General features: G+C 42.0%; 1 protein-coding gene across 1 annotated transcript; it reads left to right on the plus strand.

The window, feature by feature from the left end:
- The first annotated feature begins 17,201 nt into the window (after nt 1-17,201).
- On the plus strand, nt 17,202-59,996 carry a1cf (apobec1 complementation factor). The gene is made up of 14 exons (XM_041209878.1): nt 17,202-17,237; nt 17,361-17,561; nt 21,413-21,638; nt 25,882-26,027; nt 29,600-29,734; nt 34,013-34,143; nt 36,097-36,335; nt 40,257-40,421; nt 42,058-42,155; nt 42,244-42,514; nt 44,882-45,099; nt 45,206-45,342; nt 56,695-56,825; nt 59,718-59,996. The coding sequence occupies exons 4-14, from the start codon at nt 25,929-25,931 to the stop codon at nt 59,876-59,878; spliced, it is 1,785 nt and encodes a 594-aa protein (XP_041065812.1). The 5' UTR covers nt 17,202-17,237; nt 17,361-17,561; nt 21,413-21,638; nt 25,882-25,928; the 3' UTR covers nt 59,879-59,996.
- Nucleotides 59,997-62,890: the final 2,894 nt, after the last annotated feature.

Genomic DNA, 62,890 nt, shown 5'->3' on the forward strand with positions numbered 1-62,890 from the left:
GTAGAACCCTTCTTAAATAGCAGAACCACATTAGATGTTCTCCAGTCCTCTGGCACCTCCGCCGTGGCCAGAGAGGAATTAAAAATTTGGGTCAGAGCCCCTACAATCTCCTCCTTTGCCTCCCTCAGCAGTCTGGGACACAAATCATCCGGACCTGGAAATTTGTCCACTTTTAAGCCTGCCAACACCTCCAATACCTTGTCACTCTCTATATCAATTTAGTCAAGAACTCACAGTCTCTCTCCCTGAGTTCGATACCTTCATCCTCATTCTCTTGGGTGAAGACGGATGTGAAGTGTTCTTTCAACACTCTAGCGATATCCTCTGGCTCCACCCATAGATTGCCCCCCGGTCCCTAATGGGCCCTACTCTTCTCATTGATATACTTATAGAATACTTTGGGATTTTCCCTACTTTTACCAGCCAGAACTTTCTCATATCCCCTCTTTGCTCTTATAATTGTTTTCTTAAGCTCCACACTGCACTGTCTGTACCCCACTAATGCCTCTGCTGATTTGCTTCCCTTGAACGTGCTAAAAGCCTCTCTTTTCCTTCTCATCGTAACCTGAATATCTCTGGTCTCTGGGTTAGTTACTCCTTCCTGTCACCCTAGAGGGAACGTGTTGAGCCTGTACCCTGCCCATTTTCTTTTTGAGCACCCCTCACTGTTCCTGTGTAGATTTCCCCACAAGTAGCTGTTCCCAATCTACCTTGGCCAGATCCTGCCTTATTTTACTAAAATCCACTCTCCCCTAGTCCAAAACATTTTTTTGCAACTTGTCGATTTCTTTGTCCATAACAAACTAAAAGTGTACCATGTTGTGTTTGCTATCGCTAAAATGCTCGCCCACCACCACCTCAGCTACCTGTCCGGCTTCATTCCTCAGAATTAGGTCCAGCAATGCACCGTTCCTTGTTGGACCCTCTACATATTGTCCGAAAAAGTTCTTCTGTACACATTTCAAGCCTTTCCATCCAAGCCTTAACACTATGTCTATCCCAATTAATGTTAGGAAAGTTGAAATCACCTAATATAATTACCCTATTGTTATTGTTTTTACACATCTCCACAAATTGTGCACATATTTGCTCCTCAATTTCCCACTGACTATCTGGGGGCCTATAATAAACACCTAATAATGTGGTTGCCCCTTTTTTATTCCTAAGCTCTACCCACAAAGCTTCATTCGATGTCCCCTCCAAGATAGCATCTCTCCTTACTGCAGTAACTGACTCCTTAACTAATAATGCAAAGCCTCCTCCTCTTTTACCCTCTCCCCTGTCTCACCTGAAGATTCTATATCCCGGAATGTTGAGCTGCCAATCCTGCCCTTCCCTCAACCATGTTTCAGTGATGGTTGCTATATCGCAATTCCACGTGTCAATCCTCACTTTAACTCATCCGTTTTACCTATAATACTACTGGCATTAAAGTAGAGGGCACCCAGCCTTGCCTTACTCCCTTGAAGCTTATTGCAGCTGTACTCCCTCTGACTTGATTGTTTTACTGTATTATGATGTGTCCCTATTCTGCTAACATTCTGTGTCCCCTCCCCCTGCCGAATTAGTTTAAACTCCTCCCAACAGCACTAGCAAATCCACCTGCAAAGACGTTAGTCCTGCTCTGATTCAGATGTAGACCGTCCCTCTTGTACAGGTCCCACCTTCCCCAGAAATGGTCCCAGTGATCCAGGAATCTAAAATCCTCCCTCCTGCACCAACTCTTAAGCCATGTATTCATCTGCGCTATTCTCCTATTTCTGTGCTCGCTAGCACATGGCACTGGGAGCAATCCAGAGATTACAACCTGAGAGGTCTCGCTTTTTAGTCTACTGCCTAACTCCCTGAATCCTTTTTGCAAGACCTCATCCCTCTTTCTACCCATGTCATTGGTACCAACATGCACCATGACATCTGCCTTATTACCCTCCCCCTTCAGGATGCTCTGCAGCCATTCAGTGACATCCCGGACCCTGGCACCAGGGAGGCAACATACCATCCTGGAGTCACGTTGATGGCCACAGTAGCACCTATCTGTTCCCCTGACTATAGAATCTCCTATTACTATTGCTATTCCTCCCTTCCTCCCCTCCTGTATAGACAGGCTGCTTGTGGTGCCAGAAACTTGGCTCTGTCCGCACTCCTTGGAGGAACCAGCGCTCTCATCAGCCTCCAAAGAATACCGATTTGCGAGGGGAACCCCAGGGGACACCTGAACTACCTGCCTGTTTCTCTTGGACAGCCTGGTGGTCACCAATTCCCTTCCTTCCTCAAATCCCTTCATCTGTGGTGTGACCACCTCTCCAAATGTGCTATCTATGATGCTCTCAGACTCACGGATACTTCACAGTGTCCCCAGCTGCCATTCCAGCTCTGAAAACCGAGCTTCCAGGAGCTGCAGCTGGACACACTTCCTGCACACAAGCCGGTCCCGGGCATTGGAAACGTCCCCAGCCTCCCACTTGGAGCACGAGGAGCACACCATGGCTTTGAGCGCTCCTGCCAAGACTTATCCCTTTAAATTAAACCTTTTAAGTCAATTACTTTAGGGCCCTTCTTTCCTGATCCTCGTTACTGTAGAATATACAAACTGTAAACCACAAAAATTCCTTAACCTATAAGTGCTTAAAGTAATAAATAGCTTATCACTACTTACCAGTGATTCCTTTCCCTTGTAGCCTCTACAGCTGCAGCACGCTCTGAAGATTTAAGAAGTTGGAAAGCAAGGAAAAAATGCCAAGAGCACCTCATCCCCTCTGCACCAAATTCCCGCTTTGCAGCAAATTCCGAATACCCACTCTGGCTGTGCCCCACTCAGGTTGTTCTCTCTCTCCTGTTCATGTGCAAGCACACTGTCAGGAGTGCATTTCTTTCAAAGTTTTGAACTTAAATTGGAAAATGCATAGTAACATTATTTTAATGTGCCATTTCCTGTTCAGGCTTAATTTTGAACAGCATTTTCCTTTATCACAATTTTGGGATTTTGCACTGGAAAGTTCCTTGGGTTCATGGACACAAGTCACTCCCATAAAGTGGACTTCGCACTCCTGATAACCTAGAGGACATTTTTTCCTGTCCTTATCTAGTTAACTTAGAGCATCACCCAGCTCATAACCGCGAACCTTTGCTCCGTGACTTGTGTTCGCAGTTGCCATGTGAATTCTGCTCTTTGTGGAAAGTGGACGGCATATACACAAAAAAAAGGCTCAGGCTGCAAATCGGTAAGTGGTTAATCTACACAAGATACAAGATTATATTATACAATATGATAATATATATTTTCATAGCCTCATTAGCACATAAAATGTTGAAGTCATGGCTTGCTTTCCCTCTAAACTTGGGTTCTTAAGATCACTTGCAGAAGCCTCATCCCTCACAGTTAAGCTGGTTTAGGCTTTAAGGTACAGACAGTCCCTTGGCTGTTGGCTAAGAAATCTACACACAATTTGACTGACAATGTTTCTTTGCGAACATCCCTGGTAGATCTGCGAGATAATGTTTCTGCCCACCAGCCTGTCAATGATGGAGGCATACAGCCAATCAAGGACTTTCCCTATTCTTTACAATATCAGGAAGGGTTTGCAATTGTAAATAATTTTTCCACTTCAGAAAGCAAACTAATTAGCACTTCAAATCAATGTCAAACGAGCTAAAAGAAACATGCACTTTAAAAGAAAATATTATGGGCAAACAGACTGGCTTCAGGCTGATAGTCAAGCATTAAAAAAAGCATTGGGAGCTGACCCTTACATACTGAATCTAGCATTTAAAAAATAATGTTAGAATATGCAAAGCAGGAAAATATCTATTTTTTCACTTGTAGTTTAGAATAGAAAGGGGTTACAAATAGCACGATAAAACCAGGACAAAGTATGTTAAACCAGGACAAAGTATGTTAAACCAGGACAAAGCGTGATTAAACTGGCGAACTGCAATCAATACACACACTCAAAGACACATGATAATCATATTTTCAAATGACATTATACCCCATGTATAATGAAATCTATCATAAGTCATCATTGAGGTGAGTCAGAAGAACTCCAGCCCTTTAAGTCCTTAAAATGGCTGCGCTTCCCAAAAAGCAACTTCATTAAAAAAGACATGTTCTACACCAATAGATGCTATGGAAGTAGGCAATGGAATTATATTGAGCTAACATCACTCTACAAATTATGGCTATGTGATATGCAAACTATGTACCATTTTCAGTTATAATTGGAATCTAACCGTAGTTTATTATTTATTAAGGAAATTATTGAAGACCAAGTTATAGAACTAAAGGATAAAGTTATGCATTTTTATGGATATTAACCAGTTAGAAATTCTTAGTTAAAGTCCACGCCATATGAAATCAATCCCAACATAATGGCACACTGTCTTTCTGAAATTCTCCATTTATTTTTTTTTAACCAAATCAAAACCCAAGCCAAATCTAACACATTGACCTATTAAAATCTTCTGCAAAAGAAGTAATTTTGGTATAACCACCAAGAAAGGAGTTTGAGCTGTAGTGATCTCATGAAGAAATGGAGAACTGAAATCCTGAAAATGGCAGCCATTGTTATAGCAAAGATCTAATTGTGTTGGAATGTAGCTGTCCCAATAAATGGGCAAGATCCCTTCATAAAGTTTTTGGTCTTTTCAAAAAGAGGAGATCACTTTGAGTAGCTTTGGCAGGCAGGCACTTTTCTCCAGCAGCTTAATTAGATCAGCCCTGCTCACATGGTCGAATGTTTTGGGAGATCGATGAAGGCAATTTTTAGTGGTCTCCTTTGTTCACAGAATTTCTCTTGCAGCTGAGAAGATCATGTCAATTGTAGATCTTCCATTTCTGAAACTACACTGGAATTTGAGATAACTGTGTTCAACCAGGATTAAAATGTCAGCTACTTGGCTGCCATTGTGATCTATTCAAAATGATTAAAGAAAGATGACAACAAAAAAAATGAAACTCCATTCAAAAGGAAACCACCTGGGCCACAGATTAAACTAGCCATGCATCTAGATAGGGTGAAGATAAGATATGGTGATTTTGGAGTAGAAAAATTGTTGCCATTAGTTTAAAGTGTTTTGTGAAAATACTTGAGAGTTGAACTATGTATTGTAACTTTAGTTTTCCCATTGAATATTGATTTAATGGTTATGATTTAATTAATATAACTGTTGAGGCATCGCCTTGCTGGGCATTATGGGAGAAGTATTTGCCCATGTTGCTTTTGTCAGACTGCAGATCCTGGATGAACACATCTCTCCCGAATTCCATTGTGGTTTCAGAACTGGAAGATCTACAATTGACATGATCTTCCCAGTCTGGCAGCTGCAAGAGAAATGTGGTGAACAAAGGAAACCGCTATATATTCTTTTCACCGATTTCATCAAGGCATTCGGCCATGTGAGCAGAGGCAGTCAATTTAAGCTGTTGGAGAAAATTAGCTACCTGCCAAAGCTGCTCAGCATCATCTCCTCTTTCCATGACAACATGATGGGTAAGGTCAGCTATGAGGCGGCAACATCGTAACCTTTGAGATCTGCAGTGGGGAAACAGGGTTGTGTTCTGACACTCTTTTTCATATTCTTCTTTTTGCTGCTGTAAAGGCCTTCAGTTCATCTACAGAGGGTGACACACCAGAAGTGATGGAAAGCTGTTCAGCCTTGCCTGCCTGAGATCCAAGATAAGAATGCGCCAAGTCTTGATCAGAGAGTTGCTCTATGCTGACAATGTCGTACTAGCATTCCTTACTGAGGAACACCTTCAGCAGCAAATAGACAGACTCTCTCACACCTGTAAAGAGTTTGGTTTAACCATCAGCATCAGGGAGACAAATGTCATGGTCCAGGATGTTGCCATACCACCATCTATCAGCATTGACAATGTGATGCTGGAGGTTGTTGATAGCTTCACATATCCTGACTCCGTAATCACCAGCAATCTATCATTTGATGTGAAATCAATTCATGCATTACAAATACTGCAGTTGTTATGTCCAAGCTGAGTAAGAGAGTGTGGAACAACAGCAACCTGACTGAGAATACCAAACTGCGAATTTACCAAGCCTGCATCCTCAGCACACTCCTCTACAGTGGTGAGACCTGGATAACATATGAGAAAAGGCTGAATAGTTTCCATCTTCGCTGTCTCAGGTGTATTGGCAGCTCTCGGCAGGACAAAGTCACCAACTCAGAGGTCCTGGAACATACTAATCCCATCAGCACACATCCACTGCTAAGGCAATAATGACTGTGCTGGCTCAGTCGCATTGGGTGATTAGTTCTGGACAGTGAACTGGCTACTTTATCACGATCTCTTGGCTGTCTATACCTCCACTACAACGACACCTGTATGTGAGATATGAAGATGGCAGACATTAAAATTGACACCTGGGAGATAGTGACTGATGGCTGTGACCTCTGGAGGTTGACTGTTTGGAAGAACATTGAAAGAGGCAAGCAAGAATGGAAAGCTCAACAAGTTGACAAGGGGGCCCGGAGAAAACAGGCCTTCCCAGCCCACTGTCTTCCTCCACAGCAAATGGGGCAGAGACTGCAATGCTACAGTGGGGCTTCTGTGCCACACCAGGTGATGTTTAACACAAAGTTGACCATGACAAACCATCATCTCTTGAGATGGAACGTTGCCAAGCACCATTTTGCTACATATAAAACATTTCCAATAATAAACATAGTTCTTAGAATCTGGGAAAATCCTACTTGTAACTGTCGAATCCTTTCTTTCAAACTTTTGCAAATGCCTGCATATATATTTACTTTCCTTACCAAACGTTCTATCTAGTTTGGGGAGACAAAGCGAGATGGGACACAGGATCCTGGTCCTTTACCACGTGAAGTTATTTTGAATAAAAAATACTTGATGTTCCTGCCATCTATCACAGGGCTACTGGAGTTCTATTCAAGGTTATTGTACATTTTTAAAGTACCTGTCGTTGGAATATTCAAAACAATGAGACATGGAACAATCGAAGTCATTCAGTTTGAACTCAGAGGTAATATGACAATGTCTTAGGACATTGCTATAACCAATGATTGACATTCATAAAACATGTTGCTCTGCAAATAATTGATTGAAATCTGCCATGCAAAGCTAGCATTTACCTTCACTTTTCCAAATGAGTGATCTGATCCTACAAAAATTGGAACCTGTACCTGATTTTTTGAGAGAGAGTCAGGGTGTACTTGAGTAAGAGGAGACTGATGGTCAAAGGCTGGCATTGGAAGGCTCATATTATTCAGAGCAAAGTCTAATCAAATATAAATGAAAGCAAAATCTAATAAAAGAAATGCTGCTGTACTTCTAGCATTAAAGCAGTAAACGCTTTGAAAAACTGGAATCAATAGTGTCTTCCGAAGAAGAACATCTACAGAGTTAGTTTCTCTTCAATAGGAGAAGTTGTATAACAGTTAATGAAGATAATCAAACAGCCAATACTCTCTTTGGCATCTTAATTTATGGCAGAGCCTTATATCAGTCTGGGCACAGCATCATAAGTCAGCAAACAACTTCAGTGAATGCACATGGGTCCCTGATTCCTGAAGCTGTTTCTAAGAACCATGTTAACTCTTGAAAACCTTTTAGACATTGCAGAATTGCATAGGTAGTAAGCAAACAGAAGCACTGTGCCACATAAATTAAAAATATCTACATTTTCAATATTTAATGTAGGAACCTGGCCTGAAGAACCCTGAACGGTGTTGGATATACACACTTAATTTAAAACTGGTGCTACCACTGCCACTGAAGCTGGTGTCTGGATTAAGATCAATCTTTTCATACGGAATTCTGATTTGGGAGTGATGTCTTCCTCTCAGTTTATGGTCTGATTTATATTACTAATGTTGCATTAATGGAAATACTGATCATCAACGCCTATGGCACTGCATTTGAGAATTGCTCTCTGTCCTTTTTTGAACATACCAAAGAAATACCTCTAACATGCAGATGCATAGGGGTTGACAGCACAAGGAGGCCAGCAGGTGCCACACAAAATTGAAAAGTGGGGAAGTTATGCTAAACCTGTATTGAAACTTGGTTAACCCACACTTAGTGTACTGTGTTCAGTTCTGGTTGCCATAGTATAAAAATAATATAGGGGCAACAGAGACGGTGCAGGGAAGATTTACAAGAATGTTACCAGAAGTGAATGGGTATACATATCTGGAAAGGATTGATGGGATGGGTCACTTTTCTCTTGAGAGAAGGCTGAGGAGTGACCTAATAGATGTCTTTAAATTTTTGAAAGGTTTTGATGAAGTAAATACAGAGAGAATGTTTCCTCTTGTGCAGAGGAGCATAATAGAGGCTTTCAATACATGATAGTCAGCAAGGAATCCAATGGCAAATTCAGGAGAAATTTCTTTGCCCAAAAGGTGGTGAGAATTTGGAACTCGCTACCACAAGGAACGGTTGAAGTGAATACAGAGGCATTTAAGGGGATGCAAGCCAAGCATAAGAAGGAGAAGGGAGAGAGGGTTATGCTGATAGATATAAATGAGGAAAGATGGGAAGAGTCTCAAGTGGAGAATGAACTGACATGGACTGGTTGGGCCGAATGGTTGTTTCTGTGCTGTATATCATATGTAATTGTATGTAATCAGGTCTGTCTCAGCTCTTTGTTAGAGTAAAGAGAAACTAATCACCACTATCCCGTGACCTCATCAAAAGCTCTACACGTGCATCTGGTTCAAATACTTAGTCACATTTCCCTTAAAACATGCAGTGGTCTCTGATTAAACTTCTTCCTGTGGTAAATTATTCTATACTCCAACAACTCTCTACAGAAAGACATTTCTCCTAATATCGCCCCTCACTCAGAAATGTAAATTAATGACCCCTAGATTCCAGACCCAGTCTCTCGTGGGTCAATGGATTCCAGTCAGAATATAGCTTGGGTGCTACCATTTGTCCTCAATGCTTCTGGATTGAGGATGATGCTGGAGGAGATGGGAAGAGAAGATATTTAGAGAGAGAAAGAATAATTTCTGCTCTCTAAATGATCTCTGTCAAAACAGGCCCATGAGTATAAGGTTAAGCTCAGGTGCAATGCATCATATAGTTACTTACTGATGCTCAAATTTTAGAGTTACATAAAGACTGGCATGTTAGGCAAGGTCCCAGTGTGTGGAAGTCACTCATGGAACAATCATATAGCAGAGGTCAGCGTTTTTAAAGAATTTTTAAGATAATATTGAATGATAGGTGGATTTTACCTTACACGGAAAAATTAAGTTCAGTAAACAGAAGTTTGAACCTTCAAATACCCTTCTGCAAAAGTAAATAATTTTGAACTTCAGATTTTTGACAAGACGGCCAAACAGTAACATTTTAAAAAAACACACATATCAATTTATAGAGAGACTGATAATTTATATAGTACCTTATCTCATTCTTCAAACAACTGCAACTTTCAGAAACAATAAATTACTTCAAAGAGTACTTCAAACAATCGGTAAGTATCCAGTCCAATAGTGTTATGTGACCAGACAGATAGGATCTCAGGAATAACATTTCATCCAAAGGGCACCATTTGCCAAATGTGTAGCACCTCATTAGTCCATAGTACTGTGCTGCAGTTTAGATTAGGGACCTTGAACTCACAATCTTTGACTCAGGAGTGCGAATAGTATCAATGGAGCCAAGTTTTACAATGTTACAATTTATCATCAATAGGCAATCAAAAGAAAGTGTCAATAAGCAGATGTGCATATGGTAGGAACTGAAACTGCCCCCTTTGCATGATGTGAATGAGATACCATACTCCAGGACTAACCATTATTTTCTTTGCAACAGAAATTGCATGGTGGGGGTGGTGGTGGTGGTGGTGGGGAGGTGTGGGGGCGGGGGTGGGGGGGTGCTGCGGTGGTGGGCACAATCACATGCTTCTGTCCAGTTTTTAAGGCAGTAAATGTCACATTGCCAAAACATGTAAAGCAATTTAAAACTAATAATCAAATTTATTCACAAGTAGGATAGTTATATAGAAGCAGGAGATATACAGAAGGTGACTAGTAGCATAGCATAAGGCTTACACAACACAAATTATTTCAATAAAAACAAAAGATCCTAAATCTTGTAGTTTTTATTCTATAAACAGAATCTGATGAAATGCAATAAATTCTACATGTGATAGACAGTGCAAAATAGGCAATCAAAATCCTCAGTGAAAACCCATATTTTAAAAATCTTCCCAGGATTTCAAAGACAGGCTTTAGATCAAATTAGTTATATAGAAGTATCGACAAGAAATGAGGGAGAGAGAAAACAGGGTACTGCAGACATCAGACATCAGGAAAATTCTGGAATCTATTATTAAGGAAGCCCCATGCACTTAGAAAATCATTGTATGATCAAATATAGTCAACATGATTTTACAAAAGGGAAACATGTTTGCCAAGAGAGTTTTTCTGAGGATGTAACCAGTAAGGTAGATAAGGGGAGATAGTAGTATACTTGAATTGTCAAAAGACATTCAATAAGGTGCGATATAAAAGATTAAATGGCAAAATAAAGGCTCAAGGAATTGGCAGTAAGATATTAGCATGGAAAGAGGATTGGTTACAGACAGAAAGTGGACAATAGGAGTAAATGCAGCATTTTCAAGTTGGCAGGCTAGTGAATGCCGCAAGGAACAGTGCTGGGCTCCAGCTATCTACAAGCTATATTAATGCCTTAGTTACAAAGGGACTGAGAGTAATGTATCCAAGTTTGCTGATGATACAAAGCTAAGTGGGAGTGCAAGCTGTGAGGAAGACATGAAGAGGCTGGAAAAAGAAATAGGGAGTTTAGTGATTGGACAACAGGTGATGGATGGAATATAATGTGGGGAAGTGTGAGGTTATTCCCTTTGGTGGTAAGAATAGAAAACGAGAATGTTTTTTCATAAGGTATGAATCTTTTAAATGTTGATGTTTAGAAAGACTTGGATGTAGTCATTCAAGGAACACAAAAAATTAGCATTCAGGTACAGCAAGAAATTATGAAGGCAAAAGGCATGTTGTGTTTATTGTGAGGGGACTTGAACACAAGAACAAGGAAGTCTTGTTGCAAACGTATAGGGTTTTGGTGGGACCGCACCTGAAGTACTGTGCAGTTTTGGTCCCCATTTCTTTGGAAAGATATACATGCATTGGAGGTGGTACAGCAAAGGTTCACTAGATTTGTTCCTGGGATGAGACGGCTGTCTATATTGAGAGGTGAATTAAATTGGGCTGATACTCTCCTGAATTTATAAGAGCAAGAGGTTATCCCATTGAAACATAGAAGGGGTTTCACATGGTAGGCACTGAGAGGGTGTTTCTTCTGGCTGTGGAATCTAGAACATCAAGGAATTAAATCAGGTTAAAGGGTTGATCATTTAGGACTGAGATGAGGAGAAATTTGAACATTCAGAGGATATGTGAATCTTTGGAATTCTCTACCCCAAAGATTTGTGAGTGATCCATTGGGGGTATTCAAGGCTGAGATAGACAGACTTTAATCTCCCAGGGAATCAAGCAATGTGGGGAGCAAGTGGGAAAGTGGAGTTGAGGCTGAAGATGATGTTATTGAACCAAGGAGCAAGCTGAAGGGACTGAGTTGTCTACTCCTGCTTCTCTCTCTTATGTTCTTGTGTTAAAGCATATTAGTAAGTAATCCAACACTGATCATTCATATATCTGCCAAGGTTCTAAACAGTCCATATTGAAATTTTAGTAAGAAGGAAACCTCCTTCGCGCCTTAGCCATTAGAAATAATGTGATTGGTTTTGTATTTGGGTGTAAAACCACTGGTGGAACAGGATTAGTGGCCAACTACCTGAGCTGGTCAGAAATCCAGCTTAGTTTCTGGTTTCATCATAATTTGCACTTTTGGGACAAACTACAAACAGAATTGTTTTCGATGGCAACTTTCCCATTTGGGAGGTTGGATATCAAATGCCACTATGCCTCGAAGGCCTACAACAGCTTCAAGAAACAGGGCGCTTCTCTTGGTGAAACAGGGAGAAGAATCTCCAGGCGTTTCACTGACACGTTTTTTATAGTCAAGGATGGTGGGTTTCTGAGTTTTTAAATAGAGCCAATGATATCCTCATGAATACAGCAGTGGCCAGGAGGGACATCCTGTTTCTGATGATATGTCTCACTAAGAGTTGGAGTGCAGAGAGTTGACAGGAGGTCTCTAGACATGTGATCCTAATACCCAGTCTAAGTCAGGTTCTCCTTCCTGGATACTAGAACAATGCCAAGCTCCAGCAGCAACCTCACAGTTTTATTTCCAAAGCTCCTAGTGTTACCAAAATCCAGAATCCACCCTCCATCTCCCCCATACCCCACCACAGCCCCCATCTCCCCCCAACAAATATAACTCAAGTTCATTTCCCTTTCCTATGTATATCCTTTCAAGGAAATGGGGACCAAAACGGCACAGTACTCCAGCTGTGATCCCACCAAAGCACTATGCAGCAAGACTTCCTTGTTCTTGTGTTCAAGTCCCCTCGCAATGAACACATGCCATTTGCCTTCATAATTTCTTGCTGTACATGCATTCTAACCTTCTGTTAAAAGCAAAAAGCTGCAGATGCTGGAAATCCAAAACAAAAACAAAAATACCTGGAAAAACTCAGCAGGTCTGACAGCATCTGCGAGAGGAACATTTCAGGTCCATATGACTCTTCAACAGAACTAAGGAAAAATAGAAAAGAGGTGAAATATAAACTGGTTTAAGTGGGGGGTGGGGGTTGGACAGGTGGAACTGGATAGAGGAGATAACGAAAAGATGTCATTGACAAAAGGACAAAGAAGTGTTGAAGGTGTGATATTATCTAAGGAATGTGATAATAGGTGACATTAAGGGTAGAAAGCAGGACGAGCAAGGTACAGATAGCCCTAGTGGGGTTGGGGTGGGGGGAAGGAATCGAAATAGGCTGAAAGGTAGAGATAAAACAATGGATGGAAATACATTTAAAAATAATAGAAATAGGTGGGAAAAGAAAAATCTATATAAATTATTGGAAAAAAGGGGAATCGGAAAGGGGATGATGATGGAGGAGAGAGTTCATAATCTAAAATTGTTGAACTCAATATTCAGTCCGGAAGGCTGTAAAGTGCCTAGACGGAAGATGAGGTGCTGTTCCTCCAGTTTGCGTTGAGCTTCACTGGAACATTGCTGCAGGCCAAGGACGGACATGTGGGCATGAGAGCAGGGTGGAGTGTTGAAATGGCAAGTGACAGGGAGATCTGGGTCATGCTTGCGGACAGACCGAAGGTGTTCTGCAAAGTGGTCACCCGGTCTGCGTTTGGTCTCTCCAATGTCGAGGAAACCACATTGGGAGCAGCAAGTGCAATAGATTAAATTGAGGGAAGTGCAAGTGAAATGCTGCTTCACTTGAAAGGAGTGTTTGGGCCCTTGGACGGTGAGGAGAGGGGAAGTGAAGGGGCAGGTGTTGCACCTTCTGCGGTTGCATGGGAAGGTGCCATGGGAGAGGGTTGAGGTGTAGAGGGGGATGGAGGGAACGATCCCTGTGGAATGCCACCAGGTGGGGTGAAGGGAAGATGTGTTTGGTGGTGGCATCATGCTGGAGTTGGCGGAAATGGCAGAGGATAATCCTTTGAATGTGGAGGCTAGTGGGGTGATAAGTGAGGACAAGGGGGACCCTATCATGGTTCTGGGAGGGAGAGGAAGGTGTGAGGATGGATGCGCTGGAGATGGGCTGGACATGGTTGAGGGCCCTGTCAACCACCGTGGGTGGAAAACCTTGCTTAAGGAAGAAGGAAGACATGTCAGAGGAGCTGTTTTTGAAAGTGGCATCATCAGAACAGATGCGACAGAGGTGAAGGAATGAGAGAATGGGATGGAGTCCTTACAGGAAGTGGGGTGTGAGGAGCTGTAGTCGAGGTAGCTGTGGGAGTGTAGGCTTGTAATGAATATTGGTGGTCAGTCTATCACCAGAAATAGAGACAGAGAGGTCAAGGAAGAGAAGGGAAGTGTCAGAGATGGACCATGTGAAAATGATGGAGGGATGGAAATTGGAAGCAAAATTAATAAATTTTTCCAGGTCCAGATGAGAGCATGAAGCAGCATCGAAGCAATCATCGATGTACCGGAGAAAGAGTTGTGGGAGGGGGCCAGAGTAGGACTGGAACAAGGAATGTTCCACATACCCCATAAAGAGACAGGCATAACTGGGGCCCAAGCGAGACCTTTTATTTGAAGGAAGTGAGAGGAGTTTAAGGAGAAATTGTTCAGTGAGCGAACAAGTTCAGCCAGACGGAGGAGAGTAGTGGTGAATGGGGATTGTTCAGGCCTCTGTTCCAACATTTTCACATGGTCCATCTCTGACACTTCCCTTCCCTTCCTTGACCTCTCTGTCTCTATTTCTGGTGATAGACTGTCCACCAATATTCATTACAAGCCTACCGACTCCCACAGTTACCTCGACTACAGCTCCTCACACCCCGCTTCCTGTAAGGACTCCATCCCATTCTCTCAGTTTCTTCGCCTCCGGCGCATCTGTTCTGATGATGCCACTTTCAAAAATAGTTTCTCTGACACGCCTTCCTTCTTCCTTAACCGAGGTTTTCCACACACGATGGTTGACAGGGCCCTCAACCGTGCCCAGCCCATCTCCCGCGCATTTGCCCTCACACCTTCCTCTCCCTCCCAGAACCATGATAGGGTCCCCCTTGTCCTTACTTATCAACCCACTAGCTCAGCAGTCAAAGGATCATCCTCCGCCATTTCCGCCAACTCCAGCATGATGCCACCACCGAACACATCTTCCCTTCACCCCTCCTCGGTGACATTCTGCAGGGATCATTCCCTCCGGGATGCCCTGGTCCACTCTTCCATCACCCCTTACATCTCAGCCCCCTCCCATGGCACCTTCCCATGCAACCACAGAAGGTGCAACACCTGCCCCTTTACTTCCTCTCTCCTCACCGTCCAAGGGCCCAAACACTCCTTTCAAGTGAAGCAGCATTTCACTTGCACTTCCCTCAATTTAGTCTACTGCATTTGCTGTTCCTAATGCAGTTTCCTCTACATTGGAGAGACCAAACGCAGACCGGGTGACCCCTTTGCAGAACACCTTCAGTCTGCCGCAAGCCTGACCCAGACCTCCCTGTCACTTGCCATTTCAACACTCCACCCTGCTCTCATGCCCACATGTCTGTCCTTGGCCTGCAGCAATGCTCCAGTGAAGCTCAACGCAAACTGGAGGAAGAGCACCTCATCTTCCGTCTAGGCACTTTACAGCCTTCCGGACTGAATATTGAGTTCAACAATTTTAGATCATGAACTCTCTCCTCCATCACCACCCCCTTTCCGATCCCCCTTTTTTCCAATAATTTATATAGATTTTTCTTTTCCCACCTATTTCCATTATTTTTAAGTGTATTTCCATCCATTGTTTTAAATCTACCTTTTAACCTATTTTGATCCCTTCCTCCCACCCACCCCCACTAGGGCTATCTGTACCTTGCTCGTCCTGCTTTCTACCCTTAATATCACCTATTAGCACATTCCTTAGATAATATCACCACCTTCAGCACCTCTTTGTCCTTTTGTCTATGACATCTTTTGGCTATCTCCACCTATTACTGGCCCTCTATCCAGCTCTACCTGTTCCACCCCACCTTAAACCAGCTTATATTTCATCTGTTTTCTATTTTTCCTTAGTTCTGTTGAAGAGTCATACGGACTCGAAATGTTAAATGTGTTCCTCTCTGCAGATGCTGTCAGGCCTGCTGAGTTTTTCCAGGTATTTTTGTTTTTGCTAACCTTTTGTGTTCCTTGAATGACTACACCAAAGTCTCTATAAACATCGACATTTAAAAGATTCATGCCCTTTTTAAAAATTCCAATTTTCTATTCTGACTACCAAACTGAGCTTGCTGGATATCACATCTTGTGATGTATTCTCAGCTTTAACATGTTAAGGAATAAAGAAGAAATACATAGGTTACATATGATAATAGCCATTTATTTACAATTGATGCAGAATAATTAGCAATGCCATACAAAACTCTCAGAAATCACAGATTATTACATGACTATGGAATTTGACCTATTCAGTCACTGTGAACCAGTGACCCAGATGCATAACCTCTTGTACCCTCCCCATTCCTGTCCACAAGCATGACCCAGACCTCCCTGTCACTTGCCATTTCAACACTCCACCCTGCTCTCATGCCCACATGTCCATCCTTGGCCTGCTGCAATGTTCCAGTGAAGCTGGAAGGAACAGCACCTCATCTTCCGACTAGGCATTTTACAGCCTTCCGGACTGAATATTGAGTTCAACAATTTTAGATCATGAACTCTCTCCTCCATCCTCACCCACTTTCCGATCCCCCTTTTTTCAAATAATTTATATAGATTTTTCTTTTCCCACCTATTTCCATTATTTTTAAATGTATTTCCATCCATTGTTTAAGCTCTATCTTTTAGCCTATTTCGATCCCTTTCCCCCACCCCACCCCCACTAGGGCTATCTGTACCTTGCTCGTCCTGCTTTCTACCCTTAATGCCACCTATTAACATATTTCTTAGATAATATCACCACCGTCAACACCTCTTTGTCCTTTTGTCTATGACATCTTTTGGCAATTTCCCCTATCACTGGCCCTCTATCCAGCTCTACCTGTTCCACCACCCCCCGCCCCCTTAAACCAGCTTATATTTCACCTCTCTTCTATTTTTCCTTAGTTCTGTTGAAGAGTCATACGGACTCAAAACGTTAACTGTATTCTGCTCTGCAGATGCTGCCAGACCTGCTCAGTTTTTCCAGGTATTTTTATTTTTGTTTTTGTTTTGGATTTCCAGCATCTGCAGTTTTTTGCTTTTACCCCATTCCATCATCCTGACTGGGCAGTGTATCTGATGCCTCACCATGTGTAATTCTATGGAAGATCCAATAATAATGCTGCAAAAAATTTGCATCTAGCACCCCCTTGCTGTATGAAACGAAAGGAAGAAAGAATTGCATTTATATAGCGCCTTTCATGACCTCAGGCTGTCCCAAAGTGCCTTGCAACCGATGAAGTAATTATAAAAGTGGTAGTCACCGTTGTAATGTAGGAAATAAATATAAGCATTACCCTTCAAGCGTCACTTGATCCTGTATACATCACCAACAACAGCCAATGGGAAACATGCCAAAAGACAGGGGGAGGAAATTTAAAAATGTGACCAACAGGCAAAACACTAAAAAGATGCTAACAGGTCACGGGAGGTCCGACACTTGGTAGGTGCCATGCTAACTAATGTTAAAATGATTTTTAAAAAGGGTTTGAAAGAGAACACCCCCTGTATAACCTCGTTCCCTCACAGCATGACTCTCACTCGGCCTCTGTACAATACCTTCCAGTTGCCAATCAAGCTGAGCAAAGGCTGCAGTGTGGGGAGATAGAGCGAGTTAAAGTTTAACCTGAGCCGATTGTTAAACAGTCGCCCGGCTGAACCTTTGGATTTTTGATATGATGATTACAGAATAACATTGGTGACACGTCGCAAACCTCATCATAATCAAGGAGGATTTTTCCGGGCGCTGATCTCTGAAATTGCTCAGGTAGTACATTTTTGCTTGGCATTAATTTACAAGTTCCTTGTTGCCCGCGGGCGGAATGTATCTGGCGGGGAGGGCGCAGGTAGCCCAGGGCTGTGAGGGGGCAGGAGCTGCTTTGATTCCTATTTTTAATCTGCCCCGTGTTGACGGAGCCGGGTTTAGATTTTACAAAGGGGGGGGGGGGGGGGCCCCGCCAGTTTAGTTGAGCATTTGCCTGAAGTTTGAGGAGAAGGCGAGTGAGCAGGAAAAGCGGTCATTGATTCGTTTAAACAAAACATCCCGAACAGAATTTCTTGCAGCTCGACATCTAGAGTGATTGTAGCACCCACCCACACAGTTTCAGGTAAAGCATTTTTAAAAATAATGTCAGCCTTAAAGTCCCATTCTGATGTGTTGGCGTTCAAATCTACATTCAAATGTATGGGGCGGTTGCAAACTTCTCTGACAAGGCTATGGTGCCCTTTTAACTGCGCTGTACAATGGCCTCCGTCACCATATGGGGTTTTTAACTAAAGTCAACATGTCTAAAACAAGCCAGATCGATCTGCACAAAACAAACAGCCAAATCTTGTTATCTTGTGTGTGCAAACAGTAACCAGGCTTCTCCGGAGAGCTCTTTTCACTCTGGAGGTAAACGAGCACCAGGGAACAGACCAAGTCAGCAGGAGTTTACCCAGTCAGTATAATCCAACCTCCGCCAGTATTGCACTGAAAGTAGGGGGACAGCGAATGTCCAGCCCTGGTTAGCAGGGCTGTCCATCATCACGTGGCTGGTGTGTGTGTTTTGGTGAGGGTAGATAAATGTAGTTACCACTTTGTGTCCCTTTTGCTAAAATACAGGAGAGGAACAGCTTTAAAACTATACACCAAGGGTCCAAAGAGTATGGTCAGTAGTCAGTAATCCCCGTCAATTGATAAGACAAAGGGAAATGTGTTCATGGCAGTGATATGATCTGTCATACTCTATCCTCTAACACATGGAATATTTTGCTGAACAACTCCTGCTGTAATAAAAGAAAAGCTGGTAATGACTTGTCCATATTAAGTACAGAGACACAGAACATGTTTGCATGTCTTACTCCTCAACCTCTAGACTGAACTTAGGTGTTAACCCATTTCTGATTTAAAGTAATGGACAGAGACACATCATAAACCTAGCATTGATCACTTAATATAGCAAAGAGTAATTTCTAGGTTTCGAATGTTTTATATGAGTTTTACTATCTTTAAAACAATGTAAATATCTGATAAATATGAATAAGCATGGAACTTTACAGAATAGAGAGCTCATTTGTGCCATTATGGCTGAACTAGTTATCACTTAGCCACATTTTAAATGTTTTTTTTCCCAGATATTTAACAGTTCCTATTCAAGTTATGATGAAGGATTGTGGCAGGCATTCTGTTCCCTGAATACAGTCTTTGTAAAAAAAACTTCTCTCTTTGTCCTTTTGATGATCATTTTAAATGGATCCTCTCCAGTTACATAACTTACTGACCACCGGAAACAATTTTCCAGATTTACTTTATCAAAAGTCATCATTTTAACACCTTTGTCTTCTTAACCTTCCTTGTCGAATGAGAACAACCACAGTTTCTCTGGCCTCTCCTCATAACTAAAGCTACTCATTCCTCATGTCACCTTTGTGAATCTCTTCCATGCTATCCCCATGGCTTTGAAATTATCCCAAAATAAGGCACAATATTCTAACTGTGGCCTCATCTGATTAGAGGTTTCCGCAATAACTACATGTAGTCACATGGGAGTACAGAATTTGAGAATTGCTGAAAAAGAGACATAATGTCAAAGCTTTTCATCTTGCACTCATCAGGAGAGACACAAGAATGCCAAATTTCAATGGGAGCAACAATTTATACTGAAATGAGAAAAGGGTCTTGATTGCTTGATTGATTGGGCTCACAATGTGGCTCACTTACACTTGCTAGAAGCTACATATATTAATATGCAGGGATTTGTCCTCTGCAGGAAAAAAGAACATGAAACAAAAGCATAGGGAACAATAGTTCCTAGGTACATCCTCCACGCAATGCCTCAATCAAACTGAGTCAACTTGTCAACCAATCAGCACCCTTTTCTCATGCAGTATAAGTTGTTGCTCCCTTTGAAATTTGGCATTCTTGCATCTGTCCTGATGAGTGCAAGATGAAAAGCTTTGACAGCATGTGTTTTTTTTTCAGCAATACTCAAGAACTACATGGGTAACTGAAATGTCACAAGCGTGCCCAGTTGTTGTTTTGGTCTGCAATGTGGCAATCAACCTTAACTAATCACAAATCAGCACAAATTATAGGCCTCTAGCATGATCTTGCAATGTCAGCCATTGCTCCTTTGGTCATGCCTTTGAATCAGGTGGTTGTGAGCTCAAGTCCCACTCAAGGACTTGAAAACAAAAAGCTATGCTGCCACTCCAATGCAGTACTGTATTGATGGAGTGCTGTACTGTCAGAGGTGCTGTCTTTCGGATGAGACAATAAACTGTGGCCCCCATCTGCCCTCTCAGGTGGAGGTAAAACATCCCATGGCATTATTTTGAATAAGAGCGGGGAAGTTCTCCCCATTGTCTTGGCCAACATTTATCCCTCAATCAACATCACAAAAAACAAACTATTTGGTCATTATCACATTACTGTTTAGGGGAGCTTGCTGTGTGCAAGTTGGCTGCTGCAATTCCTTCATTATAATGATGACTTCACTTCAAAAAGCACTTCTTTGGCTGTAAAGTGCTTTGAGATGTCCAGTGATTGTGAAAAGTGCTATATAAATGCAAGTCTTTCTTTGCTTTTTATATGTTGTTAGCACATCCGTACTACAGTGGGCTAAATTCGATAGTCCCCAAAAATGGACAGAGGGAATGTGATGAGTAATTAACCCGGACCCATTGACTGTGATGCAGGCAGTGCATCAACTTCATGCTACTTACACTTTTTGATGATTTCAACTTCTAGCCAGTGCTAACTGTGCTGTTGATTGGCTGTATGTATCATCAGGAGGGCCAATATTATGAGCAGCTAGCACATCTTAAAGCCAGTCTGCGCTGTTTAAAGCTGGCCTGTGCTTTTGAAAGAGGCGGTGTATTGTGGCTGCTGTCAGTTGTGCAGGAGGAGAATCTTGCCTGGGAAACATTGAATAATGGTACAATGTGGGAGACAGCAGGCTCCAAGATTTCGCATGCTGCACTGGAGGCCTTGCTGGATGATGTGGAAAGGTGGAGAGCTGACCTGTATCTGCAGAGGGCCAGGATGCACCCCCCCGCCACTCCCATCCCCAGACACACAGTCAGAACGCAGTGGATACAGCTAACCATTGGAGTTCAGTGCCGGGATTCAAGCAAGGATCTGGATGCAGTGCCGCAAGAAGTTTAATGAGCTCACACAAGTGGTCAAGGTCAGAGAATGTTTCTTCAAATGCCATATCCCGCCAACTGCACCACTAGCCTCAGGCACTGCTCTACTCCCCATATTCCCATTACTCACCTAACAATCAGGACTCGTATCTGACACTGATATACTCCCCCTCGCCCTCACACACTTAGCACTGCTGCAAGAAATATTCCACTCAAAGTTTAGTTGCTGTGTACGACCTGCTTTTTTCCAGTGCATGACCCCTTTAAATTCTATCATGCGGCTACGCACATATTATCTATTACAGAACAAGACCTGTATGGTACTTGTTAGGCTGCTGAGTGGCTGCACATCCATGCAGCTTAGTTGGAATATTGGCTGTAAATGTCACGTTCACATCTCACAGCTTACACACACTGCCAGCTATTCAACCATGACAGCCACATCACCCAAAGAAATTGCCCTACACTCAACTTCCCTCTCTCTTACAGGACAAGATGGTGCACAGCCACACGAAGTTAACTCAGGGAGATAGAGGCAGCTGCATGTTCTGATTGCCATGGAGATGATGATGACGGTGATGGCTACTTCTGAGGCCTGGCCAGCAGCTGGGCTGAAGTCACTGAGGATGGCAGTATCCTTATACCTAATCCTTCTTCTCATATCCCACTTCTCCCTCAGCCCACACTCTCTTCTGATTTACAAGCCATAGATGATGTAAGCATCCAAGTCTTTCCCCCATGCACCAAAATGCTGGCCTTATGTCTTTCTTTTTTCATATACTGAAGAATTGCAACCTGGCCAAGCAGTAGAGGGACAACAAGAAACAGTTGTGATAAGGATGCAATGTCATTGAATTTCATACTCACAGCCACATGTTTAGATACTGACACTGCACATAATTTAGAGAATAGAATAGAGGTGGGATATGCACATAGTGAGACACTGGGTACAAGTGGCCTGCAGCCAGGGCATAACACAAGGGCAGCACAGATGCCAATTCGCTGGAGAGTGAGACTGCACACGAGCTCTGCTGCATAAGCCTCAGGTGAGAACTTTGGTGGGACAGCCTACAAAAGAATGCTAATGGGTACACACAACACAATGCTGAGTGCATTGGGAAGCCTACCAGAAAGTCTGTGGTCAATGTCAAGGAGCATTTACATCAGCTTGACACAGGTCATTGTGCAGAGCCTAAAGCCCATCCCTTTGAGCATAGAAATGGTGGCCAACCCCATTCACACATTTGTAGACACAACCATGCAGCGTTTGATGGCTAACTTCACAGCTTCCATTGCAGCAATCACTCAATATCTGATTGCCGTGGTGCCTCCCTAAGGGAATGACGGTGACTACATGGAGCATGAACCTGCTCTCCTCTCTCAAGGAAACATCCTTTGCTTTCCCACCCCCAGTAACTTGGTGTTGCCTGTCAACCCATTCTGCCACTGCACATACCAAAATGTTGCAGTCTCCTGCCAAGCCTTCTAGCCCCAGATATGCTTGAAGCTGTCCAGCAAGACCGTCTGCAGTTGTCCCCACTTGAAAGTCAGTAGCTTTCCACTTTTTCTTGACAAGATCTGCCATTGCGTTGAGAGCCTCAGTGACCTCCGTGATACATCAGTGACAATGAATTCCTTGCAATGCTCTGAAGTTGCAGATGTGGCTGCAGCGGGTGATAGATTTCAGTGACAACATCCTTAAAGAAGCATAAACACATCACACATTGTTCCTCACTGATGTTAAGGCAGGAGAATTCCTCCGGGAAATCCTGAAAAAAATATGACCCTCCACAAGAGAGCCCTTCTCCCTCTTCCAGCAACTTGACCTTCTCCGTGTGGCCTCTGTTCATTCTCCAAGTCATGCTTGTATTCCAAGGAGAACACATCAATTGGTCATTCACTGCACACACATTCATGCCTCACCCATATGATGTCTGGCATGATTTGCCCCAAAGGTGTGTGGCATGTTGCAGACACCATTTGGAACTCTAAGGATGCTCATAGCATCCACAAAAGGGGCACACGTGATCCCAATTTCTCATCCACAGTGCCCCAAACCTGGTGGTGGATAAGGCTACATATTCAAATGTCATTCGTAGCTTAGGCTGTACATTATACCATGCATGCCAACCTAAGATTAGTACGTAATGTGATGGACACTAGTCATCAAGATTAAGCTTCTGGGCACAATACACAATCCATTTTGTTCTAGTTGGTAGGCTGATTGAGACTTCCCACAAATAATGGAAGTAGATAAATTGGTACAGGAACAGCCATGTGTGCACTCACACTGATTAATTCCTGTAGGTGCATAGTAAGTGTTAGGGATATGTTCCTGAGCAGCTCAATAGTATTTTTAAAGAATATAAGGACAGTATGGTACAGACAGAAAGTATGATTGCCTTTGTCTTTGTTCAGGGAATTGCTTACTCAATGCAACTATGTAGCCAGGTCTCAGGTCAGCAACTGACAGCTGAGACATTGATATGGCTTTGTCTTGTTGCAAAGTGCAATGCTTGTCTAAAGCCATAAGTTATGGAACAACAGCATTTTGAAATAAAAGCAATCTCTTCCACAAATGGTTTATGTCATGATGTCAAGTAAAAGTGTCTCCTGTAGGGGGCAAAAATTTCCTGCTGTCCAATATCAACTTGGTCCCTCAGAATTGAGGATGAGGTCCATCAGGCTTGGTGAGACTTCAGATGACTGAGGAGCCCAATTCTGGATCCACATGTTCTTCCACAGTGGGGGCACCTTATTGTGCAGGGGAATGGAAATTGCAGCCCTGGGTTAGCTTCCTTCCCTTTCTTCTGCTGCTGCCGTCCTGCCTCGCTGTCGAGTCGCTGAGCCTCGAAGTGGCATGGGTCTTGATGGACCAGGTGGTGCCATGCCGAGTGATTGACAGCATTCTCCTCCCAGTCAGTGGTGTTAATCCGTGCTTTAGAGCGACCTTGACTGTATCCTTAGATCTTTTCCTTTGGCAGTTGAGGCCAACGGAGAACTGTTGAGAAGAGAACCTGCTGAGAGAGGTGATTATAGGACTGCTCAGTTGCAGATGCATCTGCGGAAAGGCACCCCTATCCCGACACAGGTGCCCAATGACTGCCACACATCTGCCCACCTGTGTGTGGAATTTTGGCTGGGGGCTTCCAGGGATCACAGTTGCTAATCCTCCATCGCTACAGGGCTTTTCACCTGACGGAGGCCTGCTCGCTGTATAGTTTAGCATGGGCACTCTGGTGCACAGCCGGGCTCCACATGGTCTTGGCGGTTGGTGGCTTGGTTCAGTGTCATGGTAGATCATGACGACTGGGGCCACTTCCCTGTTGCAACCTTCTTCTGCCTTCGCAGCTGTTGGGGCCGCAGCCCTCCTTCGCCTCCTCTGCCATTGAGGATTTCTTGGATCGTTCTTTGTCTGGAACCTCCCCCTCGATCTTACCATTATGGGAGACCATACAAGGAGTGTAAGCTCTGGATGGCATTGCTCTTGGGTTCATTGGGACACGCAAGCCACTCCACCACAGTAAGGTGACGATCCTTGGAAAGGAATATCAACTACATCTTGTTTAAAGCACACATCACCCCCTTGCAACAGTGACTGTGAAAGGCAGAGGAATAAAATGGGAGGCAATACAAGGAAAACTGGCCTCTAATGGGAGCGCTTAATAAACTAAACTCATAGACCAGCAAGCTGGCTTGAGATCTCTCCACAATGTTACGCTGCTGAGATTCAAAGTGTGTTGTGCTTCTGAAGTTGCCAACATCTGCTCCCTCTATTTTATGTCCAATTGTATTATAACTACCCTGTTAAAACTGAAAGTCAGTGACCTTATTTTTAACTGTTACCATCATCAAAATGTTTGAAATTTAAACTTCCTTTTATTGGTTTGTCAATCTGAAATGTTATCCCATTTCATTCATGTTGGCCCCTCCAAAACAGCGGCATGTTTGCAGGCATGGGGGTGGTGGGGTGTTGCATAAAATTCCCGGGGTGGCCTTCCCGCCAACCTACTGCCCACCCTGACCTGGCTGCAACTTTCCAGGGAACGGGTATTGCCTAGGGTGGCCCATCCACCCTCGCCCCAAGTGAGGTCCTTAAGTGGCTAATTAATGTAGCTTAAGGGCTGCTTCCTACCTGGCCACAATTTTGAGGTCAGCAGGAGGGGTTCGTGGATGAGGGGGTGATGCCCAGCAAGTTATTGTGCTCGGACCTCGGGCGGGAGAGGGATGGGCCTCCATTACTGCCCGCCTTTCGGGATTGGGCGCAGCCCCTCTCTCCCCACCTGTCCTTTAAACCACCCCCTCAATTTCGCAAACCGTCCCCCAGGTCTCCCCCTGTGAGACCTCAGGCTTCCTGTAGGCTCCGACACTTTGATCTGGGGAGACTGCTTGTAGTCCCAGCAGTGACCACCGCTCGTGGGGGCGCTGTGGAGATTGCAGAACTGCTGGATATTCAGATTTGCCGGTAGTGCTCTGAGGTAGGACTTCTGCCTACATGAGGGGTGGCAGCGTCATCTCCAGCCCATAACACGTCTCGGATCATTAACCGGCTGTGGGGCAGCCAGCATCCCTGCTGACTTCTCCGGTGTCATGGCGGAAAACACCACAATAGGAAAAATTCTGCCTAGGTACCATAAGTACGAGGCAATTACTGATAAATCTAACAAAGAATTCAGGAGGAACTCCTTTACCCGGAGAGCAATTAGAATGTGGAACTTGCTGCCACACAGGAGGTTTGAATGGAGCATGAACCCTTGCCTAGATCAATTGGGCTGAATGGCTCTTTCTGTGCATTAATTCTATGTAATTTAATGTAATTCTATGATGTAGGTGTTGTCTTATCACTTACAAATACAATTGAGGATGATGGCAATTTTTTAGACAGCTTTTAAAAAAAACGCACCAAACTTCTTATGTAATTTAACTTAAATACGTGTTGAATTTGGATTTGATTTCAGTGAGCACCTCTAATTATCCTGATTTATTTTGCTGATAATCACACACAATGGAATCAAATCAAAAAAACGGGGATGGATTGACCGGAACTCAAAAAGAAGCAACTTTACGTGCATTGATTCAGCGCACAGGATATAGCTTGGTACAGGTAGGAGTTCAAAAACACCAGGTCAAAAGAATTACATTGATTTTTTTTTAACCAGACCATTTCTCATTGGTGCATAAGAACTCAGGAGCAAAAATAGGCTATTCAGCCCCTTGAGCATAGTTTGCCAATCATTTAGATCATGGCTGTCAGGACCTTAACTGCATTTACCTGCCATACTTTCATATCCATTGATGCCCTTAGCTAACAAAAATCTATCTACATCAGAACTGAAAGCTCCAGTTGTCCTGGAGGAAGATAGTTCCAGATTTCTACAGATACATTGTCTCAAATCCAGCAACCTGAAAACTGGACATATTTTTTAAGCTGCTATATGAGAAGTTTTATTATTATTAGATGAGTAAAATAACGTAATGGCTTGTTGGCTGGTTGCTGCATTGGTGCAGTGGCAAGCAGACTTGTTATTGGCTTCACTCGTCTGTGTTCTGAGTAACCCTTGACCTGACCCACTTCGAACCGTCCGATGCAAAATCCGATATCCGACAGGGACTTGGTCCCAGGGTTGCTGGTTTTGAGACATGATACCCATATTGCCCTGCGTGTGAAAAAGCACTTCTCATTTTCACTCTGAATGGTCTAGCTCAAATGTAAAGGTTATGTCCAAAATTAAAGGAATAACCTACACCAGTAATTATGAATATCCTATCATTTGTAAATGTTGTTGATCGAAGAATTGTGCCCAAAAAGAGAGAAATGTGACTAAATGATTCTATAAAAAGCAGCTCTTTATTTGTTACTTTTGATTCCAAGGCCAGTTATCTCCCTTAGAAACATAGAAAATTTACAGCACAGAAGGAGGCCATTCAGCTCATCATGTCTGTGCTGACCAAAAGACAGCTATCCAACCTGATCACACTTTCCAGTTCTTGGTCCATAACCCTGTAGGTTACAGGACACATCCAAGTATATTTTAAATGCGTTGAGGGTAGCTACCTCTACCACCCTTTCATCCAGTGAGTTACAGATGCCCACCACCCGCTGGGTGAAAAAGATTCACCTCAACCCCCTTCGACTCCTTTTACCAACTACTTTAAATCTATGCCCCCGGTTATACACCTCTGTGCTAAGGGAAATAGGTCCTTTCTTTCCACCCTATCTAGGCAATTCATAATTTTATACACCTCAATTAAAACTGTCCTAAATCTCCTCTGTTCCAAAGAAAACAGTCTATTCAATCTTTCCTCATAGCTGAAATTCTCCATTCCTGGCAACATACTCAGAAATCTCCTCTGTACCCTCTCAAGTGCAATCACACCCTTCCTGCAATGCAGTGACCAGAACTGTATACAGTACTCTAGCTGCAGTCTAACTAGCATTATACACAGATCCAGCATGACGTCCCTGCTCTTATACTTTATGACTCAGCCCATAAAGTATTCCATATGGCTTCTTAACAACCTTATCTACTTGCTGCCTTCAAGGATCTCTGGATACGCACTCCTGAGTCACTCTGAACCTCTACACCTCTCAGTATCCCATAATTTATTGTGTATTCCCTTGTCTTCGTCTGTCCACTTTGTTTTATACTTCTGCAGCTAAGCAGACCTATTCCTAGGCCCTTGTAAATGCTCCTCTCACAGCCACAAGGAGGTTTGATTTGCACCTAACTGGACTAATCTTTCTCTAATCATCATATCTAATATAATCTTAATATTAAAGCAAATGCGATGAAATTTTCACTTAGCCTAGAAAAATACTGCAGAAGCTGGAAATCTGAAATAGAAACGAAAAGTGCTGGAAATACTCAGAGAGAGAGAGACTGAGTTAACATTTTGACGCCAGTAGGTTTTGAAGAAGAGTCAGATTGGACTCAACATTAACTTTGTTTCTCTCTCTACAGATGCTGCCAAACCTGCTGAGTTTTTTCACACTTTCTGTTTTCACTTCAATACAGTAACTTCCACTTCTAAACCCTGAAGATTATCTTGATAACTTAATATATCAACAAATCTGTGACCATCTAATTCATAGCTTTGACGTGTATGTATATTTAATCGATGATATTTTTTTGAGCAAAAAAAAAATTACACCTGAAACTGCAATTTCAAAGTGGAAATTTTGCATTGAAAAGAAGTGGTTTGTAACTATGCAAAGCCCAAGAGTTATGCTTCTCATAAAATGCAGTAAGTAAGTAACACCAAGGATAATGTTCACAGTGGTTTTGCTCACTATTTTTACGAGCATACGAATTAGAAGCAGGAGTAGGCCACTTGACCTCTTGAGCCTGCTCCGTCATTCAATTAGATCATGGCTGATCTGCTCCACTTTCCCGCCTACCCCCAATAGTCTTTCAACCCCTTGCTTATCAAGAATCTATCTACCTCTGCTTAGACCTATTCAAAGACTGCTTCCATCTCAACGAGCAGGAATGAACCCAGGCCCTCTCACATACTAATTCAATGAAAATCTCTAACCAAGAATCATACCACTAGACCAATAAGCCAGCGGCCACTAAGTTTTAATCACAGGCCCCAGTGAGGATCAAACTCACAACCAGGTTTACAAGACCAGTGCTCTAACCACTGAGTTGTTTAGCAATTTGTTATCTGCTATTTGCCCTCCAGCCATCTGTTTTACATAATCTGTAAAAGTTCAATACTTTACACAAAATTATGTATAAAATGAGAACACAGACAAGTTTGATTCACCCTCAGTTTGGACAATAATCATAGTCTGAAACTAATTTATCCATGTTGTCCCATTTATTTTGCTTAAAAAAATTTCTCGATTCAACCCTACAATAATTGACACTGATGTGCTGAGGAGAGCATATTGGGAGAAGCAGAATTTATATTATATCAACCCAGAATAAAGAATACAACAGGGATCTGTTATGATTTACGCTGATATTTTTCATTATTAACTTATCATTCAATCTGTTAAAGCAAAACAAGTTTGTGAGGAATTGATGTTGCAAACAGAAAGCATGGAACTTAAAGGACGAATGTTAGAGTGAAAATTTCCTTCTAGTCTTCAAGTCATGATTGCTAGAATGAAACAGCAACAAATGTAAAATCATGAATAATTGGCGTTTATTCAGGTATATTAAAGATAGTTCTGTTTTTGTTGCTGGTTTTAAATGCCAGATTTTTTTTTAGTGTTTTCAATGCCAAAAAGCAGGAGAAAATCTAAGGGGAAATTTGGAATCTCAAATAACATATTGCTTACTCAGTAATAGATCAAGTCAGAATGGAAGCAGATTTGATTTTATTGGTAACAAGTACAAACAACTGCATAAATATGCTTTTTTGTACCAACGCTGATATTATGACATAACTCGATAGACAGGACACTGAGCTGAGTCACGCAGAAGGGCAGAATTGACACTTGGAATTAAGAAATAAAAGCTTGCTACCAATGAAACTTCCTTTCACCCTATTATTTCTTTTCTAGCCTGTGGCTTCATTACATGTTAGTGAATGAAGTGCTTTAGTCTTCTGGCTGTAAATATCCATCAGTTCACCATATTGAATTCATATCCAGCTTAATGTTTATAGAAAGCTTTTTAACGCAAAAATATGAACAGTGACTATCTGATCTCTCTCTCATTGCAGGAAAATGGGCAAAGAAAATATGGGGGTCCCCCTCCAGGATGGGAAGGCCCACCTCCTGAGAGGGGCTGCGAGATTTTTATTGGCAAATTACCACGGGATCTTTACGAAGATGAACTTGTACCAGTTTTGGAAAAAGTAATGCTTTATATCTGATTTTTAACCTACTCTTTGTATATTTCATTTGAAACAAGAAGGATTTGCTTACAAATAACCAAACAAAGCCTGACGAAGATGGAGATCTCGGGTGAGATTTTGACTCGCTCGAAATCCATTTGCTTGAACGGAATTAAAATTGGACCCCACTATGTGTTACAGGCAGATGGACATCGAGACTTCAAATATTTTCCATCAATGTATAGTTTTTTTTAAGATTGAACTGTAAAATAAAATTAGGTCAGGCGTTATTTTCTTTCAAATTACTGTTTAATTGTTGATACATAGAGACCTTTTCGTACCTTTTCCATTGTCCACTGTCCCCTGCCTTGAGTCTCCCATGTCTCTACCAACTGTCCTTGAATTGGTCATGAATAGCCATTTAGGGGTTAAGTCCTTTTTAAATTTTTCATTTGTGTATAAGTCCAAGTAAATTTGTAAATTCATGGTGTGGGGGTAATCCCTATTGAGATCTCTTTCCAAATTCCTAGGTGGCCTCCTTTTAGACAGCATTGTGACTGAAACATTAAGTTGTTGATGTGTACCAGGACCAGGAAGGCCCCAGGACAGATTCATGGAAACTTCATTCAGTACCCACCCCCTCTTTTTGACCTAATCCCCCTCACAAATAACCTCTGTTCCCTTTCCTTTAGCCAACCATCAACTTGATACCTTATGGCCTTAGTTCATTTTCTTTTATTACTCATTCATGGGAAGTGGGCATCACTGGCTGGGCCAGCATTTATTGCCAATTCCTGATTGCCCTTGAGAAGGTGGTGGTGAGCTGCCTTCTTGAACCGCTGCAGTCACTGTGATGTAGGTACACCCACAGTGCTGTTAGGAAGGGAGCTCCAGGATTCTGACCCAATGACAGTGAAGGAATGGCGATATATTTCTGAGTCAGGATGTGAGTGGCTTGGAGGGGAATTTCCAGGTGGTGGTGTTCCCATGTGTCTGCTGCCCTTGTCCTTATAGATGGTGGCAGTCATGGGTGTGGAAAGTGCTGTCTAAGGAACCTTGGTGAATTTCTGCAGTGCATCTTGTGTATGGTACACACTGCTGCCACTGTGCGTCGTCGGTGGAGGGAGTGAGTGTCTGTGTATAGGGTGCCAGTCAAGAAGGTTACTTTGTCTTGGATGGTCAAGCATCTTGAGTGTTGTTGGAGCTGCATTCATCTAGGTAAGCAGAGATTATCCCATCATGTTCCTAACTTATAGATGGTGGACAGGCTCTGGGGAATCAGGAGGTGAGTTACTTGCCGCAAGATCCCTAGCCTTTGACCTACTCTTGTAGCCACAGTATTTGTATGGCTAGTTCAGTTCATTTCTGGTCAATTGTAGCCCCCAGGATGTTGATAGTGGGGGATTCAGCAATGATAATGTCATTGAATGTCAAGGGACGACGGTTAGATTCTCAGTTGTTGGACATAATCATTGCCTGGTACTTATGTGGCGCAAATGTTACTTGCCATTTGTGATAGAATCTATCATGCAAAATATCAAAGATATCTTGAAAGTCCAGAAAGTCAAGAATGCCACGTAGCTGCTCTTCTATAAAGTCTATTGTGGTTGGTTGGAAAAGATCTCCCCTTTTAAAGCCAAATGGATGTCTTTAATTAGGTTATTATCATACAGGTATTCTTCCTTTTGAGGTCCGGTTAATGGATCTCAAGTTGCCATGTGTTAGTCTTTTTGAATATGGGAACCAAATTTACCTGTTTCTAGCCTGTTGGACGCTCCCCAGTGATCACTGATTCGCTCAAAGTGATAGTCACAGTTTCACAAATCCCCATCCTTGATTGTCTGAACCCTGGGCTGTAAGCTTATCCTTCCCTATTGATTAATTGACTTCAGCACCTTAACTCTGTCTAGAGTTGTAAGTTAATGAAGCTGAGGTTCAAGAGTAAAAATGACAAACATTGATGGTCTTAGGAATCGTGCAGGTGGATGATGATTAAACAGCATTACCCAAAATCAACAAAAAAGCACAAAATTGGGATATACAAGCAGGACATGTTAGAAACACACAGTTGATTGGTCAGCTTCAGTGGAGAAAATGGCCAGGACACCATTTTGGACTGAGTCCTTCTTCAGACCCATCACACTTTAGCTGAAAAATAATGTTGATATGCTTAACATACACAAAAGAAAGAAGTATTATGAACAGTTTTCACTTGACTTGTGGTAAGACAATTCTTTATCAGGAATCCATGCAGCACTGAAGTGTCAGACTAGATTTATGTGCTCAAGTATTATAGTGAGGCTTAAAATAAAGCCTTCTAACTCAGAAACAAGAGTATTATTAAAGAGTTGAGTTGAATCAGTGACATATTCTATTCCTTCAAACTAGAAACATACTATAAAGTAATGTTTGCAAGTATTAACTATTTTGCATAAAAATTAAGCTAATTTCAATTTTAAAGTGATTTAGCACTCTTTCGTCACCCTTGGCCATGTTTTCTTCCCGAACTGTCCATTAGCATTGATATTAATAGGGGGAATCATAGTGTCCTGTGACTAACACTATCTGTCTTGTGAAAACAGAAGGCATTTACAGTAATGTTTTCCATTAATTGAGTACATATTGGTCATCAATACCAACCAAAATCTCAATAGGTTGTACTATTGGTGGCCGTAGATTTGCTGAGAGATATGTTATTTCTACACATGGGCCATGATATTTAGGTCGGCGAGCAGGGGGTAGGGCCCGCTTGCCAACACGTAGGATGACGTCGGGCGGAACTCCTGGCATCACTCCGCATCATTTCAATTTTCAGGTCGGCGGGGGTGCAGCCGAATCAGCTGTGCACCTGCCAACCTGTCAACGGCCAATTGAGGCCACTTAAAAAGTAATTTAAATAATTAATGGACCTGCCCGTCCAGCCTTAAGGTTAGTGGGTAGGCTGGGAGCCCTGGCGGGCTTCAGACAAATCATGAAACCTCATCCATGGGCGGGATGAGATTTCATGAGGGTTTTTAAAAATGTAATAAATGTTTGATTAAAAGTGATGGACCTATCCCAACTTCTGTGACAGTGTCACATGAGGGGACATGTCAAGGAAATTTTATTTTTGCCCCTTCACCATTTTTAAATTTGGCGCCAATCTCCCTGAGGCAGCACTTAGCCTAAGGGAGATGAATGCACTCTTTCATGTGCATGCATTAAAGAGCGCACTCTCGGCTGAGGGATCCCTCCCCACCCACACAGGGAGCGCATAGCGCTTCCTGACGGATATCACGCTGGGCGGGCCTTAATTGGCCTGCCCACGTAAAATGGTGGCCCGCCCCCGATCAGGGGCGCTGATCGGAGGTGTGCCTGTTCTTGCACTCCCCCCATCCCCCCACCGGAAGGGGGAAAATTCTTCCCACGATGTCTATTGCTGGTGGTATGTTCTCTCCTAATAAGGCAAACTGCTATTTTCTGCGTTACCTTATCATCCTAGCAGATGAAGTGAAGGCTGCATGGGCAGCTCATGGCCACCTGCAATAATTGTACACGGAGTCTGTCGACTGAGATATCTAGCCTGTCATAAGAGTGCACTTTTTTGCCACACTAACTGTCAGAAAGCTGAGTGAAGGCAGTAAGTGGATTCAGGAGGGCCGACATTGCTCAGCACCTGTTTGGCAGTGATAGTCTGACTGGCTTGATTCTGACAGAAAGTGAAGAACATCCTTTGCTGTGCCTAGTAATAGGCACCAGAGCTGTGGTTATTTTGACATCACCACAACAGATTAGATTCACTTCACTGCTGTTGCTTCGGACATTGTTGTGCACAAAATGACTCCTGTGTTTGCCTGCAAATCAATTATGTCTATTATGTAATATAAAATAGTGACACTCTTCAAAAAAGAAAGAATTTGCATTTTTATAGTGTTTTTCATGACCTCAGGATGTTCCAAAACACTTTACCCCATTGAGTACCTTCTGATATAAAAACAGAAAATGCTGGAAAAACTCAGCGGGTCAGGCAGCCTCTGTGGAGAGAGAAACAGAGATAACGTTTTGAGTCCCTATGACTCTGTTATGTGGTCACTGTTATAACGTAGGAAACATGGCAGCCAATTTGTAGGCAACAAGCTCCCGCAAACAGCAGTGAGAAAAATAGCCAGATAATTTACTTTGGTCATGTTGGTTGAAGGGTAAATATTGGTGAGGGCACAAGTGCAAAAGTTGAAACTTCAAATTTATCCTGCCTAATTTCCTTATGGTGCCTACATTGAATACAAATATGTTTCATAATTTTCTTGCTTCCTCCCTCAGATCGGAAAAATATACGAATTACGGATGATGATGGACTTTAATGGCAATAATAGAGGATACGCCTTTGTACTGTTTACCAATAGACAAGATGCCAAGAATGCAATTAAACAGCTTAATAATTATGAAATAAGGTTAGTTAATGACGCAGCTGAGATATACAAGTGTGGTGTCGAGCAGTGCCTTGAATTTAAGAGTTACATAACTCATACTAGTTTTCCTTTATGTTTACTGAAGCTTTGGCAAATGTATCATAAAGCAAACATGATGCAGATGAATGAGCATTACAGGTTCTTATATTACAGTTGTGCTCAATACACCTTACAGTGGCAAATGGCACCCAGTCAACTCACCAGCAGATCAACTAAAGGAGAAAACTGGAATTTCTAATCATAGTGATGTTTCCTTTATTGCCTCACTGGTACAAACATTAAATTTCGGTCACATAGTCTATAAAGCTCAGTCAACTATAGATGGGGGAGTTTTTATTTGCAAACACACTGGAAGTAGTATTGAGATGGAAAAGCTGGAAATTTGGGTTTTCCCGCATATTGTGGAGTTTTAACTCCGTAACATACGATTTTTGGCCCTGACAATTCCTCACCAGGAAGTCAGCATGACTGGCAGATTTAACTTGCAGTTGGACAGAGAGCACTCCAGAGGATGCCGCAGGACCAAGGACGATGCGCCAAACCCCAACACGGGGGTGCCTAATCACAAAGGGGCTCCAATCCTGAACTCTGGGGATGTGAGGATTTAATCCTGGCTGGGTGAAGCAGTTCTGATGATTGGGAGCTTGCAGAGCTGAGACAAAGCACATACCTTCCCTTTCCTCTTCCCCCCCACCCTCCCATCACCTCCCCTCATCCCATGAGGCTCTCCTCACCTTGCTGGCTCTGCCAGGTTTCCTCATTAGGCCCAGGGTATCTGCTTGGTCATAGTTAAATTAGCAAAGCAGGTTAAATGCAAGGCTTTCCTCCACATTAACATATTTAATCCACTTCCTGGGTGTGGGCTGTCCTGCTTCAGTGAAACCAGAATTCGGTGGGTTGGAGGCAGCTTCCCTGTGCATTTGGAACTTGTATCCATTTAAACCCCCCAATTTACACCCAACACCCAACACTCCCAGAAAGTCTCAAATGTCAGTCACATACTAGATCAGTACAAATATACCAACAAGCCCAAAAGCATTAACAGACACTCATTCTGATACACAGGCTGGAGAATGGTATCACAGTTGTGAAGCCAGGGTCATGTTTACTAGCAAGAGCAGTTTGTAGACCAAAAACTAAATTTTGATATTCATTTTCATACATGTCTGGACTTAAATTTATTTAAGTGCAAGTAATATTTTCCTGCATTTCTCAGAGCTCTGTTTTTTGCCTGCTGGGATTATTGACTTACACCATGGCTTGAAGAATGCCAACTAACAGATGAGAGCTGAAAGTAAAAGGTTAATTATCCAACTCCCACAGGGAACCTCATCCAGCAGCAGCAGAACTTCTACAGGGCAAGCAAATTAGCCTGCTGCAATTCTCCCTGTTATTTTGTGTCACTTTTATCAGAGTTCATTGCAAGTGTCTGGAGCACTGGTTTTTGCTTTGCAATATTTCTATGGATTTCCTCTCCACATAAAAGAAAATGAAAGAAACAATGGTACATAGAGGCATGCTGTGAACTAAGCTGTAGAGAAAAGTAGAAAAAATAGATAGGCCTACTGTACTAAGAATAGAAACCGTTTTCACCGCTGGGTGGGTTGTTTATCCGAAACACAGATTTAAGATAGTCGATAGAAGAACCAAACGACAGATGAGGAGAATTTTCTTTGCTATCATGATTTGGTGTGCACTGCCTGAAAGGATGGTGGACACACATGGAATAGTAACTTTCAAAAAGGAATTGGATATATATTTGAAGAGGAAAGAATGTAAAGACTATGATGAAAGAGCAAGGGAATGGATCTAATTGGATAACTCTTCTGAGCCAGCAGAAGCACGATGGGCAAAATGTCATCCTTCCGTGATGTAAGATTCTATGAAGAATACTTATCTGGTGATCAGTAACCCGGGTCTATACTTTCCCTGCAGAAATGGCCGACTCTTGGGTGTGTGCGCAAGTGTAGACAATTGCCGGCTATTTGTCGGTGGGATTCCAAAAACAAAGCGAAGGGATGAAATTTTGGCTGAAATGAAGAAGGTTACGGAAGGAGTCGTTGATGTCATTGTGTACCCTAGTGCAGCAGACAAGACCAAAAATCGGGGCTTTGCCTTTGTGGAATATGATAGTCATCGGGCCGCAGCTATGGCAAGGCGTAAATTGTTACCAGGTTTGTGGCATGATTTTGCAAAGAGCAACTGACACATAAGCTGAGATCTATCTCACTATCTCATTAATTCTGATATTACTGTTAATGTACATATACAGTATGATAATCTCACTGAGGCAAAGTAACTGCCAAGTATGCAGATTTTAATTTTATTTGACTCAATACTAATTGATATAGTGATTGTGGAGACATTTTAAAAATTCATAATATTGTTAAAAGTCAAAATGTTTGTACTCAGAAACTATATTGTGGGATTTGCAGGCATGCAGTGTTACCTTAAAGACTTCAAAGATAAAGGGCAGAATTTTGCCCTTGGTGGGCGTGCGGGCCCCACCGTCTCGGCGGTGGGCGGACAGCCAAACCCCGCCGCCGAAACGGGGCTCACTGCCATTTTGAGTGGGCGGGCCAATTAAGGCCCGCCCAGCAGCCTGCCCGGGGTGGGGGAGGGAATCCCCATCCGTCAAAGTGTGCACTGCTCCCTGAGACTAAGTGCTGTCTCAGGGAGATTAGTGACAACTTAAAAATCATGAAAAATAGAAAAATATAAAAATGATTAATATGTTCCCCTCATGTGACAATGTCACACGAGATGGGACATGTTAATAAATCTCACATAAACTTTATTAAAGTTTTTAAAAATGAACATGAAACCCATCCCGCCAGTGGATGAGGTTTCATGTTTTATCAGAACCCCTTAAGGTTGGACGGGCAGGGTATTTAATTATCTTAATGACCCTGTCAATGGCCTCAATTGGCCATTGACAGGTCGGCGGGCGGACAGCTGATTTCGCTGTCTGCCCACCTTCCTAAAAATTTAAAGGGACCAGGATGATGTTGGGGTTCCTCCCAACGTCATCCCACGTCATTTTCCCGTTGGCGAGCAGGCTCCACCCCCAAATCGCCAACAGGAAAATTCTGGCCAGAGTATGAACATCTGAGCACTTAACAGCTAGCTGATCATAGCCAGATTGGCATTGGAACCGTACAATCTGCTTCACCTATAGGGTAGGGATTGGGAAGCTCTCCAGCCAAGGCTCCTACTCCTGATTGCCCTATAATGCTGCTCTGGGCACCACAAGGAAAGGCCTTCCCTCCTCTTTGCGAAATCCTTCCAAAGCCCTACCCTGCGATTTACATGATTCTAGTAAGTGGTCAAAAGCTACCCAATCTTCCCCAGTTAGCAGCCACTCTGTATGTTGTTCCTGCCTGTTCCAGGTGCAGAGTGGAGTGGTGGCACTAAAATTCAGCATGTCATCAAGCTGCCGCTAGTAGGTGGGAAATGTTTTCACTAGGACAGCTTCTTACTCCACTCGATTCTAAAGTTCATCCCATAACCTCACTCAAATGCTGAGAATGGGTGTAAAACTAGCTAAGCAATAATTATGAGTTGACGTTTCGAGTCCTCATGACCCTTCGACAGAACTGTTCTGTCGAAGGGTCATGAGGACTCGAAACGTCAACTCTTTTCTTCTCCGCCGATGCTGCCAGACCTGCTGAGTTTTTCCAGGTAATTCTGTTTTTGTTTTGGATTTCCAGCATCCGCAGTTTTTTTGTTTTTATATAAGCAATAATTATGCCAACCTGAGCCAGACTGAGGCCTAAACCAATGCCAGCTTTGGGCTTCATCTAACTATGAATGGGAGATACCAAATGGGTTGGCACTGCAGCTTATTGGGTGGGGAGGGCAGTTTCGATGCAATCTGGGACACAGCATATCACAATACAAAAGTAAGCAGTTTTACACTGGAAAATGTAGGTTTGTGAATTTTTTTCTTTTCAAGTTAATTCATTTTAAACCCTTGTCCCCTAGTTGTGTGTTTGTAAAGGAAATTATCTGTTAATATTTAATTCACCCCTGTCTCTCAGTATGTTAAAAGCCCAACCATATAACTCATTCAATCTTTTTTTGAATTAATACAAGTTGAGCTCTGTGAACCTCTCCTCATGTCCCTCAGTTACCAATGTTACTCCTGTTTGACCTATCTCCAATGCACCAATGTCCTTTAGAAAGCAGAGCAACAATACAGAATATTCCATATGTAGCTCACTAGTGACCTATACAAGGTTAGGATATTTTAATAAGTCTTTACACTTTTGCAATCCCAAAGCTGTAGTGAGACTTCCTGCAAGACAGTCTCCTGTTTATACTGCCTGGATAAACTTATTTCTCATGCATGGGAATGAGTTTGGTGAATACGTGGTAACAAGCATGTGCAGATTTTTTCTCCCAGCAGTTGAATTGTAAATGCTTAGAGTCTGCAGTTGGCAGCAACCTCATAACTAAACATTTAAACTTGGAAATCCCCTGGATTTAAAATTCCATACTTCAATTACACTGATTCCAGACTTAGTGTACAGTTTGGTTACAAATCAGAAACTGCACCACAGCAAGACAAATGCTATTGTGTAAGCACACCCTGAGTTAAATGCCTACAAGATCCAGGGAGATGTCTCTTCTTTGTGAGGGACAGGAGTTAATGGAATAAGGTTATCCTGACAGAGGGGGCTCATATTTCTTGGAAAGGACGTTGGTTTGGGCATCCCATGGTGACCCTGTCACTGGTTCTTGAAAACTGGAAAATCATGCAATCCTAAAGCATAGAAGGCTATTTGACCCATCATATCTGTGCTGACGCTTTGAAGAGTGTCACTCATGCCTGATAGCTCTGCAAATTGGTGTAAATCTTGTACTAGAGTGTGCTCATTTCCACAACAGGGCTCCAAGGTGAGCAGCCACTGGTATGTCCAACAATCCCTTTAATTTTCTTTGCTGCCTGCAGCCTTTTCATATAAGTGTTTGGGTCCTTTAAATTAGTTTGCATGGCTGTGCACATGCGGTAACTTAAAGGGGACGACTTGTACTAGGCATGTGCAGCATCTGCTTGGTGACATCATTGCTGCTGGTTGCCTGGAGATCCCCTTGACCTGGTGCCAAACTCCAGCCAAATGAAGGAATTCAATAGGTTGGACACAGAGAAGGTGTTTCCATTTATGTAGGAACCCAAACTAGGGGTCAGAAATATAAGCTAGTCGCTAATAAATTCAATAGGAAATTCAAGAGAAACATCTTTACAGAGAGAGTGGTGAGAATGTGGAACTCACTACCACAGGGAATGATTGAGGTGAATAGCATTGATGCATTTTGAGGGAGAGCTAGAAAAGTGCATAATGTAACAAGTAATAAAAGGATATTCTGATCAAGTTAGATGAAGTAGTGTGGGAGAATGTTGGTGTGGAGCGTAAACACTAGCATGGCTCAGTTGGGCAGAATGGTCTGTTTCTGCGCTGTAAATATTGTGCAATATAGGTAACTGGATTCAGAATTCATACTCCTTGTCCCACATCCTTTTGCAGAACACATCTTGGGGTAGTCTTTACAATCATCACCGTTTTTGATTGAGTGGATACAGAGAGAATGTTTCCTTTTTGTGGGGAAGAGTGTAACTAGAGACCATCAATATAAGATAGTTGCCAAGCAATCTAATGGGAAATTCAGAAGAAATTTCTTCACCCAGGGGTGGTGAGAATGTGGAACTTGCTTCCTCAGGGAGTGGTTGAAGCAAATGGTATAGATGCATTTAAGGGAAGGCTAGGTAAGCATATGATGGATTTAGATGAGGAAAGATGGGAGGAGGCTTGAGTGGAGCATAAACACCCGCATTGAATGGTTTGGCTGAATGGCCTATTTCTATGCCATGTATCCTATGTAATCCTATGTAATATGAATTCCAGGTTGCTGTGTAACTTAGAATGAGTATTGGGTATGTCTATAATAACCAAAGCCAACCATTTTCAAATACTGAATCATACAACACAAACTTGTAACTGGCTCATACCACAGGTAGACCTCTCAGTCCTGGTGCCTGTTTTAATGTTTAATGGAGAAATTAGCAATTGACTCATGCTGTCTTTCCAATTCAGGAAGGATTCAATTATGGGGACATCCAATAGCAGTGGATTGGGCTGAACCGGAGGTTGAAGTTGATGAAGAAACAATGTCATCAGTCAAAATTTTATACGTACGTAATCTTATGCTACCAACCAGCGAAGAAGCAATTGAAAAGGAATTTAATAGCATCAAACCAGGTAAGAACAGCACGATCTGAACTCAAGCATAGTGTGAATTGGCAGGGTTTTAATCTGATTCCAAAACTCTAGAACTTTTCAGATATTCTAAAATCTGAATGAATTGTATATTATTAGTGGAGCAACCTCTACTCACTGTGTACAATGTAGCACTAACCTTAAAATATTTTATAATCATTGAAATATATTGATTGGAGGAACATAGATCCAGGGGTAGGCCATTCAGCCCCTCATGCTTGTTCTGCCATTCAATTAGACCATGGCCAATCTACATCAAAACTCTATCAATGTGTCTTGGTTCCATAATCCATAATACTGAGCCTAACCAAAATCTATCAATCTCAATCTTGATATTTCCAATTGCCGTATCCTCAACAGCTTTTTGGTGGTAGAGTTCCAGACTTGCGCTACAATTTTTATGAAGATGTGCTTTCTGACATCACTCTGAACAGTCTGGCTCTAAATTTAAGATCATGCTCCCTTGTTCTGGACTCACTCATTAGAGGAAATTATCTCTATCCATCTTACCAACTGCTTTGATCATCTTAAATGCCCCAATGAGATCATCCCTTAATTTTTTATATTCATTATGTATCATCTCCAATGCAATGCAGCAACTTGCCAGGGCTCCTTGACAATACCTTCCAAACCCGTAACCTCTACCACCTAGGAGGACAAGGGCAGCAAATGCATGAGAACACCACCGCCTGTAAATTCCCCTCCAAGTCACACAGCATCCTGCTTTGGAACTACCTCGCCAATCCTTTAATATGACTGGGTTAAAATCCATGAACTTCCTCCCTAAGAGCACTGTTTGCTGCAGCTCAAGAAGGCACCTCATCACCACATTCTGTTCAGCAGCCCCACACAACCTAAGAATGAAGAAAAGAAAATTCAAGGAGATACAACCTAGTCTCTGTAACCCATCCTCATAGTTCAACACTGTTAGCCCCAGTATCATTCTGCAGTGCAGCCTCACGGGAAATTGTGTCCCTCCTGAGGTGTTGCATTCAGAACTGAATGTGGTACTTCAGATAAGATCTAATCAGTGCTCTGCACAGCTGTGACATAACTTCTACCCTTTGAATTCCAGCCTTCCTGAGAAAAAGGCCAATATTCCACGAGCCTTTTTAGATTTGTCATGTCTCAGAATTCTTTGTTCCCTGACTTGAGCCAGGGGTTCAATAATCTGGATTCTTTTTCTCTCCCAAGAGATCGTGTGGCTGGTGGTGGGGGTCGTGTTCCCTAGTCACAACATGACTGAGCAGGGCAGACTGGAGCAGATGGTCTATTTCTTTTCATTCTTTACAGATGTTCATATTAATAGTTGACAGAGCAAATTAATTCCATCAAAGAAGTTCATTTGGTCATGATTTGAAAAATGTGATGCTTTGAATTGGTGTGATTGTACATTCAAATATAGTATGATGTGGAGTTATGAAATGTTGCACAATGTAACAGGTTCATAATTTCTATTGTGTATGGAGGCCTGGAGATCCCACCTGTATATCAGTGCAGTCTGGGCAAAATTGACTTAAAAGATTGGGGAATTTAATAATTATTAGGTCTTTAAATGCTTTTGGATAAGATGGCTATCTCAACATACATGAACTTGGCTCGGATGTGTTACTTTCAGGCACAGTTGAAAGAGTCAAGAAAATCCGAGATTATGCGTTTGTTCACTTTGTTACCCGAGAAGATGCGATTAATGCCATGAACAGGATGAATGGAAAGGTATTACTGGAATTTCTAATAACCAAGGCAAACTGAGTTCTGCATTGGAAGATATTGATGATAACATGTTTTCTGTGCATTCCTGAAGGTGTTGGATGGCTCTCCAATTGAGGTCACGTTGGCCAAGCCTGTGGATAAGGACAGTTACGTGCGTTACACCCGAGGCACGGGTGGCAGAGGGGCGTTGCTGCAAGGAGAATATACCTACACCTTAGGACAGGTATACGATCCTGCAGCTGCCTACCTTGGGGCTCCTGTTTTCTATGCACCCCAGGCCTACGCTGCTATTCCCAATCTGCGTTTCCCAAATAAGGGGCATCTCAGTGCAAGGGGGATGATACGGGCTCCCTCTGTGAGAGGTAATTCCATCTTTCTGCATCTATCCTACAATAACAGTGGGAATCACAAGTACTACAACAGTATTGATTCTAAATATTAGATGCTGGTGCCTTGATAAGTCACGAACAGCTTTGAAAATAAACTGCAGAAATTTATTTTCTTAAAATCAGACAATAAAATGGGATCAACGATTGGTGACAAGAGTTCAAGAATTATGATTAGGATGTAACATTAGTCTTATAATCCTGAGATGTTGTTGCTATTTCCTATTGATTAAGAATAAAGCAAAGCATAAGGGCCGCACCAACATTTACAGTTCTATTATTTGGAGAGCTCTAGCTCTTTAAAAAATAAAGTGGATCAATCAAATTGCAATAGATGTTCAGGAAAATTTAACACATCAAATGGCAACATCATGAACTAAATTAATATCTTAAAATCACTCCCCTATAATACTAAAGCTTTTTGGCAGTTGATCCACAGCTTTTGAAAGGTCTGGAAGGCATTCTGTCATCAAAATGGTCAGTGTGTATATATGATACACAGTTGGGATTGGAAAAGGGTGAAGAATGGAGAGTACAAATTTGCTGGTATTTTTATATGATGAAGGTGCCTTGAGACCATAGCTAGTGTAAGCTGAGGTCCCCATCAAGAGAATGATGAGATCTCTCATTAAACTTAACTTCACAACCGCCACCCAAGGACTAGAGGGCCACAGCTGCGACTGCAGGATTCCCAGGTTTCTCCTCCACAATGACGTTCTGGCAGCTGTGGCCACTTTTTATTTTGAAACGTAGAAATTTCTTCATCTTGAGACCCTCCCACTCACCCCTCCTTCCTCCCTCCCCCTCATTCTCCAATCTACATTGGCAGTGCCCATCTCTGACTGTGGGGCTGTCAATCCTCCAGTCGGCCCTCCTATTGGCCTTCCAGCCTCGGGGGTCTACCTGCCATCCTTCATTGGGCAGGGCTCCTGGAGATGGCCACTTAATTGTCTGCCTCCTCCAAAATCTCCCTTGGGGTCCCACTGCCAGCATTTGAGGGTCCCTGACCTGCATTTCATCCCAACAGCGTAATCAGGACTCGGGAATTAAAATCCTGCCCATTGTGTGGGCGACTGTAGGACTATATTCTCTGAATAATAGTTCATCAGTGTTTCAGTGCCGTGTTCAACCATGCCACTCAAAGAAAAGAAACATTTGAAATGCAATATTTTTTTCAATTTTACATTTGATTAGAAAGCAGTTCTTTAAGTTATTTGTGCCAGAGGCTATCATTTATTTAGTCATATTTCTATTTGTGTAATCAACACCAATGCGTTGGAAAGGAAGAGTTACAGATTTGCATTTGAACAAAATCAGTGGTGTAAATAGAAAGTAAATGAAGGAAGTATCTGAAAACAGTTCAGTTGTTACAGAAAAACTGCAAGATTTTAATTTTTAGAGGCTCTTACCTTTTGATGTGTGAATTTACCAATTTTATTTTAAAATTGAAAGCATTTGAACATGATCCTGACTTATATTGATATGGTTTGAAATGTCTGTGTGCCACCTACAATTCAGACAGTGGGACAATTTTCCTTCTGCATAATCAACATTGGCTTGAGCTAAAGAAAAGTATTTTTTCTTGTTTTGTGTCTTAGTAATCCTGTTAGAATGCATGTGGTGTCTTATTAAGGAACCAGCTTAAATTTGACGAATGACTATAGTCATAGAGGGAGAGTTTTGTGGTTATGTGTTCCAGGCATGCCAAACTTGGGATGGGGATGGTTTTCAATCAATAATCACAGGTACTTTGATTTCCTTATTCACAAATTCAAAATTAAAATCAGATTTTCATGAAGGAATTGCAAATTCAATCAAAACGCCTCGTATTTGGAATTGCTGAGATATTTTGCATTCAATATGGAAATAACAAAACCGAATCAGTTTTAATCTGTGCATGTTTTAAATAATGCTTAACCTCAAACATAAGTCATATTTTGAAAGATGAGCTCATTCGACATGAATCGGCAACATTTTTGCACAGAGTTGGCATGCTGATTAAAAGCTCCTCCTGGAGTGCGAAAACTTGCCTGAGGATCTGCACACGGTCTCCCCAACTTTTGTTCACTAATCTGCAACGTTTAAAGGAACTGACCAAAAAAATCATCATGGTAGCTCTCTCCATAGGCTACAGTCAAGAGAAATATTTTACCAATGTCATTCCCTCTTTATTTGCCAACCACCACATGAATTGCCAAAGTACAAGGAGATGCATGTGCCATTATTCAGTGCATGAACGCCATCTTTCAACCAGCTTGGTGATCGAGGTTCAGCCTCTTCATTTAAAAACGAGAATCAAGGTGATTTCTGGTGATTCAGTTTGATGCCTTCTTGCATTCCTAGAAATTTACATGAATGTACCTGTAGGGGCTGCAGGAGTTAGAGGGCTAGGAGGACGAGGTTATTTGGCTTATACGGGTATTGGGCGTGGTTATGCAGGTTACCACGTGAAAGCAGACAAAAGGCAAGAGGAGAAACTTTACGATCTCTTGCCTGGAATGGAGCTCACTCCAACCAACCCAGTGACTCTAAAACCACAAGGAATGAAGCACCCATCTCAGGTAGGAGCTTTTATGTATTCCTCCAAAAGGTTTCCAAACTTTGCGCAAGTTAAAATTGTTCAATGACGCTCACTAGGGGACAAAATATAATTATGTTTTCATACAGATCTTAGAAGATATATGCCAAAAAAATAGCTGGGGACAACCAGTTTACCAGCTTCACTCTGCCATTGGACCTGACCAAAGACAGCTCTTCGTATACAAGATCACAATTCCTGCTCTTGCCAATCAATACACAAACATGTATGTAAGAAAATTTAGTTTTGCATTGCATTTTTATAGCATATGTTTCTGTAACAGATGATGTGTTGAGACTACTGACGTTAACAGCAAAACTATAAGGTTGAACTGAATATGTGGATGGCTTTGAAATGTCATCTTTATTGTAATGTGGCAAATGCAGCAGCCAATTTGTGCGCAGTAAGACTGTACAACAGCAAGGTGATAATAACAAGAAAATCTGTTTTTAGTAACACAAGTCAAGGGAGAAATAGTGGCCAGGACACCAGAAAAACTCACCTGTTCATCCTTAAATAGTGCAAATGAATCTTTTACGTAAGGGTCACGGTTTTAGATCTCAACTAAAGGAACTCACCTCCAATTATACTATGGGGAACAGATAGGCGCTACTGTGGCCGTCAGCATGACTCCAGGATGGTGTGTCGCCTCCCTGGTGCCAGGGTCTGGGATGTCACTGAACGGCTGCAGGGCATCCTGAAGGGGGAGGGTGATAAGGCAGAGGTCATGGTACATGTTGGTACAAATGACATAGGTAGAAAGAGGGATGAGGTCTTGCATCAAGAATTCAGGGAGTTAGGCAGTAGACTAAAAAGCAGGACCTCTCTGGTTGTAATCTCTGGAGTACTCCCAGTGCCATGTGCTAGTAAACACAGAAATAGGAGAATAGCGCAGATGAGTATGTGGCTTAAGAGTTGGTGCGGGAGGGAGGGTTTTAGATGCCTGGATTACTGGGACTGTTTCTGGGGAAGGTGGGACCTGTACAAGCGGGACGGTCTATATCTGAACCAAAGTGGGATTAACATCCTTGTGGGCTGGTTTGCTAGTGCTGTTGGGAGGAGTTCAAACTAATTCGGCAGGGGGAGGGGACACAGAATGTTTGCAGAATAGGGTCAGATCATAATACAGTAAAACAATCAAGTCAGGGAGTACAGCTGCATTAAGTTTTAAGGGAGTAAAGCAAGGCTGGATGGCGTCTACTTTAATGCCAGGAGTATTACAGGTAAAACTGATGAGTTAAGGGTGAGGATTGACACGTGGAATTGTGATATAATAGCCATCACAGAGACATGGTTGAGGGAAGGGCAGGATTGGCAGCTCAACATTCTGGGATATAGAATCTTCAGGGGAGGGGGTAAAAGAGGAGGAGGCATTCCATTATTAGTTAAGGAGTCAGTTACTGCAGTAAGGAGAGATGATATCTTGGAGGGGGCATCGAATGTGGGTAGAGTTTAGGAATAAAAAAGGGGCAGCCACATTGTTAGGTGTTTATTATAGGCCCCCAGATAGTCAGTGGGAAGCTGAGGAGCGAATATGTGCACAATTTGCTGAGATGTATAAAAACAATAACAATAGGGTTAATATATTAGGTGATTTCAACTTTCCCAACATTAATTGGGATAGACATAGTGTTAAGGCTTGGGTGGAATGGATTTCTTGAAATGTGTACAGGGGAACTTTTTAGTTCAATATGTAGAGGGTCCAACAAGGGACGGCGCAGTGCTGGACCTAATTCTGTGGAATTGAGCTGGGCAGGTGGCTGAGGTGGTGGTTGGGGGAGCATTTTAGTGATAGCAACCACAACATGGTACAATTTTTAAGCTTGTTATGGACAAAGAAATAGACAAATTGCAAAAAAATGTTTTGGATTGTGGGAGGGCGGATTTTAGTAAAATAAGGCAGGATCTGGCCAAGGTAGACTGGGAACAGCTACTTGTGGGGAAATCTACAGAGGAGCAGTGTGGGGCGTTCAGAAAGGAAATGAGGAGGGTGCACGCTCAACATGTTCCCTCTGGGGTGATAGGAAGGAATAACAAGCCCATAGAACCATGGATGACCAGAGATATTCAGGATACAATGAGAAGGAAAAGAGAGGCTTTTAGCAGGTACAAAGGAAGCAAATCAGCGGAGGCATTCGTGGGGTACAGAAAGTGCAGAGTGGAGCTTAAGAAAGCAATTAGTAGAGCAAAGAGGGGATATGAGAAAGCTCTGGCTGGTAAAAGTAGAGAAAATCCCAAGATATTCTATAAGTATATCAATAGGAAGAGGTTAACCAGGGAAAGAGTAGGGACCAAGGGGGCAATCTATGGGTGGAACCAGAGGACATTGGTAGAGTGTCGAATGAATACTTGGCATCCATCTTCACCCAAGAGAATGAGGATGAAGGTATGGAACTCAGGGAAAGAGACTGCGGGGTTCTTGAGCAAATTGATATAGGGAGTGACAAGGTATTGGAGGCTTAAAATCTTGCAGGTCCGGATGATTTGTGTCCCAGACTGCTGAGGGAGGCAAGGGAGGAGGTCGCAGGGGCTCTGACCCAATTTTTTAATTCCTCTCTGGTCATGGGGGAGGTGCCAGAGGATTGGACAACAGCTAATGTGGTTCCGCTATTTAAGAAGGGTTGTAGAGATAAGCCAGGGAACTGCAGGTCAGTAAGTCTCATGTCAGTGGAGAAAATTCTGAAGGAGAGAATCTATCTCCACTTGGAGAGGCAAGGTTTGATCAGGGATAGTCAGCATGGCTTTGTCAGAGGGAGGTCATGCCTAACAAATTTGATTGAATTTTTTGAGGAGGTGACCAGGTGTGTAGATGAGGGTAGTGCAGTTGATGTAGTTTATATGGATTTCGGCAAAGCCTTTGACAAGGCCCCACACGGGAGGCTTATAAAGAAGGCAAATGCAAATGGGATACAGGATAATTTGATAAGGTGGATTCAAAATTGGCTTAGTTGTAGGAGACAGAGGGTGATGACAGAAGGCTGCTTTATTGACTGGAAGCCAGTGTCCAGTGGCGTACCACAGGGATCTGTGCTGGGTCCCCTATTATTTGTCATTTATATAAATGACATAGACGACTATGTGGGGGTTAGGATTAGTAAGTTTGTGGATGACACAAAGATTGTCCGGGTGGATAACAGTGAGGTTGATTGTCTTGGGCTACAGGAAGATATAGACGGGATGGTCAAATGGGCAGATAAGTGGCAGATGGAATTTAACCCTGAAAAGTGTGAGGTGATGCACTGTGGAAGGAGTAATTTGACAAGGAAGTATTCAATGAATGGCATGACACTAGGAAGTTCTGAAGAACAAAGGGACCTTAGCGTCTGTGTCCATTGATCTCTGAAGGCGAAGGGGCATGTTAATGGGGTGGTGAAAAAGGCATATGGGACACTTGCCTTTATCAGTCAAGGCATAGATTACAAAAGTAGGGAGGTCATGTTGGAGTTGTATAGAACCTTGGTGAGGCCACAGCTGGAGTACTGTGTGCAGTTTTGGTCACCACATTATAGGGAGGATGTGGTTGCACTGGAGGAGGTGCAGAGGAGATTCACCAGGATGTTGTCTGGGATGAAATATTTAAGTTATGAAGAGAGGTTGGATAGACTTGGGTTATTTTTGTTGGAGCAGAGAAGACTGAGGGGCGACCTGATCGAGGTGTACAAGATTATGATGGGCATGGACAGGGTGGATAGAGAGCAGCTGTTCCCCTTAGTTGAAGGGTCAGTCACAGGGGGACCCAAGTTCAAGGTGAGGGGCAGGAGGTTTAGGGGGGATGTGAGGAAAAACTTTTTTACCCAGAGGGTGGTGACAGTCTGGAATGCGCTGCCTGGAAGGGTGGTGGAGGCGGGTTGCCTCACATCCTTTAAAATGTACCTGGATGAGCACTTGGCACGTCATAACATTCAAGGCTATGGGCCAAGTGCTGGTAAATGGGATTAGGTAGGTAGGTCAGGTGTTTCTCACGTGTTTGTGCAGACTCGGTGGGCTGAAGGGCCTCTTCTGCACTGTGTGATTCTGTACAGCATCCATCAACATCTGCACTGGAATAACAGCCTGGATTATGTACTCAATTCTCTGGAGCAGAACTTAAACTCACAGGTTTTTGACTCAGGTGAGAAAGCTAGCCCCTGAACTATGGCTGACACCACCGCTGGTAGGCCTCAAGTATAAAGTTTCACACAACTCCACACTTTATGCAATGTAACTCCAACTTGGTGTTAGACCATATTTATAAAGTTCCTAGGAGGTCCACTGCACCTTCTGAGGACTTTTTAAATTTATGGGCCCACACCCCCCCACCCACGAACCAGCTGGTAGTTCTGAGGAGTGTACAGTTGGGTGCGATGGAAGAGGGTGCCATGACCATCACCTATCCATGGAATTTTAAGAGTGACGAGGTAGCTGTTGGGCAGGCTAGACTTAAGATCTACTTGAACAATGGAGAATGTATTTCATTTTTTTTACATCTGGGCATGACAGAACAGCTGTGTCTGATAGAGATGCTAACAAGAATTCCTTTGTCTTAGTATTTAAGAAAGATCGGTTTCAACAATTCAAAAGCTAATTACGGCTTGTACAAAACACTTTACAGAACAAGCATGATTTAAACCCTCTGGTGTCTCAATTCTCAACACTTTTATTAGCTTTACTACTGTTATTTTCATATAAGAGCTTTGAGTGCAAAGTAAATCTTAGCCATCTTCAAAGAGACAGTTAAGATGGAAGAGATGGTGATGCTGAAGGAAGATTTACTTTCAGTCTTTTCATCTTTTTTGAAGCAATCTTCAAGCATTACTTAATAAGCTTCTTTGAATTTTCCTGTATCATTTCATTCAATTCACAATCAACAGGCACTTTCAAGGAGCACTTGATTTAATGCACTGATCTCAATTTAACAGATTAGCAGATGTTCCTTTTCTGCTGTCATCACCTAAGGCAAATAGACATGTGGATACGCAAGCATGTACACATCATCACAGAGAGCTCAGTGCAACGCACAATCAGCAATATAACTTGAATATGCTAAATGAGTCTTACTCTCTACATTAAGTTTCTAACCAGTACCACAAATGCACCCTTATATGTAATAGGGGAATTATAGTTGTTAAGTACATGTTCCAGCTATAGATATTGCCATACACAGAGCTTATGTGATGATTCTTTTGGTTATAGCCGCAAAAAGGAGGTATTTATTGATGCTATTTCCTACCATATGTTGATATTTTGATGCAGTAAAGGTGGGAAAGGTATAAGCAAGGCCAAGAGAAGACCAAATATAGGTTAAGATTGTAGTCTGAACTCTACACAGAATATAATGACGGTAAAAGATGAAAGAAATAATCACAGGGAGGAAAGTGATCTCAAATAGAAGTCTTCAATAAACAACAATCACTTGTCCTCAGGGTTCTTCAGTTTGAGATTTTACAATTGGACTTATTCATAAATAAAAGACCCGGATCAAAAACAAGGTCAACAATAGATATAACTCTGATAACTGAAGGCTGCCAGACCCTTTATGAGATTTGGCATTGTATTTTTAAAAAAACCTAGCTAATGATTTATTTATTGTACAGTGCAATGACAATGACAGTACAGGGGGCCAACATTTGATCTATTTCCAACATCCACTTTAGCAGAGTACCTTCCCCCTCAGGTAAAGTTAGTAAATTCCAATAGCATTGTGAATTCCACAGAATTTGTGACAAGTGCAACAACTTGACAAAGTAGAGACATCCCTGCAAGATGGATGAGGGAGAAGGATGGACATGCATTAGAGAAGCTTCTGTATCACCTTCAGAAAGAGGCAGATGAAAGATAAGCACTTACTTTTCAACTACCGAAAAGGTGTCCTAAATACTGTGTTAAAGAGTTTCCAGTGGAAATAGTCCAGCCCTTCCTGTTACTTGAAAATGGCTATGCCAGAAAAGTCAGACTCTTCTCCTGAACTGTGTTGGGCAGGGGAAGGCAGGTCTTTAAGAAGTCATGTTTAACCAATTTATTGGAGTTCTTTGAAGGAATCACATGTCCTGTGGATAAAGGGGAACCGGTGGATGTACTGTACTTAGACTTCCAGAAGGCATTTGATAAGGTGTCACATCAAAGGTTATTATGGAAAATAAAAGCTCATGGTATAGGGGGTAACATATTGGCATGGATAGAAGATTGGCTAGCTAACGGGAAACAGATGGTAGCCATAAATAGGTCGTTTTCTGGTTGCAAGATGCAACGAGTGGTATACCACAGGGATCAGAGCTGAGCCCTCAACTCTTTAAAAATCATATAAATAACTTAGATGAAGGGATTGAATGAACGGTTACTAAAATTGCTGATGGTGCAAAGATAGCCAGGAAAGTTAGTTGTGAAGAGGACAGAACGAAGCTACAAGGGGACATAGATAGGTTAAGTGAGTGGGCAAAGATCTGGCAAATGGAGCATAATGTGGGAAAATGTGCAATTGTCCATTTTGGCAGGAAAATTAAAAAAGCATATTATCTAAATGGTGAGAAATTGCAGAGCTCCAAGATTCAAAGGGACCTGGGTGTCCTGGTGCATGAATCACAAAATGCTAGTATGCAAGTACAGCAAATAATTAGAAAGCTAACAAAATGTTGTCTCTTATTGCGAGGGGAATTGAATATAAAAGTAGGGAGGTTATGCTTCACTTGCATAGGACACTGGTGAGACCACATCTGGAGTACTGTGTACTGTATTGGTCTTATTTAAGGAAGAATGTTAATGCATTAGAAGCAGTTCAGAGAAAGCTTACTAGACTAATACCAGGATTGGGCAGTTTGTCTTATGAGGAAAGGAAAGCTTGTATCTACTGGAGTTTAGAAGAGTAAGAAGTGACTTGATTGAAATATATGAGATCCTGAGGGGTCTTGACTGGGTGGATGTGGAGAGGATGTTTCCTCTTGTGGGAGAATCTAGAACTAGAGGTCACTGTTTAACAATAAGGGCTTACCCATTTAAGACAGAGATGAGAAGAAATTCAGATGTTAGTGAGTCTTTGGAGCTCCCTCCCTTAAAAAGGCAGTGGAAGCTGAGTCTGATGTTTTCAAGGTAGCGGTAGCTAGATTCTTGATAAACCGGGGGTAGACGGGAGGTATAGTCAGGTCAGCTATGATCTCATTGAATGGCGAAGCAGGCTGAAATTTGTATGTTCTATTGTACACTTGGGAAGAAACCCTACAAAGTAGGAAAAGCAAGAGCTGTAAAAGAGCCCAAGTACTAATTCAGTAATAGACTGATAGTGAACCCAGTGGAACCTGGATAATGAAGCCTAAAGAACACAATGAAATATATTGAAAGCCTTGGTAACCATTGCCCTCTTATGTCAAACACAAGAACATTTTGAACTATAAGTATATGTGGGCAAACAAAAAAGTATTTTATTGGCAACATAAAAATATAAAAGTATTAAAATAGGGAAGTGTTGCTAAAACTATACAAGGAGCTAGTTAGACCACACTTAGAATATTGTGAAAGATATACTGGCATTGGAGGCAGTCCAGAGAAGGTTCACTAGGTTTATCCCGGGTATGGAGGGATTTTCTTATGAGGAGAGGTTAAGTAGGTTGGGTCTGTATTCATTGGAGTTTAGGAGAATGAAAGGGGATCTTAATGAAACATATAAGATTCTTAGGGGGCTTGACAGGGTAGATGCAGAGAGGTTGTTTCCCCCTGTGGGAGAGTCTAGGACCAGAGGGCATAATCTCAAAGTAAGGGGGGGGGGCCCATTTAAAACTGAGATGAGGAGAAATTTCTTCTCTCAGAGGGCAGTCAATCTGTGGAATTCTTTACCGCAAAGGGCTATAGAGTCTGGGTTGTTAAATATATTCAAGGCTGGGATTGACAGATTTTTAATCAGTAGGGGAATCAAGGGTTATGGGGAAAGGACAGGAAAGTGGAAGTGAGGATTATTAGCTCAGCCATGATCTCATTGAACGGCAGAGCAGACTCGATGGGCCGAATGGCCTACTTCTGCTCCTATGTCTTCAGGTCTTAACACGTTGATGACCAATTACTCATTCTGAAGGCCAATGGCTTTCAAATATTTGGAAATTATCCCCTGCAATATTCAGTCAGACAACCAAGTAAACATTCTGTCCTCCATCACTCATCCCCTAATGCGCTAAGAGTTATAACAACAGCCCAGTAGGGGAGACAATGGTTTATAAATAGGTTTTGCCCATAAGCCTCACCTTTCAAAAATAAAAACAAGCAACCCGATTTTCACCATCAAGGTGGGAAGCTTGAGTTGGGTCATTTCCTGACTCAGCGGACCCATCTCTATATACATAGGCTATGCATGCACTATTTTTATCCTGGAGAGGTAGGGGTGAGATTGAGTTGGCTCTACCAACTCAAGCGGTTCGGATGCAACTTTGGAGATGGCTAAGTGCTGAGGCAGGTTGGTTAGAAGGCCCAGGTCCTCACCCTTCACATACTCTACCGCTCTCCCTCTCCCCCAAGCCACCTTTATGGTCTCCATGCCACCGCCATGCCCCCAGACCCCTTCTATTCCCCCTATGCCCTCCACATCTCTTCCATGCCCCCATGCCATCTCCGCATCCCTTTCATGGCCCCCTCTGCATCCTTCATGCCCACTCATCTAGTATGCACTACAGAACCAATGAAACATATAATAATAGTAAGCCTTGAAATGCACTTTAAAAAACACCCGTTCAAAAATCTGTTTTGAAAAAACTACTGTTCTTCCAACCCTATAAAAGTATCAATCAAACAAAGCCACTATAATATAAGTGACAGAACCTTTAATTCATTTCACATCTCTTGATCTTGTCTAAATATAGAAATTGAAAAAAAAAAATAATTTATTATAACCTCACAAGATATCAATCAATCAAAGCAAATACTGTACTTCAGTCTGTGAGGCCAGACCATCTGCTGAGCTAATCCATTAGTGAGTCTTGGAGTCCAGGCAAATATTCATAATAAGGCCACTCGTGAACTGTATCAACAGAAACAGATGATGAGACATTGTTTTTTTCTCCAGATGGCCTTCTTATGAATGCTTGGCTGAGCTCCAAGACTCACTCATGTATTAGCTCATCAGAGGATCTGTTTTCACAGGCTGAAGTGGAATATTTGCTTTGATTGATTGACATTTTTGAAGTTATCATAAATTATCCTTTCTTTAAATTGTTTCTTTCAATGTCATGTGTTTATTTGGTCAAGATGAAGTTGTGTAAAATGAGGTAAAGCTTCTGTTATTGATGCGATGATGGCTTTGATTGACGCTTTCATGGAAGGGGCATGAGTGATATGGAGAGGGCATGCATAAGACCTTTTAAACATACCTTTCAAAAGGTTCTCAAATCCAAGCGATGCTTTACGACTCCTCTGAGATGCCTACGCCTGCAGTGAAACCAGCCAGGCCGAGAATGTGGGCTCACTACCTGTATGCTTATCCCATGCTGGCAAAAATTGCCAGTGCTGGGATGGGGGCAGGAATCCCAGAATCGGGTCTTGCCTAACATTTGGCCATCCTTTAACTCATTACTGCTCTAATTATAGCAACTAATTGTATTCTAATCTATTGTTTTGTCTCTTTGGCAGATGATAACACTTTCAAAAAATAATTTTTGTTTTAATAGTCTTTCAGAATTTACTTTTTGCTCATTTTTAAAATTATCCCTTGATCCTGCATTTTGGATGGACTCCATAGCAATAATCTAAGTTAACTTTATCCATATCATTTACTGTTTTCTAAACTTCAGTAGATATGAACAAATGAATTAGGAGCGGGAGTGGGCCTTTTGCCTACTTCACCATTCAATAAGATCATGGCTGATCTGACTGTGGCCTCAACTCCACATTCCGCCTACCCCGATAACCTTTGACTCCCTTGTTAGTCAAGAATCTATCTACCTCTGCCTTAAAAATATTCAATGACTCTGCCTCCACCGCTCACTGGGGAAGAGAGTTCCAAAGATTCATGACCCTGAGAGAAAAAAAAATTCTCATTACTGTCTTAAATGGGAGGGCCCTCATTTTTAAATTGCATCCCCTAATTCTAGTCTCGCCCACAAGGGGAAATATCCTTTCAGAATCATCCTAACAAGACCCCTCAGGATCTTGTGTGTTTCAATAAGGTCACCTCTCAATCTTCTAAACTCCAGTGGACACAGGCCCAGCCTGTCCAACCTTTCCTTAAGATAAGCCCCCCTACCCCAGGTATGAATTGAGTGAATCTTCTCTGATCTGCTTCTAACGCATTTCCCTCTGAACCAGCATCTTTAGATTATGAAGATTAAGGCCTCTATTTGACTGGCAGGAGTGGGGGTGTAACAATAAAGCATTAAAAATGAGGAATGTATCCCCAACCCACCACATATATGCCCATCACCTCTTTCACAATGGGTGTTCCATCATGGAGGGGCAGGACACTTAATTAACATTTCTTAAATTACTCAGTATAATTGTTTGGTGAATAGAGTACATTTAGTTTTCCCAAAGGATAGTGAATATGCTTGAAAAAGATAGGATAACTTTAGGTCAATTTTTTTTTTTTACTGTTCATGGGATGTGGGTGCCACTGCCAAGGTCAGCATTTATTGCCCATCGCTAATTACTCTTGTGCAGAGGGCATTTTAAGAGCCAATCACATTGCTGTGGGTCTGGAGTCATATGTAGGCCAGACCAGGTAAGGACAGTAGATTTCCTTCCCTAAAGAACATTAGTGAACCTTAGTGGGTTTTTTACAACAATCGGCAATGATCTCATGGTCATCATCAGTCATCATCAGACTTTCAGTTCTAGATTTTTATTGAATTCAAATTTCACCATCTGCCCTGGTGGGATTCGAACCCGGGTCCCCAGAGCATTACCCTAGGGTCTCTAGAATACCAGTCCAGTTACAATCCATAGTGGTATACATTAGGTATATAATTGTAGCATACACCTCCCCAAAATTCAATGAATGCGCTTATAAAGGAACTGGACCAATAAAAATTGAGAAAGGTGAACAAATGCTGTAGAACTGTTGAGAGATATGTTTCAATTGTGAGGTTTATGAAATGAGTAGAGAAATCATAATGGGATTGAGGTAGGAGGCCATGATTAAGAGAGCCATACTAGGAGTATGGAGGAGAAAAACCCCAGTGGGGCTTTTCTTGGTTCAAGCTTCATTCTGCTGCTGGCCATGAGAAGGAATTAGAGAAATAAAGGCCTTGATATTTTTTGGAGAAGCAGTTGTCAGGAGAGAGAGGCTTGTGGCAAAGACCTGGTGAGGCCCAGAGGTGTGGAGGTCCTGCCAAATTTAAAGGCAGGACCTCATTACAGTTTCCTATTTTCTATTTAAGCAGGGCTGCTGTCAGACAGGAAAGCCAGAAGCAAGAACAAGGGGTAGTTTACTCCCGAGAAAAATCACATTGAGAGCAAATTTTTATGCCCCTGTTTCTGTGTTGTACATTCTATATAATGTAATTGCTCTATATTAGTAAAAACATAACTCTGTGTACTTACCTAATTATAAATGATGCATTTGCCTGCTGTAAAGGGTTGTATTGGATGGTCAAACTGAGAAATTAGCAGAATGTTTGTTTTTTTGCAGCCAACCATTCACACCACCCAAACTCTGCACGGCGGTGGAAGAAGCAAAAAGTTATGCTGCGGAGCATGTACTTCAAATCTTAGGTCTTCATGCTGAAGGTACAGAGCCACCTGCAGCTGCAGCTTTCACAGGTATGTGAAGGTCCATACTGACACCATCTACTGTAACTTGGAATATTGTGACTAGAACCATTTTATTATAAAAGAGTTACTGATCCATCATTTACAAAACTATTTTGCTGTTATAAGTTATGAACTATGAACCTTCTCTGAACTGCCTCCAATGCAAGTAAGTAAGTTGACCATACACTGTGATCTAGGTGTGGTCTCACAAATTCCCTGTACAGTTGTAGCAAGACTTCCCTACTTTAATACTCCATCCCCCTTGCAATAAAGGGCAACAAACCATTTGCCTTCCTGATTACTTGTTGTATCTGCATGCTAACTTTTCGCGATTCAAGTAAAGGACACCCAGATCCCTCTGCACTATAGCGGTCTCTATTTAAATAACATTCTGCTTTTCTCTTCTCCTTGCCGAACCTCACTTTTTAAAAAATCTTTCATGGGATGTGGACATTGCTGGTTAGGCCTGCATTTATTGTCCATCCCTAATTGCCCTTGAGGTGGTGGTAGTAAGCCCACCTTCATGAACTACTACAGGGCAGACTCATGGGATAGAATGGCCTACTATTCCTGTGCTGTATTGGAACTTGAGACAAAATGGCTCCATTTCCTAGAATCAAAACCCTTTGTCTTTGAGCACAAAACATATTATCCTTATAACAGCAAAATGGTCCTGTAAATGATTCATCAGTAACTCTGATATAATAAAATGGTTCTAGTCATTATTAGGAATAATTTTACCCAGCCCTAAATTTGGGAAAATCTTGTCTTGAATTGAAAACTTTAAAGTGAAATAACTACCTCGTTAGGATCTCACTGGATGGTCCAGACCTTATTCAAAGCATCATATTATAGAGCTTGGGCAGCTGAGGAACCTGGGCATTTACTTATCAGGTAACGTCTACAGGGAACAGACTCTTCCTTACAGCTAGCCTGAGAGCCATAGGAAAATGTCAGCAAAGCTTTGGAAATCCATCTTTGCTGCTGTAGTTCCAGTTACAAGGATCAGCAGCTGCTCACTGTGATGGAGGAGCAGTGTAAGGAATGAAGGTAAAAATGCAACTATGCTGCCACTTTTTATAAGTGGACAGACATTGTCCGGCCTGAACCAGGCCAAGCATAGTGCTTCATAATCCATTGCAACTAGTCATGAATTTGACTGTGTGCACCTTTGGTTCCTCCTGGACCCCATATAACAGAGAGGCTGAGAGGCCCCTTTAATACAGTGTGCATTAAGCTTCAAGGTGAAATATTGGGACCACATCAAATTCTGAAAAGAAAAATGAATTCTGCTTGGCAGCCTGGATTGGCTTCATGAATTTGCATTGCGAAGAGGGTGGTCATATCTCGCCTCCCTCTAAGTTCAGCTGTGCTAAATAGAGATACACCAAACTTACAAATGGAAACAAGTCATTTGGCGTAACCAATCTCTGGTGTTTACCCGCCCCAAAAGGAAATAGTTCTCATCGCATTTAATCAGCCCCTTCCCAGCTCCCTTCAACCCATTTTTTCTTTCTGCTGCCTCTCCAATCTAATCATGAATATTGGCAGAATTTCTGCCCGAGGTTGTTTAATTCTCCCTGGAGCCCTGAGATAGTTGGAACAACATTGGCAGTGATCTGGGACTAGGTTAATCCCCTGCTGCCTCATGCTGATAACAATTTATAACGTTTAGCCCCCAAGCGGTCTAAAATATCAGAAAAAAGTAATTGGGAGAGAAAAATAAAGTGGTAAAGTTCATATTTTCAAAGAAGAAAACGTTGGAAATACTTAGCTAGTCAGGCAGCATCTGTAGAAGAGAATCAGAGTTAACCTTTCAGGTCAACAAAAGGTCATCATTAATTCTTTCTCTGTTCACGTCTGCTGCCTGACCTATTTCCAGCATTTTCTGTTTAAATGTCAAGTCTCAGGCATTTACTGTATTTTGCTTTAGTATTCACATTTACAAATTCTTCTCACTTGTCATTATAAAACACATTTTAACCAATTGAAAAATAAGCCTGGCAACCATCATAGTAAACCTGACTTGTAGGTTATTATTAAGTGGGAATATATATTGGCTGCCCATTTTGAGAGTATGACCTGCTGTAAGGTATAATACAGTCAGCATTAGGCCTGTGTTCAAGAGACTCCATGAAGAGCACCCAAACAAATCTGAGAGATGGCAAATGGTCAGAAATCATCTCCTGGGTCTAGAAGTAAACTTTTGCGATCAACAATTAACAGTCAGTAGCACACGCGCCTAATGATTGAATTTGATGTTGAAAGAAATGAAGCTGGCTTTAGTGAATAATGAAAACAAATTTGCAAAAGGTGTGACGAGCACTTACCCTGGGTGACTGCTGTCAATCTGTCTCACAAGGATGAGACAAGCATTTTTCTGGTGAGGAGTAAGGATTTTTGCCATTTGGATCTCTAATTTAGAGCATTTTGCAATGAGCCAACTTGATAAGAGCACTGAAATACAAATCATGTTTTTGCGTACGTGCTGGCAGTGGGGAAACTGCGTTTGTCACGGCCTCATGTCAGGGAGTCATGGTCTTATGCCTTTCTGACATGCGCATGGCAGAGAAGGGCAAGGTTCACTGCTGCCTGCATGTACTCAGAAAGCTCCCCCATTTTGTGTTCCTAGCCACAGAACTGAAAATCAACAATTGTAACCGAAGTACTGCATAGTCACGTGTTATTTGATAATGATGCATAGTGTGACAGTTATTAAAAAGAAAGCATGTCACTAGGGCAAAAACTAAATTAATTTTAAAAAACCTTCAACGCACCTAATATTTAATTTACAATCTCCAACTTGTAACTGAGCACCCAGGGTAATGATTGCTTTGCATCTTCTTTCAGGCAGACCTCTGTCTATGCCTGTCTCCTACTTGGCTTCATCCACTGACCTCCCATTCCCATGTTATGCTACAGGATACACATTAGCAGGTGCGGCAGCTACACAACTGAAACAAGCCGTTGCCCTCGGCCAGGACCTAGCTACATATGCCACATATGAAGGTTATCCGGCATTCGCAGTGCCTACACGCGGAGACACCTACGGAGCATTCTGAGCAGAAACGGACAATGACCAGCAGACCGCCAACACACTTTAACAGCAACAATGGGAATGCTGATTTTAAATTAACAACTAAATATAGGAATAGATTAAAGAATGTGATTATTCTTAAAGATATGATTCCAATAACCACATACAAGATTTCAATGATAGCTAGAGTCTAATTAGATTGCAAGCCTGATCAGCTTGTACACAAAAATATCTATATATATATATATATATATATAAATATATATATAATACATACATACATTAAGGATGTATTTTAAGTTAAGAGAACTTTTAAAGCAAGTTAAGAAAGCTATATAGCCCTTTAATATTTTTATATTTCTCAGGTATAATTTGGCCTTCATGTTTACATTGTACTTCATACTTTTGCCATCCAGGATACTGAGTTATTAGAGGACTATTAAAGTATTCATGTAAGGTGCGTGCAACTACTTTAGGTATACATAGTTAGAAAGTATCCATCTGCATCATCTGTATTTACTGATGGAGTTCATGTTTACTAAATTTAAACACATTTTTTGGGCTGCCACGTGCCAACTATGAATCTCCACCAAGGTTTAGGTTAACTACAGTGACACAAAATGACATCTAGATAATCAGATATCATTGAAAACATTTCTATGTCCAAACTTAAGGCAAGCTACATCTTGCAGGCAATATTACCAGGGAGAATAAAAGTTTTTTTTTAAAAAACAGCTTCAAACATACAGCTGCTATATACCAATATCTATATGTAGATTAGCATCTAAACTTGAGGTTTTTTCAGTATTTAGCACCTCACCATTTTACTAATAGTTGATTCCCTTTCTCTAATGCTTTGGCTGACTTTTTAGTTTAAAATGGAACAAAACTATGCTTTATTGTATTGTGTCAGAAAAAGCATTGACGTTGTATTTGAATTTTGTAAGGTATTCAGAAAGGTGCCAAAGCAGTAAACAGTGATAACAGTATTAAAACATGCGCCTGGGAGCGTTTAGAACCTATTTTTCTACCAGTCGTCAAAATATCAATGTTTGTACAGAATGTAACATTTTCTCTCAGATATTGAAATGTTCATTAAAGAAAATTATCAATCGTTCATTAAAGAAACTGTTATCAGGGGAAAATTACTGGTGAATAAAATATATCAATAAATTGGCACCACAGAATCATGGGAAATGATTACATTTTGCCTGTGTAATAGTAAGTTATAAAACAAGGAATATTGTGAAGCCATAGTGTGTTTCATTGCATTTTAATTTCTCTTTGTCCAGTTACCATCAAAGTGATGTAAAACATTCATCTCAATTCCTCATCAATAATGATTCTGAAAAATTTCAGAATGTATTTAGTAAATGTGACACGAATAATTAAAGATGTTTACTTCATTATCAACTGTGTTTCCAATAAATGTTTCACATTTGCCTTTCAAGTACAAAGATGATTTCAATTATGTAAGCAGCTCCTACAGTGTCAGTTGGTAGCACTTGCTCAGAGTCAGAAGTTAAAGTCTTGGGGCTCAAGTCCTAGTCCAGAGACTTAAGTGCACAGTCTATCCTAACACTTAATGCAATACAAAGAGAGCTTTGCAATGTTTTGAATACCATCTCTCTGATGAGACGTTAAACCAAGGCCTTACCTGCCCTCTCAGGCGGATATAAATGATCCCATGGCACTATTTTGAATGAGAGAGGAGGGGCAGTTCCTAATGTATTTGCCAATACATTAACTAAAATACCCTTAACTAAAACCAGATTATCTGCTTGTTATCACATTGTCATTCATAGGAACTTGTACACAAATTAGCAGCCTAATTTTCCACATAACAGTGATTGCACTTCAAAAAATACTTCATTGACTGTAAAGTGCTTTTGGACTTCCTGAGGTTCTCAATGGTGCTATATAAATGCATGTCTTACTTTCATTTTCCAGCTTCATTTCCCAAACTGTGTTATATGCTCTTTTCAATCTGGTTTCTTTCACATCCCTCTGCTGCAACATTTTTGGTAGAGCCTTCAGCTACTTCATTGGAACCTGAATATTCTAAAGCATCAACTGCACATGTTTAAAGATTGAAAGAGAGACTCATTTCAAGTCCCCCAAACTTACTGATTGTTTTGTTTAACAAGGATCAATTTATTCCCCATAGAAAACTCTTCTGTGATCTCCATGTAAGGGGAAGGGGAAAATGATGAAAATAGAGGCTCTGCCTTCCATCAAAGGCTTCTTTCTAGCTTATACAGTATTGTCTATTTTATTTAGATAGCTCCACCTCCCAACCACCCAGGAATTGCAGTTAGGTGTAGATTATTGTTGGCTGTTCCTCGATTTGAGGATGATGTCTGCTCAGGATCGCAAGTTTCTGCCACAGGTCTTCATGTGACTGAACAGGCCAATTTTCGAGCTGAAGATCTTTGGGAACACAGGGGAGGGTGCCCCATGAAGTAGTGGGATCCAGCGTGCAGAATTGGCTTTCTTTCCTTCGCCGCTGTGCTCCACCTCATCGTTAAGATGTTGTGACTTAAAGCATGATGTATCTTGATGGATAAGTTGTCACCATGCTAAATAATTGGTAGTAAGCTCCTCCCAGTCATTAATGTCAATGCTGCTGTGCTTCAAGGAGAGCTTCAAATTTTTCTTTGTCCTCTCCTGGAACGTTGTCCATTTGAGAGTTCGGAAAACAGGGCCTGGCGTGGAACACAGTGTTTGGTCATCCACACACACTTCATCAAAGTTGATTTTGCAGGAGTTTTGCCTGAATACTGTGGAGCTGGCTTTACAAAGGGCACAAGTGTTTGTTTGATGGTCCTCCCATTGAACCCAGAGGATGCAGTGGAGGCATTGCTGATGGAATTTCTTTAGTATTCCCTTTTCCCTCCAAATCCAAAGAATGAGTACATGGAGTCTTGATGTAAGTGAATATGCACCAGCTTTGAAGACCTCAGCTGGAAAACCATCAGGGCTGCAGGCTTTGTTGTTTTTAATCTGTTTGATTGCTCTCCCATCGATGGTTATTATT

The sequence above is a fragment of the Carcharodon carcharias genome, chromosome 17 (assembly GCF_017639515.1).
Source record: "Carcharodon carcharias isolate sCarCar2 chromosome 17, sCarCar2.pri, whole genome shotgun sequence".
In the NCBI taxonomy this organism is placed as follows: Eukaryota; Metazoa; Chordata; class Chondrichthyes; order Lamniformes; family Lamnidae; genus Carcharodon; species Carcharodon carcharias.

Coding starts and splice junctions, on each gene's coding strand:
- a1cf (XM_041209878.1), top strand. CDS start 25,929: ATGGAATCAAATCAAAAAAACGGGGATGGATTGACCGGAACTCAAAAA. Junction 36,336..40,256: donor AAGGCGTAAATTGTTACCAG/GTTTGTGGCATG, acceptor TTTCCAATTCAG/GAAGGATTCAATTATGGGGA. Junction 40,422..42,057: donor ATTTAATAGCATCAAACCAG/GTAAGAACAGCA, acceptor TGTTACTTTCAG/GCACAGTTGAAAGAGTCAAG.